The following is a 60,948-nucleotide window of genomic DNA, read 5'->3' as shown; positions in this document are numbered from 1 at the left end:
AAGGGCTTGCTTGCTTGTTTTTTTCTCACAGCCACAATGCTAGAGCTGTGAATGGCTGCTAGGGAACTCAAATCTTCTTTGAGTACAGCAATTTCCTTGCTCAAATCTCAACACCATGATGCTAGAGATGTGAACGGTTGCTCTGGAATTCTGGGTAGTTGCTAGGGTGTTCTGTGTGGTTGCTTATTTGAACACTGAAGTCTCTGTGATATTCAAGTGTGTCTATGGCTGGGTCCCTCCTTCAGTGTAAGCTAATGCCATGCCTTGATATATGAGTACAATAGTTTGTGTTTAATTGCAGACATTATTAGAGCACTTATCTGACGTAAACAGATTTATTATTGCTCCATGCATCATGCTGGTTGTGTGTGGCACATTTACTACTTACAGCTCAAGTCAGTAGTCCTATGGGGCAGCCCAAAGCCCTTGTGCTTGTGATACGATGATCTCTTTCAATTAGATGACAGCATACGTCAACAACAACTCAGGGTTTTATGGTTCTCTTGTCACTCGTCTCTGGAAAACTGCACAGACGGTTATGCTTGATGAGAACCAATAGGTTTGCATGAGCGTTGCATAATGCTTTTCAGATTGCATTTGCAATATTACTTTCCTGTTTTACCTATTGTAATTTGTCCATCATATGCAAACAAAGGTCAAGACTAGAAACAGCCGTGTATTAGGTTTGACCGCAAAGAAAAGTAGTCTAATAGCACAACCTCACTTCAATACAAATGGTGCTGGACTAGCCATTAATCCAGAGAATGAGCAATAGAGTGCAACAGTGCCTGCCCCCCTATTTAATTTTTTCCATTCATTTTTTCCATAGGGAATCTTCATTAAAGAGTTATAAACCATGAACTAAGCCAATCAGCTAAGAGGTGAATCACAACAAACTTTGATTTGCAATGATTGTAGGAAAAGAACTACAATCCCATGAAGCATTGCGAATAGCATAATCGAATTAAAAAGGATGGAGGAATATAAAACTACTCATTTATGAATGTTAATTATATGTAAAACAATTTATTTTAAGTTTATTGCAAAATATGCATATATACACAAACATTTCAGTATTTTAAGAGTGCGGGGAGATCAAATCGATTACATCATTCGCAGTGCTGTTTTGGAGCATGTTGCTTTTTTCGACTCTCTGATTGGTGTAATTGTGTACAGCATAATGCGTAATGTAGTTTTTCACCAGGAATTCCACTGTTAATTGGGATTATTTTAAAATAATAGTATTTAAAATACCATGGATTAACAATCTTTTACCTCACAGTATCATTCAAAATCAGTTTCCTTTTGGAGAAAATAAATTGAGTTTTTTTTAACCAAACTGTTGCACTCTCTAGTCTATAGTGGTGCTTGACTTAGAAAATATCATTAATAATAGTAAATCTAAAAAGTACTGCATTTCTTTGGGTAGACATTTATTTAGGTGTCTGCAACATCTTAATGGAATGAAACCAATCAAAGAGATTGCCTTATTAAGACATCCTTTCAGAAAAGCACAAGAACAGCATTTACTTCAAACATCACTGCGCTAGACAGTCTTAAAATGCTTGAACATCCAAAGAGAACATTGTAGATATTCTTGGCAAGGTGGCACGCCATTTAATTTCATTATGACACAGCTGTCTTGAATACTTGATTTTGATTGGTCGATCGTAACATTCTAAATCAGGGTTTCCTTGAGTTGATGAAAATAAAAGCATAACATTTTAAAATTAAAATATAAACAAACAAAAAAACACAAAAAAATAAGAATTATTTAGTTTACCTCCATGTCACGTGACCATTAACCGACATTAGAGACCAATCCAATGCAAATGTGCTGTGTAATTATTGAAATTATTAATGAGATCTCTTTAATGTCTCAGTTGTATCGTCTAGACAACTATATTAAATGCAGAGAAAATGGAAACTAAATTAAGTCACATGTTATCTCACATGTGTCTCCTCTGTTTCAGAAGAAATCTCAATAATATTACAAACTTGTGCTCAGATTTGATCTCAATATGAACTCAAACATTTCTGAACAAATTCTCCCACAAAGAAATCTGAGCTATGCTGCTATCCACGTTCATTTATAGTTATTATATTTTTATTCTCCAAAGAGCATTTTGTAGACACATCACAGACAAGAGCTAATAAGTGAGAATTCCTCTGAGCTCTGAAAGTGCAATAAGATCTTCGTCTGTGTTATGACTCAAAAAGGAAATCTTAATTCTGCATGAGAGGACTAAAATAGATATGATAACCACATAATGCTGAAGGGCCCAGGGAACAAGATGAAATGATCATGGTAGGCCAAGTGCTTCCCTCAATACTGAGACAAACCCATTAGCACAATACAGTGAACATTACTGAAAAATTAATTTGATGAAGATGATGTCCGATTTCCTGGGTAGAAACATTTGAATATCAAATTATGTTTTTCTCCATGCAGTGAGAGAGACACAAAGGGATAGAGGCAGGAAACAGAGGATTCTGGGATGCATGCTTGTGCCTAATTCAGAATTAAATAAAATTTTGGCTCCCTTTCAGTTCAAGAGTGTGCATTTTAATTGAATTAGCCACGAGCCACAGGATGTTGAATATGAATTTTAACTGGGATTGTCAGAAAGGGAGTCGTAGATCCAATTGCAAGAAGGCAGTTTATTGACAGACAGGACAGCGGAAAAAACTCAGAAAGAGCAGTCAATAGACTGGTGGACTCAATACAGCAATCCAAAGGAGAGAGAGATGAAGAGACAGGAATCAATCACAGCGTGGTAACTCAGACCGGACAGCTGGTTGAAGAAAACTCAAGGATGATCGCCGAGCTGCTTGGAAGCACAGACGAAATGCAGGAATGACTCAGCTTGGAACTCAGATACAGGAACTAGGAGAACAAAACAAGAGTGACGTACCGACACCAAGCATATCTCACTCCATCTAGATATAGGCAGCTGGCTAGCTGCAGCTGAATGACTGATTGAGTGATCAGCTGGTTACTAGGCAACAAACAAGCTACCACACACACACACACACACACAGACCCAGCACCTACAAACATCAGACAGATACGCAAAATGAACACACGGATCTCTGAACCGTGACAGGAATGACAGGAAAAGGCATTTAAGGAACAGAAATGAGATGATATTCAACAAAATGGGCAAAAACAGATGACTTTCTACATGTAGGTGTTTGTTAAAGTTTTAACGTTCCAAAGTTTTTTTTGTCGTTTTGTTGTTTTTTAAAGAATTGAATACTTTTATTCAGGAGGATGCATTAAAGTGACATTTATAATGTTACAACGATTTTTATTTCTGTAGCAAATTAGCTCTAAAGAAATATTAATAACCAATAATAACTTGTTATAATTGATTATGGATATTTGGATCAGATAATAGAATTAACTTAATGTTGTAAATTAATATTACAATCAATTAACCTGTTTTCACTCAGTGTTAATTGTTTATTAATTCTAAGAAACTCTATTAAATCTAAATCTAAGTTCATTTCCGGGGTATGGGAAATGTCCTTCTTACTTTACACTACAGTACTACTAAGAGCAAGTAGTCAAAATCTATGATTAGGGACTCCAGTATATGAGCTTGAGACACGGACAACTTTACGAGTGACATGAACAAGATTTTATTAACTAGACTAAACACTTAAACTACTCTAACATACACATACATGCATACAGTTTACCAAGGGAAAGAGAGCCGAAGCAGAATACAGGAAAGCAAGACGTTATAGCATTGTTTGAAATTCAGCAGATCGACAGCCTTGAGCAAACCATCAGTTTAGTTCTAACACGCCCTTTTTTAAAAGGGGTAAGGACACTTAATGTATCAAATAATGAGATTAAGTTTGATACTTTCAAGTCTCACCCATATAAATTAAACTGTCCGGATGCAATTTGTTGAGGCTCCAGTTGATCTTTGCTGATGTGGTCTTGATGAGAGAGAACCAGTAGGAATCTGAGGATCTTTGGTGAATGGAAAGACAAGGCCGCATGGCACAAGCTTGGGGGTCCTTAGAAAACGTCTAGTTCAGCATCATCTTCAGGGTTTCGAGACTGAAGCCCAATTTATACTTCTGCGTCGAACTCACGCCGTAGCTACGTCGTAGGCTGTGTGTAGCGCGCGTAACCTTCGGCATAGCCTGAAATATACAATTTTACGAGTGTAAAGTTGTATATTTGTAACAATGTGTCAATGTGTCAATTCTACGTGGACCGCAAGCGATGTGATTGGTCTGCTAGAAACCCTCCCTCGGGTTTCACATGCTCCCTCTGCATGTGTAATGGCGCATCAACGCGGACAACGACGCAGAAGTATAAATGAAAACCAACGCGTTGCCTACAGCATAGATGCTCTGGCGTCAGCCTCAAATCAGCCTTAAGAGAGTATGAGGCTAAGAGGCATGATCTTGAGATCAATGATTTTTAAAGCGTGAAGATGTCACACCCTCTGGATGGTTGTGAGCCAATAAGAAGCTGTTCCCTTTGGAGGGAATTTCTTTATGACCCTTTGTTCAAGCAGGCCTTTGAACATGTAATTTGATCGGATGTTTAACAAAAGAATATTCAAGATTCTTATAATACTAATGCGTCACAAAGTTAGCAAAATGTAATGTAAATTAACAAATGGGGGACAAAGATTGGAGTTTATAGAGACTAGACAATGCCACACATATGATTTTGGTTAACTATAGTATGCAAGTCTGAAACATTCACCCAAAAGAGTTTAAAAGAGTACATAGGCCAAACCACATAAAAGGAAAATCATGAGATGGGGAAAACATGTTTATACATTTCTCAAGTGGTTATATATGGAATATATTGGATTAAAAGGGTTTATTTCTCCTTCTCAGCAAGAATTAAGTGAGACTCACAAATCTGCAATCTTTTGGGGTCGTAAAAAGTCTTATCAGTCTTAATGTGTCCTGTAACAGGACACCGGGTTCAGCCAGTGAGTTAGCTTCATTTGTGATGTTGGTTTTGGGGGAAGTTTCATAGACCTTTGTTGGGAGAGTAAATTTGCTGATTATTCATTAAATATAATGAATCATTTGTGTGTGTCTGATTGGTCCAGATGCTACATTTCAAATAAATGCTGTTCTTTTGAACTTTCTATTGATCAAAGAATCCTGAAAAAAACGATTTCACAGATTCCAAAGAAAATATTAAGCAGCACAACTGTTTTCAACATTGATAATAATCAGAAATGTTTCTTGAGCAGCAAATCATCATATTAGAATGATTTCTGAAGGATCATGTGACACTGAAGACTGGAGTAATGATGCTGAAAATTCAGCTTTGATCACAGGAATAAATTACATTTTAGAATGTATTTCAGTGGAAAACAGCTTTTTTTAAATTGTAATAATATTTCACAATATTCCTGTTTTTACTGTATTTTTGAATGCATCAAATGTATGGATGTAGCCTGGGTGAGCATAAGAGACTTCTCTCAACAACATAAAAATGAATTCAAAATGTTACCGACCTGAAATATTGAACAGTACTGTATATAAAATATCAGTTTCAGGAAATAAATAGATAATTAATAATCAAAATTAATATCCGTTTATTTCCAGAAACTAAAACTAAAATACTAATTTTTGGAAATAACCCATTTGTTGTGTGTATGAACATGTGCATGGTTCATTCTTTCTTACAATGAAATGTATTGTAAAAAATAAATAAAAATAAATAAATCACACTTACAGCAAATATTTGTTCCATTTAAATTCTACTTCCTTCATTTAAATTAAAATCACAATTCCATACTCTGATTGCAACTTCAAAAGGCATTCTAAATTAAACTATAAATGGCACAACTGGTGTTTCAGGTTTGGAAAGTGTAGGAAAAGAGAGATAGTGAGAGAGAAATGGTGAGCGAGGCGAGCAGTGGGGAAGGTAATAATGCTGCAGAGAATGAACCACCCCTCCCTTTCCCAGCCGGCAGAGCCTCCGCAACGGAAGGAGAAGCAGGAGTTTGTGAAGATGCAGAGAACAAGGCACACGGCAGCTCAAAGTAACTATAGATAACATGGATCGGCTTATGAAGAAACTCATAATGAGTGCTTTTCATGGCATCTATTGACAAGTCAGGCCAGTTCAGCTACTACCAGTAAGAAAGACTTCATTACGAGACAGCTGTAAAGACTGAAAAGACTGAGAAATATAATCAAATGAGAGCGCATACCAGCATTTGAGGACATCATGAGACTCTTGTAGAAGACCCAATGGAACAGGAACAACAGCTACAGATGGCGAAGATGTCAACGGTCTCAGTAACTGAGAGTTGGGAGAGAGCGGACCTGATGTACATCTCCATTGAGACCACTATCGCCCTGGCATCGGTGCTTGGGAACGTGCTGGTGGTCTTGGTGGTGTGCATGAACCAGGGTCTTAGAGACCCGACCTTCTGCTTTATTGTCTCTTTGGCGCTGGCCGATATTGCGGTCGGCATTCTTGTCATTCCGCTGGCGGTGGTCATCAGCCTGGGTCTCTTCACACAGTTTTACACTTGCCTCTTCATTTCGTGCCTTCTCGTCATCATCACCCAAAGCTCCATCCTGTCTCTGCTGGCCATCGCCATCGACCGATTCCTGCGCGTCAAAATCCCCACCAGGTGAGTCTGGAACACTTACTGAATAAAGATTCAATAGTTTACATTTAATAATAATTAATTACAGCATAAAAAGTGTCCAATTAAAAAAATATATGAAAAAAAATATTTTATGTTTACCTGTATATGTCATGTGACCATTAACCAAAATCAGACCATTGAACATGTAAATGTGTTGTTAAATTATACAAATATTAACTTAATATATCATGCTGTCCATTTGTGAATCCCTCTTCTAAATAAACCGTATCAGGGTGATGCACAAACATATTTACTATGTTTTACAACGATGTCTATTCATTAGTGCAGAATAATAAAGAGAAATCACAAATGACAAATTTTATGCTAGTTAACTGGCTTTAGATTTCTAGGACGTTACAATTGGTGTGCAAGTCCACCAAAGAATGGTGCATAAAAAAGCATTTCGCAAACTGTGTCACAATAAAATTACTGTGTTAAAATGACTTTTGCATGACACAAAGCAATAATTTAACATAGAATGATTGTCATGCACAGCCTTGAGTAGCTTATTGCTATCATGCAATGGCTTTATGATAAAAAAAACTCCAAGGTTCAATAAATAGTTTAGTTTAATAATAATTGTTCTCCAAGCGACGAAGCTTTGAGAGTTTCTCATAGAATTAGGTGTCACAGTCAGAACTATTTCTAACATTTGCATTTTGACACATAGAGATTAAACTTTACCTTTAATGCATCAGTTGTGTTTTATCATGCTCCTTGGCCAGACAGCAGGACCGCAATATATCTGTTGCTTTCTTTAATGCAAATCAATGGGCTGGTGTAATGCAAGGCTTTTAACTAAATTAAACCCCTGCTGTCTGTCAAGGGAATGATGTTCACTGGTCTGATAGTATTTTGGCAGCGTACCTAACCACTCATTTGCCTGATGTTTGATCGCATGTGACTTATGCTTATGTAACACATTTGTGAGGAACGGTGAATTTAATATATTCAAATATAGAGAAGAAGCAAGAAGACGATAAGACACGCCAACATGGCTGGGAGTGTCAGACCAACTGCAGCAAGAAGCAATTAAAGACATTTTAAGATGATTTTGGGCAAAATAGCTGAATAATAATATATACAGTAACAAAAAATATGATTTAATGGATTATCACTTTCGACCAATAGGTGGCGCAGTTATGAAACTGATGTGATGTGGTCAGAGTGAAGTGACAATGACGCATACAAAGTTTGGTATCAATATGTCAAGGTATTGCAGAGATAAAGCCTGAATAGTCCTTTTGGCATCATGCCTCAACTTTGCTGCTGTGGTATACGAAAACAGTTTTGTCTATCAACACGAAATCCATAACTTTTAGTCGGCACTGTCTGATGATACGATTCGACTGTGGTGAAAATCGGACCAACGGTCTAGGAGGAGTTTGAAAAAGTAGGTATTGAATGAAAATCAAGATGGCGGACAGGAAGTTCGGCCAAATACGGCAGACTTGGTATCTATGTTCTCGGCGTGACCCAAGGAATCTATTAAGACCAGTGGCATTAAAATAGACAGATTTATTCAAAAGTTATTAGCATTTTTAGAAATTGGAATTTGGAAACTTTTGACCAAAAGGTGGGCACTGTCTCGAAATCTTTTGAGTCCCTTCAGGGCATGGTGCTGATGGCACATACTGAGTTTCATAATGTTACACCAATACAAGGTTAAGTATAGCATTTTATATCACAATACTGTATTAAGTCAATGGCACTTTCATGTTTTGTTCTATTATAGCTCCAACAAGAGGCACAATTTTTTTCTCATAGTGAGCCCATACATATGTGTGTCAAATTTGGTGAAAATATCTCATTTCGTTTTGGAGTTATAGACATTTATATGTAGAAACATGTAGAAAATGACCCACACCAGACTTTGTTTAATATTTTGACATTTGGGCATTAGCGTATAGCCAACAACCTATGTTTCCGAACTTCCTATGGTGGTTTTGTCTCGATCGGTCTTACGGTTTCGAAGATTGAGTTAGAGACTCCAAATTTGCTATGGTGACTGTTCAGACTGTCCTCTATCAGTGTGCCAAATTTCATAACTTTCCCGCAAGCAGGTCTATGGGCTGCCATGGACTTCCATATGGAAGAAGAAGAAGAAGAAGAACGCCAACGATTTCAAGAGGTGCCTACGCACTTTCAGTGCTTGGCCCCTAATAACAAACACCAATAATAATAATAATTTGAAATCATTTAGACTTACCTTTATCGTCTAGTCTGGATGATACGTCTGAGAAAAAATTCACAGACTCCACACCCTAGCCATATCTAGAAAGAGAATAATATAGAGATCAATGAGCAACTAACCTCCCATTCAGAAAATGTAAAAATCTAGTTGTGTATTACTATAGTACTTTGTAAAAAAAAAAACTTGAATGTGATGCACTTAGATGTGAGCAATGCATTTAGAGAAAGACACTTGCTGTTATATTGTTTTCAAAAAGTAATTGTATTTGTATTGTTTTGGCAGGTACAGCATCATTGTTACACAGAGGCGGGCGTGGGTAGCTGTGGGTTTGTGCTGGCTCATCTCTTTTCTGACTGGCCTAGTGCCTATGGCCGGATGGCACCACAGTCCACCTGAAAATGTCAGTACGACGCCCTTCCAATGCCAGTTCACCAAAGTCATGCGCATGGATTATATGGTCTACTTCAACTTCTTCGTTTGGGTGGTGGTTCCCCTGATCATCATGACTGGCCTGTACGCAGAGATCTTCCGCGTGATCAAACGCCAACTCAACCGTCGAGCCGAGGCCACTTGCGACTCCAGCAAGTACTACCGTAAAGAGCTGAAACTTGCAAAGTCGTTAGCACTAGTTCTGTTTCTCTTTGCGCTCTGCTGGCTGCCACTTCATATCATGAACAGTATTACGTTTTTTTGCCCCACATGCGAAGTGCCCAAGAGTGCTTTTTATGTGGGCATCTTTATGTCACACATCAACTCCGCACTCAACCCGCTAGTGTATGCCTTCCGCATCCAGCGCTTCCGTAATACACTGATTCATATCATCCAGCGATTCATGCTCTGTAAAACCTCCTCAACCATCCCAAGCCAGCACGGTCCGGGACCAATCACGGAGAAAACACAAGTTCAATAGCAACTAAGACTGAGGGGGGAATTTACTAAGAAGGGTAGCGTACGTTGGAGTCGTTTTAGCATCTGATTGACTAAAGTAACTATGCAACTATGTAACAGCATAAACACACACAAAATTGTGCAATGCAATTTTTAATTTTGCATTCTTATTCTGACCGCTACATTGTGGGGAATGCTGCAAGCCACTCCAATCTGACATTACTGCAGTTCATGCTCCTGAATCAGCTCTTTACAGTGCAGAAACAGCACTAGTCTACACTGTGCGTCTGCAAAGTTATAATGCTCTTCTCCACCATTTGATGAATTACTGCTGCCGTGATCACAGGAAAATGGGACACAAACATCGCTTTTCAAATGTAATTGTGCAGTTTTGTAAATATGGTGCATTCCATTTTAACCTTATTTGCACAGCAATGAGGCATGTTGCACTGGAAAGAATAACAATGACTTCAGTCAAAGCGCAATGCTATATTGAATAAGGTCCAGTTGAAAAAAATATAGCCATTTATATGCTAAGAGACTGTAGTTCTGTCCCAAATGATGCACTATACACTCATACACTATGTTTGTATGCACTATGTACTCAACTGTGTAGTGTATGAATTTTACAAGGTTATTTTGTCATTCAACATTGGAGATTGATAGCCGCTCTCCCTCTGCAAATTAAAACAGTTGAGTGCATGAACTGTCCATCATTTCACACTTCTTTTTATCGGTTAATTAAGTGTATTATCTTTTTCTTTTCTGAATTTTCAGTGTGAACACACTACATGCCCTCTATATACTACAAATCGGATTAGAGTAGTGCATAAGTATGCGACACGCCTTGTATCTTAAAGGGATAGTTCACCCAAAAAATGAAAATTAACTCATCCTAAAGTTATTCCAAACCTGTATGCGTTTCTTTGATCTGCTGAACACAAAAGAAGATATTTTGAAGAATATGAGTAACCAAACAATTAATGGGCCCCATTGACTTTCATAGTATGAAAAACAAAATACTATGGAAGGCAATGGGGTCCAATAAACTGTTTGGTTTCTGACATTCTTCAAAATATATTCTTGTTCAGCAGAAAAGAGAAATTCATACAGGTTTGGAACAACTTGAAGTGAGTAAATGATGACAGAATTTTCATTTTTGGGTGAACGATCCCTTAAAGAACTAGTCTGAACAACTAGCAGTTAGTTTGGGGTAATCAGTCTTACTTTTTGGTATCAGATTAGAGACCAATCTATGTTATGTTATGTAACTGACTTAAAAAGTGCGTGACTGGTGAATAAGACTGTTTTTTTTTTTTTTGTGCTGAAATGCCGAATGTAAAAGTGACACAGCTGTACAGTGAATTCACCGCTGTGAGTTCAAAAATGGACAAGTACTTCAAAGACCTCTTTCTTTTGAATGTAATAAAAACATTTTGTGGCCTGATGTGGCTATAGGATGACAATTGGATGGTTTGTTAGACTTGTCATGTCATTGAAATGCACAGCAAACAACTAGCTAGTAAATAGATTAAAACGGGACAATTTAACAACCAGTTTTCCACCAATGAGCAAAACACACCAATTTTCATTTTACTTCAGTAATGACAATTGGGGAAAATGTGCTAAAACATTGAAATAATCCAATGTTTATTAGTCCTCCTAATTATAGGCTTCATTTTCTTTGTTCAAAACATAATTATTTTTCTTTAACTGTACACTTGTTGTTAGGTTAGACAGACAGACTTTGTGTAATACAATACAAATTCCTATACATTTAGCTAACAAACTATATCCAGCAAATTTACATAACACAGCTGGACCAAACTATAGAGTTAGATAATGTGCTTTTATGGACAGTAAAGATAAGAAGAATTTGCATTTAACACATTACTTAAATTTTCCATTTAACCAATAATCAACTTTCCTGGACTGCCAATAACATGTATGCAAACTGGTATATCATCAAGACTAATATGAAAATGGATTATAATACCTGACTCAAAATACATCATGATCACAAACTACCCATTTACTGAGATATACATATGTTGACTTATAAGATATAATGCATCCAGACTATAGGCTACTAGAAGGCTCAGGGAAGGGTCTAGTAGGCGTTTTTTTCTCAGGCTCAGGTCTTGTTTTTCATTCTAGCGACATAACATCTGATGGGTGAACCAAGAGATGAGCGAGACAAGAGGAAGCTCTGTGTTACAGAAGTGGTACAGACACTCTAGCCGCATAATATGACGAATAAGCCACAACTGTGACCTTTTAGAATGCCAGCAAGTGAAAACAAAATCTATACTGTAATGTCCTTGGCATAGTCAAAACAGGGCCTATATTATGAAGTCTTGAAGCCGTAATTATGTTGGCTTGACAAACATCTATCTATAAGCTGCCTAGCAACCAGCAAAAACACCAAACCCACAACCTAGCAACCACTCATAACACCGGTCCACGCAGCATATAAAACTGCTTTCAAACTACACATGGCTTAAGTAAATATTAACTTTAACTTCATTCATCCCCTGTTTCACAGACAAGGCTTCAGCTAGTCCCAGACTACAATGCATGTTTGAGCTGTTTTAACTGAGAGCAACTTGCACTGATATATTTTCAAATATATCAAAATACTACGACTTTATTCTCGTAATGTTTCTACTTTAATCTCGAAATATTTCGACTTTAATCCTTTAATTAATTTTAGAACTGTTTTTAAACGGATTTTTATTTTATTGGATTTTTTTTCCGGTTCAGGGCTTCCTTATAATTGAACTAATCCTGGCCGTCTGTGAAACCAGGACACACACTTTCAAACGGTCTTAAACTTCCAAATTGTCAAACCAAAATTCTAACTTTTTTGCAATAATAAGAAGCTGCGATTAAGTTCCACACACTATGAAATTATAAAACAAGTGAAGCTAGTCAAATAAGGAGAAATAGAAATGACATTAACTGAACCCCAGTGTAATAATTCCTCCCCATTATTTTCCATCGAAGAGCGGGATTATCTGTTTTGATGTGAAGTTTGATGATGTAACGAATCAGCGCCGCGGGACACACAGATGATGACGTCAAGCTCTGAACATCGACTCAAAGTTTCGCATCCGGTTGAAATTACTATTATTAGCCTTAACATACAGCGTTCCCTATCCTTAATTTTAAACTGTCAGTCGCCCAACTGAGCTCAGGATCGTATTACGGATGTGTCTTAATCAGGGTTTGTGTTTTCATTCCATTATAATACTCACAGACGGACGTAAACAAAGTCGCTAGTTAGCGCTGTTTTAGCTAGCGAATGCTAATAAACAGCCTGTTCGCCGCCGTATTTTACATATACATGCTTGTTTATTTATAGAAAACGGCATAAAGTTGACATTATAATAGTTATATTTATATACCTGTAAAATACTGAAGATAACACATTATTATTCTTGACTGTAGAATGTTTGAATGCTAACTAGTGCGTATGTTGCCTAATAAGGCTGACCAGCGGTAGGGATTTAGTCCCACTAAAATTGATTTCACTTTATCTGGGTTGTTTTTATAAGCTTATCTACGTTTTTGTGGTTACTAAGACAAAAATACCATGTTTTTGGAGATCTACCATGGTATTCTCAGAAGTGTGGAGGTCTGACAAACAAACTGAATTCTGCACTGTTATTGTTTTGGCATTGACAGGTTGAAACTCAAATCTTGGGGCTCCAGTTAACCCTCCCCTCCAGCCGGTGTGGGGACCTGTGTTGTCCCCCTCTTCTCCTGCGAGATGGGCAGTCATTTCCGCAGCTACATCTGGGATCCGATCCTCATCATCTCTCAGATTGTTCTCATGCAGTGCATCTACTACAGCTTCTTGGGTCTCTGGTTAGCTGGTGTTGATGGTTTGGTCCACACCAGTAGATCACTCGACCAGATATTCAGTTATGAGGTAAGAACCTGTCCAAATAGAGCTGGATGAAATAGTTACAACAATCATGGCTTTCCTGAAGTAAATGTAATGTTATGTGGCACATATTGTTTACAAGCTGTTGAGACATGATAGCTTTTAGTAAGCTGAACTGTTCCTTTCATCATACCATATGATGTTCATTCATGTTCATTCATGCAGTAAAAAGGAAGAGATGTTTGGTTCGTGATTAGCACTACAGCGATCTCTCTCACGCCACATAAAAGAGCATCAAAATGGTATTGTTTGTATTTCAGGATAAAATTGACAGGATCTGAAATCTAAGACTGTGGTTCTTATCAAAAATCACAAAGCTTCTCGTGATTTTTAGATGAGAACAGACTAATAGATTGATCTTGGCATTTAAAAATCAATATTGGTTCATCAAAATGAAGATATTGATATTGTCAACCCAGCCCTACAAATAACTAGTTTACTTTCTTTCAAGGTTCTTGGGTTTTCAACAACACTGGGCCGCTTATCTATGATGGCATTTATTCTGAATTCTCTCACATGGTAAGTTAATATTAATGTCTCTTATTTCACACAGTTATCTCACTTTTTATCTGCCGTCTTATGTCATTCTCGGCTCTGTTTCTCTTTCTCAGTGCTCTTGGCCTGTGGTTCTTCATCCGACGGGGAAAGCAGTGTCTGGACTTCACCGTAACAGTGCATTTCTTCCACATGATCGGCTGCTGGATCTATAACGCCCACCTCCCAGCCGCCCTGTCATGGTGGTTGGTCAACGTGGCCTGCATGGCCCTCATGGCAGTCATTGGCGAGTACATGTGCATGCGGACAGAGCTCAGAGCCATCCCTGTCAACACGGCACCCAAATCGAACCTATGAGGACTGTTTAGAGACAGATGTGGCACAGCTGGTCGGCGTATCGGCAGGGCTGGCGTGTTGACTAATGCCGCTGCGGTTTTCCACGAGGACGAGCAGAAAGGACTTGGCTTTTTGGTGATGTATTGGTCACGTCACTGTATTTAATCCGGATGACACTGAGATGCCGGTTTTCAAGATGCATCATATGAGGATGATGACTTCCTGGGACTTCCCGCAGCATTCGCATCATTTCAAAGGGACTATTGTAATTATATTTAGTAATTATTTAGGATTAACGGTTTTCATCATTCACGGATGGCTACGGAAAATATGAAAGAGATGATGTGCTCTCACCGCACAGAAAAGCATCATGGCTTATATGCAAGTCTTTACCTAAATAAAATGCAATATTATTCTGAATTCTTGGATAATGGATCCTAATCCTTTGGAAAGAAATGTGGTTTTCGTGTTTTATCAAGTCACCATTTTACAGTTACCAGTGGCAGAGTTTCATTGACCCCCAAATGCAAGTTTAAGTCAACATGAAATCAAAATGGACCCATTTACTTTCTTGATAGATGTTCCTGTTGTTCCAAAGGACAAAATTAAAAGTGGATGCCTGCTTTTTTTATCATTTAATATCCTAGTTCAATTGGATATGTCACATTAAGTTAGTAAAATGGGTCTCAGATGCTGTTTAATGTTGACATGTTTACTTCAATGTATTTTGCATAACATCTTGACCCACGTGTCTGTCAGCTGCAATCAGAATCCCTTTCAAAATTTGTTTGCAATGAGTAATCGCGTGATAAATGCTTTCGTTAAAAAGGCAAATCAGATCGACCACTTTTTTTTTTACATATACTCTTGCAATAAATCAGGAACTTCAATATATGTGTAAATGTATGATCCGGTTTGTCAAAAATGTGGGTCTTGGCTTTCATAATTTTTTTTTCTTTTTCTTTTTTTTCTGTTAACTTTGCAACATCCTGTTTCTCAAACACTTTCAAGCCACATAATACTGACTACTACAAAATACTATAGGAAAGTCTGTGAACTGTCATGCTTCAGGCTCAAAATATATAAGAATTGGTAAAGTTGTTGCAACCTGTTAGACATTGTATTGTGTTGCAGGCATTTGACCAATGCTTTTCCTTTTGGTGGAACTTTGTAGCTTTGAAAAACTGAACAACATAAAACATTAAAGTTGAACTGCTAAAAGCTGCATGGATTCTCAAACATGTGGCAAAATACTCGTTGTTTTAAGATGTTAAAGTTTTTCGCAAATGTTTTGTCAGAATAAAACTATATTCTGCAGTGTCCCTGATCTGTTGAGCTTAAGAGTATTGATTGGGTGAATCTCATGAAGCCTGGAAAGAACATGTCTGGGTGGGTCATATTTCACCCTAAAGAAATGTTTTGCCTTTTAGGGCCAAAGTCATGACTATAAACAATTAATACAGTACCCAAATACTACCATGATGTATAAATACTTTACAGCTTTAATAATATATATATATATATATATTGCATATGCTAATGAGAATTCAGAGCATTTTTTTCTCATTGTATATGTAGTTTTTCATACTCTATGGGCCGGTTTCCCGGATAGAGATTAAGCCTAGTCCTAAACTAAAATGGCCATTTAAACCAGATTAACAGAAATCAACTTTCTCTGTCATGGCTTTAAATAGTCCTAGATTTAGTTTAGTCCAGAGTTTAATAAGCTGATTTCCTGGAGGAAGACTAGAGTTCCTCCAGGACTAAATTGAGGCTTAAATTAGGGACCAGGAGGCAGGTTTAACTTCAGATTAACTTTGTGTTTCAAAGAAGACACATGCATTACTTGGACACACACACACGCACATATTCATTTAAACATTTAATTTGGTTTTGAAACCATTGTATCGGGTTTTCTAGTTCAAATGTGATTGGTTCATGTTAAACTAACTCGAAATGGACACTCTTTGACTTCACTCACGTTTTCATTTTGAAATATGTTTCAATCTAGTATTCCAGCCCAATTTTAGTAAACATTTTTTGATTGTAGTTTTTTTCTGATGCCATTGTTTTCCTTGGATTTGCTTCAAAGTTCCATGCGATTTTAATCTTTTCCTGGTTCGTTCCATGTTTTATGGGCAACCTCTGTCATGCTTATTCAGATTAACACAGTTGGTTTTAATTTAATCTGGTTTATTTTAGTTCAGGACTCCATAGTCCAGGTATAACTAATCTGTGTTACAGAAAGCCATTTTTTAAGACACGATTAACTATTCTAGATTAAGGCCTACTACTGTCTTAATTTAAACCCTGTCCGGGAAACCGCCCCTATAGGTTTTAAATTTAAATATATTTGGAGGGAAATGAGCCTAACTGTCATGATAAATGTAAATCCAAACACAAATGTATTTATTTTGGGGTGAAGTTGGAGCTTTTGCAATGTGGGGGATCCTCTCCCAAACTCGGGATGGCGCCAGTGTGCGCGCGCACGCGTTCGTTCAAACCCAAACAAAGACGTAAAAGGATTCGCTCAGATTCTGCTTCCGGTGGTTCTCGCCCCGCGCTGCTCCGCCGTGAAAATGCCGAAGTGAGTCTGTCTTTTATGTTTATTTCATACAAAAATGCACGATATATTATAAAAACAAACAACACGTCTTAGTCGCGAAAGGTTAACCAATGTATCTGGTGTGCATTTGGGCATTTTAGAAAACTACATTACAAACACAGCTGCGCTTCTCAGACAAGAGCTAGCTCTCTAAGCTAAGTCGGCTTTTAAACGGGGTCAGAATATCTGAACTAGTGTGCTTGTTCTTATGTTTGTTCACAGTTTAAATGCTTCAAATAGCTTTTTTCTGGAGGATCTAGTTTTTAATAAAAATGAAAATAGAATTAACAAAATGTACCATGTAAAAACCATTCATTGCACGTGAATTTCAGTGTCATTATATTATATTATATTATATTATTTATATGGTGCTCCAAATTACTTTCAAGACTATGGTATAATAACTACGTCCAACAAAATCATGGTACTTGTTACTTTTGTATGTGGCAGTACTTTACTATGGTATTTATTAATGAGCTGAAATTATCATTAGTGTCATCCCTGTACTCTAGTACCACTACTTTGTTTTTGTGTAATGTGAGTTTGTTTTGTGACACCAGTTTTGTCTCTCTCTTTCAGGTTTTATTGTGATTATTGTGACACGTACCTGACACACGATTCGGTAAGATTAGCACTGTTAATCTGACCAGTTTAAAATGACATTCATTGTTATATATGTGCAAAAGTTCATTGTTTGTATATTTAATCTCTGCAGCCATCCGTCAGAAAGACACACTGCAGTGGACGTAAACATAAAGAAAATGTGAAGGATTATTATCAGAAATGGATGGAGGAGCAGGCTCAGAGTCTCATCGACAAAACAAGTGAGTAAATCATATCCTTATGCATGTTTATCAAGACGTTACCACTGATCTATACATAATATGCATACTTGATATTATTATATTGATTCAGTTGATTGGGCACTAATTTCTTAAGCTCCAGTGTAAAGTCATTTTTGTGTGTTACAGCGGCTGCCTTCCAGCAGGGTAAAATCCCACCCACGCCGTTCCCAGGAGCCCCTCCGCCTGGCGGATCTCTGCTTCCTCATCCAAATATTAGTAAGTTTCAGAGCTCTGAAATGTTGGCTGCCTTTCGTGGCAGTCGCACCGCTTACCAACAGCCTTGTCCGTAGTTCTCGATGCTTGTTTGTCAGACTTTACAGGCAAAACCACTGGGTCTCATTCACTAATAACTGATTTGTGGATTATTTCATATTTGCACAGGAGATCTTCTCTCAAAATCTCCTAATTAGGGCTGTGCAATTAATTGAATTTCGATTTTGATTTCGGTTCCCAACGATCACCAAAATAGTACAATCGAGTAAAAAACGATTATTTTGCCATGTTCTGTTTTGCAAGAACACTCTTATTTTGTCTTGTGTTCTGAATGACACGCGCACATCCGCCCCTCCCGAAGCCGTAAACTCAATCAGCTTGAATGTTTAAACTGGTAAGACTTAAAGAAGTGAAAATGATCCATTTTATGCCTGGTTCAGATTACAAGATTTTTGTGTCTGTTACGATAGTCACGGTGTCAGATTACACGATTTTGACTCCTAAAATCTTGTCCTGTCGTGGACAAGAAACATGTCAGACTACACGTTGCTTTCCGACCAGTCATCGGGTGCGGTCACGCACACAATTCACTCGCAAACATTCACTTGCACACATACACACACACACTCACTGTCGCTCGCTCGCTCACTCACTCGCGTGCACGCGCACACACACACTCACTGTAGCTCGCTCACTCACTCACTCAATCGCGCACACACAATCGCTCACTCGCACACACACAATCGCTCTCGCATGCACACACACACACTCACTGTCGCTCGCACACACACGCTGTTGCTCGCACTCTCACTCACTCGCGCACTCTCACTCACATACTCACTCACTCACTCTTGACGGAACCCGTCGTGGAGTACCGTTAAATTAAACATGCTAGTCTTTCTGTCGTGAAGCATCGCAGACGTGCCGTAGGTTGTCGCCCACTGACACACTATACGTGATGAAACGATTTTTACGTTTACGAATCCCTACGTCAAACGGATCGTGCCAAAATCGGGCTAAAATCGTGTAATCTGAACCAGGCATTAGTTACGATGCAATATTGGCCCGATTGTGCAAGTGACAATTCCGTCATGTCCCGACTCCTAAACGCGAGAGTGTAGTTTCGACGCTTGCCTTGTCCAACCCAGTTTGAGAGACCGAGAGAGAGAAGACGCGGCGCTGCTGAACACTCACGCGGTTTGTGAAATTGCGTCTTTGCGAAAGTTTTAAAATGATAGATTTGATTTTATAATCTGTGTGGATTAATTTAGGCTACTCATACAATCTACTTGCTAAAGTGAATCAATGTTTGTGGGGGAATTTCCCGCATTATAAGTGGTAGACCTGCGGGAAAATTAAAATACTTTAAGTATTATCTGTTATATTATTTATTTTAATAGTTAAAAAAATACAATAAATGTTCAAATTGCAATTTTTAAGAATTGTTTAAAGGTGTCTTTTTAATAAATGCCACACGTTCCCAAAGTCATGTGAAATAATCGTGTTACATAATCGTGATTTCAATACTGACCAAAATAATCGTGATTATGATTTTTTTTTTTCATAATCGAGCAGCCCTACTCCTAATTCACAACATATGTATGGTTTGTTCTCAACCGCATTCAAACATTAATGAATGTGGAGGACTCTAAATGAGCGGCTACGTGCATGCCTTGAGGATAGTAATTTGCATAAAACACGGCCAAACGATCTCATTTAAGGGCTTTCCGCACATTTCCTTTCATCACTCTCGTCAAACATATGTCGCTCTCACCAGATCATCGAGGCACATTTTCAAATCCAGCTCAAACACCATTTACACAGACCTCTCATTAGCCAGCTGTACACACATGCGTTGTAAGGGGATTTATGGTTGAGACCCAATTGACCATTAATGATGAATGAAGACCAGGAGACCGAAAATTAAGAAATAGTTTGCAGTTTCATCAGCTGATTTCAGCTTCAACACTCAAGGAGTTTGTGGGCCGCTCTGCTCTCACATCCAATACAGCGTGATTATACTCCAACAGAGATCAATAATATGTCATTACTTCAAGTTTCATGATTCTGATCACACCGGTCTCTTAATATGGTCATTCCACCTCTCTTGAGAGCCTACAGGTGCAACTAGAAAAATTAGAATATCGTGCAAAAGTTATAATTTTGATGATTATGGCTTACAGCTTATGAAAACATCAAATTCAAAATCTCAGAAAATTAGAATATTACATGAAATCAATTAAAAAAAGGATTTTAAATACAGAAATGTCGGCCCTCTGAAAAGTATAATCATGCATATGTATATATAGTTATATATACTACATATTAGTTTCACCTTTTAATTTGAATTACTGAATTACACGAACTTTTGCACGATATTCAGATTTCGAGTTTCACCTGTATTCCGTAACAAAGACACTGAGAGACACACACACAGATTCCTCTAGGTTAAAGTCTTCAGAGCTCTAGCTTGAGCAGCAAATATTTCCATAACGTAGTGATAAGATGTATTTTCTCACAGTCAGAGGCTTGTACAACGTTCGTTCTTTATTCTGTGGTGAAGCAGGTGAAAAGTAAATGCTTTAACTGTAACCTTGACTGCCACAGTCAGCAGGGAGAGTTACAAATATATGAACATAAGAACATGGGAAAAACAGCACTTACCAGGCAGAAGACACACGAGGCTAAAAATGACTTCAATCTCATAAACCTCAAAAATGAATCCAAATCATTTAAAATATTGAAGGATAGATATTGATTTAATAATTTGATCAAAACACTGAGATGGAGCTCAGGAATCCACCCCATCAGTGTGTGTCTGCGTTATTAAACAATTAAACCTCACCGCTGAAGCTATAATGCACTTTTTCTTCTTTCAGACTGTGTATATGATGAAATATATTTAAGATGAAATTAAATTGTATTTATTTTTATATATAAATTATATTATACAAGTTATTTAATTTAACATGAATCATGATTTGTTCGTGAAAACGTTTTTCACACATACGTTTGTGCATACGTATGCGTTGTGAATGAGACCCATTGTTTTTTAATGCACTGGTAAATTTTGAGATTTTGGCCTATTCTACTTCCATAACATCATCTTTCAGAATAGTGGAAAAGAAACATCCAAAATAAACATTTGAAGTGTTTATTTCATTACACTAGCTATTTGCGTCTGTAAATTTCAGTAACAATAGAGATTTTTAAAGGCATTTTCTCAAAATGATGCACTATTATCTCTATTCTGAAGATTTACAAAGGGGGCTGTTAATGTATATCACTCGCCTGAAATACATGTTTAATTTTATTCCTAAAAACTGATAAAAAGAGATCCAAAATCCCTTCTGTGACACTAATTTGCCAACAAAATGAACCCAGAATTATGTACCTGGCTTAATCCATTATTTGTATATCTGGAAATGTATGCAGTTTTGTGTAATTTAATTAGATAATGCCTCGTTAGCACATTTAAACATTTCAGAATGCAAAATAATTGGCAATTGTTAATTATCAATGTAAATATACCCTATTCACCCGTGGTGTCTTGCCTTAACACTTAAATTCTGAACATGTTTATTCCACACTAAATTGAATACAAGTAGAATGCTCTTTTATGAAGTTATTTCACTTAAGGACTTATTTAGAAAGATTATGCCTGGAAAGGTTTTGGATTTTTTTTGTTTATTTAAAACCAAGCAAACTTTTTTTCTTTCTTTTTTTTTTGTATTTCTATGATATTTGTATTTTTGTAATTTAATTTTTGCCATGAAAATAGCCTTAGATGCTGACATGGCATTACATAAAACAATCTATCGATCCACACTGAATTGTATTCTATAAATATTGGCATCATATCTGTCACCATGCTCTCTAGCTATTTGTCATATTGGTCAAACAATAAATTAAGAATTTACTTTATTGAATTGATTATATTCCAAGTTTTTGACATAACTGTACACTGTAAAAAAATATTGTTGGTTTAACTTAAAGTTAGTTACCTGGTTGCCTTAATGTTGATTTGATTGAAATTAAACATTTTAGTTAATGCAATGAAAGAGATTGGTTTAATCAATAGAAACTCAAAATATTATGTAATCTGAACCACATTAATGATCTAAATTGATTTGACAAAACATAAAAAGTTGATAACAAATAATGAAAATATACATTTTTTTATAGTGTATAAAAACACACGCGTTTCTCCTTTTGAAGATTATGTACCAAGAGTAAGATGTTTTTCTGTTTTAACTTGCAGGTGGACCTCCGAGGCCTGGCATGTTACCAGCTCCACCAATGGGTGGTCCTCCTATGATGCCCATGATGGGTCCACCTCCTCATGGCATGATGCCTGGAGGACCCGGTAAGATTGTTCAAATGCAGATGTGGCCAAGTTCATGTCAATGATGTCTCATCAACAACAATCTGAATTCCTCTGGCTTTCTTTCAGGTCCAGGTATGCGTCCACCAATGGGCGGGCCTATGCAAATGATGCCCGGGCCACACATGATGCGACCTCCTGCTCGGCCAATGATGTTGTCCGTTAGACCTGGTATGGTGCGCCCTGATCGATAAAACCACGGTGCCACGATTTCCCAAGACTCGGCCAAATATCTACACTGGTTTTACAGTCGATTGAAGATTTTTATTGCTCATTTGCGTTTTATGATGACTAATGCCTGCAGTTCAGGAAACATTAGTTCGCTCGAGTGACTCGGATTATGACAAATTCCTGTAAAATTTAATGAACCTTCCATTGGCTTTCATTTCATATTTATGACAGACCAGAGGGTTACAAAGTGGGTTTGTGTAGGATGTGCATTTATTACATTGATGGTTTTGTTTTTATTTACTTTTTTTTGCATTTTGTTTTTCATGTATTTTGACAAAATAAAATGAAAAAACAACCTTTTTTGCTTGTTTTGATTTGGTCTACTTATACAGCATTTAAACAGGAAAAAAAAACAGAGTCAGATGCATCTTGATTACTCACAATAATGTAATCAATAACAAACCAGCTGGTGTTGTATTTCATAAAATATGCTGAAATAAAAATGCAAGAAAAAAACGTAGAGCAAAAAGTCTTGAATTTATTAGTTCAATGGCATTGAGATAGTATAATGATTGTTCTTTAAGTAAATGGAATGAACATACAGAATAGTATGAACATTCAAGACAAAAAGTACATGTAATCGACATCTTTTAATCGTAGTTACTTTACCTTCTACATAGGCCAACAGTGGTATTTTTTTTTTTTTCTTGTGTTGTCAAGTGCAAGCATTCAGCCCTGATCCTGGTATGTTTCTGACATCCTCGTACTCTTCCCAAACAGGGAAAACAGAGGACACTAATTGGTGTTAAATAGTTTGTCAATATTTGCTCAAATTATGTGAAGTTCAAAAGAAATTCAAGTGAATTCAAAGAGGAAGCGAGGGAGAAGTGTTGCCTGAGGGATTTGCATTTTTTTTTTCCTCTTTTTTTTTTCTTTTCTGTAAATCATTCCTGCTATTTCACTGCAGCACATGTGCCCACAAAAACAACCTGCTAACTATACAAAATAAAACGCTTGTAATGCTTAGACGGCTAAGATATGTGACAGATGGCCATAAAGTGACATTTAATTCAGCTCTTTGTTTTCATACGGCAAATCAATAGCCTAAATATGCTACATCTTTGCTATTTCACAGTAAGATCATTGCATCAACCATTGATTTGATATTAATTTAGCTGGATTCCTCACATACAGTTAAAAATATTTTTGCTGATTTACATTATTTCTTCTCAACTGTAACGTTTCCATCTCAGGTCTTTGTTTTGAATACCAGAAATCTTCAACAAGCAATTCTACAATGTACACAAGAGTTCAAAAAGATCAAGAAACTCATTTTTCATTTTTTTTTTTTTAGGTATATGCTGCTCACGTCACTCACAAAGTCCTCCATATGAAAATAAACCACAGTTTAAGAGGAAACATTGAACACTAAAATGTCACAATGTTCACACAGTGCTCAGGAAAGAGAATTCCAGTTTTCCAGAAATTCCACAAAGTTCTGGTAGCTATTTGAGTGAATCTCAAGGAAAAACTTGAGAAATGCCTGGATCATCCCAAAATCAAATCAAAGAAGCAAAAGAAACCTATTTTTAGGACCATATTTTTTTTTCAATGTCATAACAATTTAGCAAATTCCTCCCCAACAACTTTTTATCAAATTAAGATATATTATTATTGATATTACAATATAATATTATTAAAATAAGACTACATTTGTAGAGTACAAATGTAAGTATACATTTTGGTTGCATTTAATTTATGCTGACTTTAATACAAAAATTATAACGCATTACAGTCATGATGATTTGCAGTGAATAGTCCTAAAAATAGGCTTAATTTGCTATATGCGAAATCTCTCCTTTGATTTTGGGGTGAAATATGACATTGCTTTATGAGATTCAATCAAACTGAATATCATGCTGATTCATATTTAAATATTTTATATGTCATCATGTCCATTTCCACATCAACAGCAAATTTATCAGTTGAGTAATGTCCATATTCAAGTTCATTTTTGCAGTTGGAGCAACTTTGGACAGTCCGTTTGGTACGGCAGTTAAGTGCTAATTTTGTATTTCTATTTCTCTCTCGCATACTCACTCAATTTCTTCCTCATTTGGACTCACATAAAGTTTCACCTGATTCCCCTTCAATTCACACCTTGGTGTCCGGAAACTTGAAAGGTGGAGTAAGCTACACAAGGAAAAATATATTGGAATACAGAAATGGGAATGCTCTAAGAGCTCAGACAGGACTGCTGATTAAATTAGAAATATTGGTAACACTTTATTTTAAGGTGATGAAGTTACATGTTACTACATGTACTTACTATAGTAATAACAGTAAATTATGCATAATTATAACACTATAGCAAGTACATGTTTACTATTTAGTACATACAAGTACATAATTAATACTACTCAGTAGACTACTTACTTAGTAAGTAGCCTACAATGTAACTGTCACCTTAAAATAAAGTGTAACCCAAATATTAAATGTGAGACAATATTTCAGAAATATGAACACAGTAACAAAAAAATACACGAAGCTCACGTTACAGGATGTGATGGCATGAGTGAAATTAATCTTGAGTTATAGCCTCTTTGGCAATTATCAGTTAGGAAATGGGACAAAACAATGCCAAACGATGGTTATTAGTGCGAGAGGATGACAGCGATGTCTGGATGCTGAGGATGTGCAACACAGTCACAAAGAAATTACCACAACTTGAACAGATAACTCCATTAAACAGGAGATGAGAGACAAACACTGCAGTTCAAAGGTGAGTAACAGCCAGAATCAAACCGTCCTTTTCCACACATGAAGAATAAAAACAGCCACGTACACACTGCAACGATTTGAGAGTGACAACAACATTTAAATTAGAAATAAATCCACTTATCATTGTATGATATAACTTACAGGAGTCACTCCGGAATGGGCAAAAGCGACCGTTGCGAATCTGTCACCATAGCAACAGCGTCTAGCTGGCTATTTTTGTACATTTATTTATGTCCTGTATTTTTAGGTTTGGTGGGAGAAACAATGGTGAAGATTAACTATTGAAATATATGAACAAATCAAGACACACCTCAGTTTCTGTGGTTTTTCTGGCACCTCGGAGAGAAGAGCCTACAAGTTCGGTTCGGTCGCATATGCTACGCATATTTAATAAAATGCTGTTGTCACTATTTAAATGTTCCGCGAGTGAATCTGGTTTCAAAATGCAGTTGTTACTGCTGTAATAACAGAACTGGGGGTAAAAAAATCGTATTTGGCCGCAGTGTGAACATGGCATATGAAACAAGACATAAAGAACATAAACCTTGGGCCATTTAGCCAAAGTAAAACAGCAGATTTCTAGCATCTAATACACTGAAATTACTTTTTTTTCCTTTTTTGCGTGAATAAACAGTGGTGCAAACTTACAGTGATTTTCCAAACGTTCAGTACATCACAATATGCATAAGGTTGTTTGAACCTTTTTCTCTCTCTAGCCTTAGTGCTTTTTTTCTTTTCTTGGCTTTCATTATCTTCTCTCTAAAGATAACTGTCACCATGGGAAATCTTTTACAATTGAAAAAAGTAACATTTACTGTTATTACGTCTACGGAAATACTTTGTCTTATCTTTCTGCAAATGACTTCTCTCTGGTAACTAAATTTACGGAACAAATCATCAATCACAAAATGAACATAGAGGTTATACACACACTTATCATGTGATGTTAACAATGTAAAGTTTCAAATATAGAACTCTACGGAATAAAATGGATTCCCTTGTGAGATAAAAGGTCATTAATCTAATTACGTCCCTAAAACAACGAGAAAACAGAATGGGAATGTTGTCTTGGTGATTCCATTTTCTTGGGGCTGTATTTTACTCTTCCTAGTAAAGCTGTATTGCATTTCAAATCCCAACCTCTAAACACTCTAAACAAGGCATAGTCTTTCTTCAGAGGGCCTCAGAGCTGCAGATGCCTGGTAAGAAAAAAGGAAGCACTGGATGTGAATCGAAATTACAGACCAACTCTTGTGAAAAACTGAAGAACTGCTGGGGGGGGGGGGGGAACGTGGGTCCAACTACAGGGGGAAAAAAGTGATCTAGTGCTACAGGGTTTGAGGAGCGTTGATGGGAAACGGCGTTATGTTGCATTCATGATCGTGAAAGTACGTAAACTTGAAAAACAGTACTAGTATTGCTGTTGCAGTCAGAGTTTGTTGATCTACTAATTTCTAATAAAGTTCCGCCAACGTGTCCATCCAGATGAGGAGATGTAGAAATGCTACAAGTATCCGAGCTACTCGATTGGACTCGGCGCCTACACATTGGCTCAAGTTCGGAGCTTTTGTGATAGAGAACCCTCTGGTACGAGGGCCAAACCGTAAACATTCAGCGTAATGTATAAAATATCGAAGCTTTCGAGGCGACTTCGGACCATGACGGAAGAGTTTGAGGAGGCTAGTTATACGGCATATCCAAGAATTCCAGAAAGCGCTCATTGGTCAAGACGACAAAAAAGGATGGTGGATGCGTTCGGCTCTCCGAGAGGGCAATGCAGGCAAGGACCGGGGTCGGGATTGGCGTGGGAAGTAGTCTTGCCCTGAGGGAGGCTACAAATCACAGTGAGAAGGCACGGGGCACTCAAGTTTATGGGGCGTGGGGTTGAAATAGGGCATCAGGCGGGATTGGACAAGGGCCGTGCCCTGCTTCAAAAAATGGTGGTCTCATACTTGGTGCTACTCGAAGGTCTGGAGGAGTCCCGTGGTTCGAAGAGCCAACTGGTGCTGCCCAGGGACTGCAGGTCCGTTTCCGGCTCCAGAGGGTCGATCTGCCGGAGAAGTAGGAGCGAGGAGTGAGACTGCAGGAGAGAATGGCAGCCAACGGAAACCCACATTTCACACAAGTGAGGAAGTGGCCGTTGTGGATGAACACCATGTAGGAGAAATCACCGTAGACATAGACAACAACACTTATGCTGGTTTTTGAGTGTATAATCACAAATGCCTGGAAATAGTTGCTCATTTTTTAAGAATTTAAGGATCCATTTACAAGAAATTTTGAGGTAAATGTGTCCTTTCAAATTGCACACAATCTTCGCTTTAAGAAGGTCGCCTGATAATGTCATTTTGAGTTTTTTCCAAAAAAGTGACGATATTGAGTTAACAAAAAGTGTAAATGTAAGATATTTGTGTCCAATGTTGCTACCGCAACATTTTAAGTATTCCTTAAAACGCAATACTTTGTTTTTGAAAAGACCTCTCAATGACACTGTTTGGCGACGCCAACGAAAAGTTCCACTGTATGAAACTCCCACTATGTGGAATATTGTTTTCTAATAATTTCAAAGACATTGCTCCAGGCTTGGCAAACCCAATTGAAGAAATATTCATATAGTAGTGATTTGTGAAGTACAACTATAACAGCACAAATCTCCCAAAAACATGTCTGGGTCACATTTCACCCCAAAATCCTCATCGATTAAATTTTGCTTAAATTAAAATAAACCATTACAATTTTGCATTATGACATTAAGACAATTGTGCACAAAAGTTTCATTACCGTAATGCCAATGAACGTTTTACTTTGTACTGTATTACTGTTAGAATTAAGCAATATTAAATTCACTACCACTAACAATTATCTATCTATCTATCTATCTATCTATCTATCTATCTATCTATCTATCTATCTATCTATCTATCTATCTATCTATCTATCTATCTATCTATCTATCTATCTATCTATCTATATGTGTATGCATATATATATATAAAATGTGTGTGTATATATATATATATAGAGAGAGAGAGAGAGACTTTTTTGATGCTTAATTATCATCAAAATAATGTCAAAACCAATTTTGTAGTCATAATTTTCCTTATGCTAAATATAATATCTTCTTTTTCTTATTATTCTGGAGTGAAATATCATCTGGACATGTTCTGGACAAGTTTTGTGAGAGTCAACTAAACAAACTTTATTTATATCAAGCACATTTTCAGGCCAAAACAAGAATTTGCCAATGACACAACATATCCTCATCCTCGGATTATACATGATTGCAACCTTTATATCGTCTTGAATCAAAAAGATTGTCCTTATACCACATTTTAAATTTGTGACCTGTTGCTAGTGTCAACCAAAAATGTACATGGGGGAAAAAAATAGGTGGATAACAGTGACAATTGGAAAACATAACAGGAAAATTAGTAAAGTGAATAAGTGGCAGGGAAGAGAAAGCCAGAGAAGTAGCAGGAGGAAGAGTGCTGGAGAATGTGAGGAAGAGGAAGAGAGAGAGAGAGAGAGCAGAACCTGAACTCCAGGGCTGATAGAGGGCAGCGGGAGGTAGGAGGGGCGGTGGGCGGAGCACGTGTGACAGTAACAGCAGCGGTATTCAAGCACAGGTGCACCCTGGGAAGGAGGACCGGGCAGAAGCACAGAGACATAGATTACAGGCTTACGGCAGCAAAGTAAAGACATTTAAGACATGAAAAGTATACTGGGACTGGAGGTGACGCCTCTCGACACAATTAAACCCGTTCCATGAAGTGGGTCATTCCTACTATGCAGTATTTTTTTTTACCACTCCATCATATATGTCTTAATATATTGGATAAACAAAGATAGAAATCATATTAGTTTTCTTTTATCACAGCATCACAATTAAGTGAACATGAAGGTGAATTTTAAATGGGTTCACTATTTTTTATATGGTAAAAACATATAAAAAAAATTCTAGTTTTTTTTTTGTGTGCAAATCTGCATTTATTCTTTCCTTTTTCTGTTTTTGGTTTGATTATATATTTTTGAGTGTCTTACTCTAAAACGTTCCATACAGTTTGATGAATCTACAGAAATTAGTATGATATCAACATTTCAAAATATGTTTGAAACAATACAAAAAATTAATTTATAATTGAACAAAATTGGCCTGTTCCTCTTGTTGACGCCTATCTATCAAGCTAACTATCCCTTGCTGATCGATGGCTAACTTTAGCTCTTTATTTTTTACAAAATGTTTATTGTCTTCTTGCAATTCTGTAAATAATCTAATCATATTTAATAAAGACCAAAACAGAAATGACCCAAGAATTCATCTTAAGCTCTCAGTTGTGAAATAAACCAACACTATAATTCAGCAAAAAATAACAGCTATTCAAAATCATTTCCATATTGAATTAGACACAAATAAGAATGAAGCATGTGCTGCGAATGTATTGTGTTAAAACTGGCTCAAAATTATCCTAATGTAATTGAAGCTTAGTTAGGGAAGATGCCATATTTAAACTGACACAAATGCAAATTAAGCCATTAAATATGACATATATGATATATTCTGACTAAAGTCTACTGATTCTGGGATAATTAAGTCAATTTAGGTTTCAAGATTTATGGACAGCATCTGTGACAAGCTGTTGATTAACACAGACAATTATTTAGACTCCTCCACAGTTTGTATAAGCTAGCAAAAATTATGTTTACAGTAATGCACTCATAATAAAGGACAATACACTGCAATAGAATAACCTTTAAAATACAGAAAATAAACATTTCCGAGTAAAAAGACATTAAAAGTATGCACACAAAAAAACACAGCAAATTTTTTTTTTATTTTCTTCCTCAGTATTTTTGTCTTGTTCTGTTTTACAAATATTAAGCAGGTTTTTTTTTTTTTTTTTTTTTTTTTTAAGCATAAACTCTCTTAATTTTGATCAATTTATTACAGAAAACTAGACTCAATAACTTAAGTAATTTGAATTTTGCTTCTCAAGTAAATGTATTTTGATTTAAAAAAAGTTTAGATATTTGAACTGGAAAACCAGACACAAATACTGAGGAAGAAATTTTTTTTTTTGCAGTGCATTCACGAAACTTTATCCATGAGTAGTCCGACCACTATATGTACGATTAAATCAGCTTTACAGCTCAAATAAAACACATTTTGTACAGAATCAGAAGAAGTGTTTTAACAAACTATATAAGCTGCACATTTCTGCTTTTAAACCCTCCTGAATGTATTGCCCTATAGTCGCCCATTGTAAGTGCAATACTGTAAACTCTACTTTTTACTAGCTGAGGGAACAGAATTTTCTGTGGTAATCAAAAACATGCGAACACAATACATTCATGATGCATAATTCATCCTTAATCACACCATGAACGTATGCATGTGTGCCGAACTCATACTCACGGTGGAGCGGCGCACACTGTTGCGGGACTGAGAGGTGGGCCTGCTGGGCTTGGCTTCTATGATTTCGGAGGATGGACCAGCATATGAACTGTGACGACGGGACTTCTGTGCCTGGAGAGCCATATGATATGCTACCTCAAAAGCTTGTCCCAGCGTCAGGATGATCTCATAGGTCTGTGTCTGAACAGAAAACAGCCATTAGTTGAGTCAATAAATAATTACACAATATAAGTTTTCACTCTCAGTAAGGCTATAAAAAGCAAAAAGTGGCAGAGGAAACTATATTTGACCTGACAGCCAAACCTCAACCTGTAAGTGTTACTCATGTGAAGAGGCTAGCCAATCACAACAGAGCTCATTTACATAAAGCAGTCAGACAGATAATCAGCACGGTTTAATTATAAGGGTCAAAGAGATGGGGGGGGGGATAAATATTAAATATTACATTAAAAAATAAATAAATATTATCTTGTCTAGTTTCAATTCAGTGTCAGAAATATAAAATCTAATAAAAATAAAAATAATAAAATGCATGTAAAATAATAAATACATTCCATATGATAATTAATAAAAAATAAATTAAAAACACCATGACACCTTAATATAATAAACTTTAAAAAAAAAATTAAGTTACTAATAATAATAATCATAATAAAAATGCTGCTAAAATGCGGGTAAATGTTAAATATTAAATAAAAAAATATTATCTTGTCTTGTTTCAATTCAGTGTCAGAAATATAAAATCTAATAAAAATAAAAATAATAAAATGCATGTAAAATAATAAATACATTCCATATGATAATTAAGAAAAACTAAATTACAAACACCATGACACCTTAAAATAATAAACTTAAAAAATAATAATTAAGTTACTAATAATAATAATCATAATAAAAATGCTGCTAAACTGCAGAATATGGCAACTTTAAATATTCCATAAACTTTTTGTTTTGACTTAAATATTGCTTTACTCTCTATTATCAGCTCTATAGCTCACTTAGGCTAAATGGGGTCCATTTTGATTTCATATTGACTTTAACGAACCCGTTTCCTAACCCTGATTGGTTCCCCAATAAAAGGGCAGATAAAACAACACCCACCACTTCTACTGTAGTGAAGACATGGCAGAAGTGAAACCCAGACTTCAGGTCTTTCGTGATGTATGCAAATGTGCAAAGGTCATCCGGATCCTGGGCCGCGCACGAGATGTTCTGGATCTCATGCTCTGCAACCAGCGCCTGCAAAAGTACAAAAATATTGAATGAATCACTCACAATTTTCAAACATCCGCTAAAAACATGAGCACTTAATTAATTCATAACCATACAGGCCTATGTAACCATATATAACCATAATCTATCATTCATGTCCGTGCCACAAATAGTGCGGGACGGGTTACTGTAGAGCAAATCTTCACTGATAGAGATGCTTGTCTAAAAGAAACGTTACGGTAAACCAGTGTTAACTTGTGTTACAGTAAGTATCGGAGGTTGCTTTTACCTTGGTGGCTGCGTCGACGAACTTGACTCCTTTGTAGGTGATATTCAGTATTATGACAGGACCTTTCCGGTGATCCTTTGATTTCTGGTGAAAATTAGAAGGCAGGAAAAATCGAACTGTTTAACGGGCCAAATGTGTAAACACACACTGAGTTACTTAACACCAATTTAAGACATGAAACAAATATTGACATATTGGCATATTGACTAATATATGCATATATACCCTTATTCTAGCACAGGCCTCCTGTGTAGATTCAATTCCTCGTAGATCTCGGATGATCACAGACCCTAAATACTGGAAAAGGAGAAAGATTGGAGAAATATATTTTCCAAGAGTGGTATATGAGGGAAATTTACATCTATCTATCTATCTATCTATGAAACATTTCTGATAATCAATGTTGAAAACAGTTGTGCTGCTTCATATTTTTGTTAAAACCATGATAAAAAAATTTCAGGGTTCTTTGATGAATAGAAAGTAAAAAAAAAAAAAAAACAGCATTTATTTGAAATATAAATCTTTTGTAACATTATAAATGTATAAATCTATCGCTATTGTGCTAAACAGTACTTACTCACTCAGTTTCATCTCAGGATTCACATTTTAAAAATAACTGATGGTGCAAAAGAGCACTTTAATTTTTAATGTGGTGCTCATTAATGGATCTTTTATTTATTTAAATGTAGACTGTGTTTTGATCTTGAACAATGCTTTGGACAATGCTTTTGGGGTTTGAGCCGCTCTGACACATATTGAAGTCAGGTTGAGTCATTTCCTAATCCCATTCCCCATCATTTCCTGTTCTCTCTCTAATATCCCTTGGCAAACTTGATTTTCTGCCAAAAAACAACCTATGCTTAAAGCTGTTAAAAATACAACTTCTTGTTGTAACCCGTTTTTAAATAAGATGCATGTCAACTTGTTTGATTAAAACACACAAACATGAAAATAATATTTTCCTCGGATGGCCTCATGATGTCTTTGGGTGTATAAGAGCAACAGAGGGAAGTTACTGTCATGCCAACCCTTTGTTAAAAGTAACGAAGTAAACCGACCCTTTGCTCTCAGTAAAAGTTGCAAATGTCCAGTGAGGTGAGGTGTGTAAACTGACAAATCCTCATAGAAAAGACTTACTCTGGCCTCATAAACGCAGGACTCTGTGATAAGTTTCTCAGGGTGATGATGCCAGGTGGAGACAGTGGTATATGTGGCAGAGTGGCTGGTAGGGCGAATATTTAGACGTGATTGGCGATCTGCATGACGGTCCTAAAGGAAAACAAGTGAAATCTGTGTCAAGGTCACACCGACAAAAAAATGAATAAAAAATTAGCACATTTATATTCAAAGTGGAGTTACATTTAATGTTATTTTGCCGCATTTTCCTATTGTTTCTCCATAAATTTCAAAGCATAATGAGTTTAAATTATTAAACAAATTTGCCTTATTTAAAAACGGTATAAATGATTAATGTTCTGTGGTGTTCAGAAGTGTTACTGTGCCCTGTGGTAACAGACATCAAGAATGAATTCTTCTCAAAGACCTCGTAACTATTTCATCTAATTTGTTAGAGAGCATGTGGAAACATAAATAGTAAATATAACTAAATATGTTTCATTAAAAATGAATATTTAGCATTTAAAATAGCACTACAGACACCACAAAATGTGCCCTGACATTTTCAGAATATAATAATTATATTAAAGAATAAGCAAACAATACTTTGTGTTTTCAGTTATTTTAGTCCCCCCAAAAAAAAAACATATTTAAATGGATTTGGTTAAAATGTCAGTGCATTTGAAAAGTATGACTGCAATAATTTCAAAGAATTACTGATTTCTGAGAAACACTGTTGATATCTGAAATCAACCCAATCAAACACGCCCCTCCCTTCATTGCTCCACCCACAATGTGCATGAACACACAATGCAAGAGTGGATGTCTATTTATCATAGCTGAAGCAAAGCAAAAGGGCTGTGCAACGATTAATCGCGATTAATCGCATCCAAAATAAAAGTTTGTGTTTACATAATATATGTGTGTGTTCTATGTATAATTATTTTGTATATATAAATACACACATATGCATGTATATATTTAAGAAAAATGTGCATGCATATACTGTATATACCTGTATATTTAACAGCTATTTATCATAGCTGAAGCAAAGCAAAAGGACTGTGCAACGATTAATCGCGATTAATCGCATCCAAAATAAAAGTTTGTGTTTACATAATATATGTGTGTGTTCTATGTATAATTATTTTGTATATATAAATACACACATATGCATGTATATATTTAAGAAAAATGTGCATGCATATACTGTATATACCTGTATATTTAACAGCTATTTATCATAGCTGAAGCAAAGCAAAAGGGCTGTGCAACGATTAATCGCGATTAATCGCATCCAAAATAAAAGTTTGTGTTTACATAATATATGTGTGTGTTCTATGTATAATTATTTTGTATATATAAATACACACATATGCATGTATATATTTAAGAAAAATGTGCATGCATATACTGTATATACCTGTATATTTAACAGCTATTTATCATAGCTGAAGCAAAGCAAAAGGACTGTGCAACGATTAATCGCGATTAATCGCATCCAAAATAAAAGTTTGTTTTCATAATATATGTGTACTGTGTATAATTATTTAGTATATTTAAATACACACATATGCATGTATATATTTAAGAAAAATGTGCATTCATATACTGTATATACCTGTATATTTAAATAAATACATATTTTATATATAAAAACAAAAAAATCTTAAATATATACATGCATATGTGTGTATTTATATATACAAAATAATCATACACAGTACACACACACACACATATATTATGTAAACACAAACTTTTATTTTGGATGCGATTAATTGTTGCACAGCCCTAAAAATAATGCTTGCGAAAAATTAAGCAAAGATGACAAATGAACGACAAGGAAGACCAAAAAATAAACATACAGTACTGAAGAGTACACCGATAAGCCAAAACTTTATGACCTCGTGCCTGCTGAGGCATGGACTCTACGAGACCCCTGAAGGTGTCCTGTGGGATCTGGCACCAAGACGTTAGCAGCAGATCCTTCATGTCCTGTAGGTTGTGAGGTGGAGCCGCCGTGGATCAAACTTGTTGGTCCGGCACATCCCACAGATGCTCAATTGCATTGAGATCTGGGGAATTTGGAGGCCAGGGCCTTGAACTATTCATCATGTTCCTCAAACCATTCCTTATCCTGCTGAAAGAGGCCACTTCCACCAGGGAACACCACTGAAGGGGTTTAGGTAGGTGGCACGTGCTAAATTTACGTCCACATGAATGTCCAGTCCAGCAGAACATTTCCCAGAGCATCACACTCACTCCACCGGATCGTTATGATGCCATCCCTTCCCCAGTTAAACAGCACACAAGTACACGGCCGTCCATGTGATGTAAAAGAAAACAGGACTCATCGGACCAGGCGACCCTCTTTCACTGCTCCGAGATCCAGTTCCGATACTCGCGTGCCCATAGTAGGTCCGTTCGACGGTGGACAGGGGTCTTCATAAGCACTCTGATTGGTCTTCGCCCCCATACGCAGCAGAGTGTGGTGCAGTGTGTGCTATGACACATTACTCCCATAACCATCATTCAAATTTTGTGTGACTTGACTTGTCCTGTTAGCTCAGACCAGACGGGATAGCCTTTGTTGCCCTCGTGCACTGAGGCGTCAAACACCCTGTCAGAGACACTCTGACCCAGTCGCCTTGCCATAACAATTCGGCCCTCATCCAAGTCGCTCAGATCTTTATTCCTGCCCACTTCTCCTGCATCAAACATGTTGATTACGAGCACTGATTGTTTCCTTACCATCTACTCTACTCAGACCTTAATAATGTGGCCTTGTTAAAGAGATGATCAGCGATATTCACTTCACCTGTGACTGGTCATAACGTTTTGGCTCATAAACAAGCAAGAGTTTGTTGTTAGTCGTATTTAGTTCGCCAGAGCAAATAGCAGTGTCACTCACGTATGGAGCAGACACAACACAACCTTGGTGTCTATTTTCAGGCCTTCCCGCTTAGGTCTCTCCGGTGCTGGAAAGCTTTTCTAATATTAATGCAGGTCCTAAAGCTCTTGCCTGATCTTAACCCTTCTTTTTCATCCAGTGATATTACTCTGAGCTTTTCTCTTTTGTCACGTCTCTCAGCCATCTCTCTTTCTTCAAATGTCCCTCTTCCTCACTCTCTCGCGCCCCCTACTGCTACTGCTGATTGGCTAGAAGTGTGTTACGCTGCTTGGTCCGATCCACTTTCAACAGTGTTTCTCAGAAATCACTTACTGAACCTAGATATGGTTTGCAACATTTATCATAGAGTGACTCAAATGTGATTCAAGTTACTTGGTTATAAATCACAGTGATCTTGGTCGCAGAGGTACTTACATGTGAGCGTGACCTTTCACCGAAGGAGCGAAGGGAGATACTGCCGTCCTGATCCAATGCTCTGCTCTTTCTGCCTGATTCTCCCAACGGAAGCAACATGTCCATGGAGCGACTGGTGTACGGGTCCATATAACTGAGCGGTGACGTATTCTGAGACAACAGGTCCTGAATCTGTTAAGCACAAATATAATTTTTCATCAACATACTGTATAGTTATATTTGCATGTAACAATATGGATATCATGCTGTCTATTTTTTTGGATATGCCGAATTGTGTTTATCACCTTTAGCTGGGAAAAGCGGTTGGATTTTGAAGGTGCTTCCTCATATGGTCGCTCTGATATCGAGGCTATGATCCTTTTTCTGTGACCAAGAAGGCCAATTTTTAACACCTACACAGAGAAAACATGGTCAGTGTATCAGATCACAGGGCACAAAACTCGTTCCTGCAGACGAAAATATTTTGAACCAGCACGAAAGGCACATTTACATTGACAATTTCAAGCTCCCACAGGTTCTTCACGCAGTCCAGGGTGCGGTAGCCGCTAGACAAGAAGTTGTGCAGATATTCTCCGAGGCCCAAAGTTTCCAGCCATGAGGACAGAGAAGTGCTGCCGTCACAGCCCAGAGCTTTCACCTGAAGGAGGAATAAAACGCTCTCTCAAACTGCATAGCATAGCATATATGTAATGCACTTTGAGGAAAGTCACACTTAAAATGTCTGAATGTGATTGCATTACATGACAAAATAGTAATTCTAGTGCAAGCAAACACAGAACCAGCTTCTCTCAGAACTAACTTCACTTTTCTGAGACATATTTGCAATGACTTTTAACCAACTGCTCCCAAGGTAATTTTAAGTGTAAGTGGATGAAAGTAAATAGTGTCCAAATAATATTTTGGGACTGAAACACGCTACCTTCGGAAAGTTTTTTGCTGCATGAAGGATTTTCTTCCTGTGGCCTGGGTCGGTGATGCCAAGTTCATGAAGGTCCTCATCTTCCATCACGTTACTCCCCTAAACGTATGCACATTCACATGAATTTCTGCTCTACTTAAATCCCTGAGAACAGCCAAGTGTTGCATGAAAGTGACAGCAGAGGTATTTTACTAAAACAGTTTCAGGCACATACAGTCCCTGTGAATACTGACACTTTGTGCCTTGCAAATATATTTATACCATTAACCAATCACCTCTCTCTCTCTCTCTCTCTATATATATATATATATATATATATACACACACACACACACACACACACACACACACACACACACACACACATATGCATATCTGCCTAACGTAGTGATAGTATATAGTTGACAAAATAAGATGGAAATATAGACATACACTTTTAGGATATACACTTTTATAATACATATAATTATAATTCATCATAATTATATTTAAGGGGCTGTGGCTGAGATTATGTACTATAACAAGTTTCTTCTCTCATTAATTTCACCATTTTTAATAACCTTTTTAGCTGTTTTGCTTTGCACTTCTCTTAGATAGTCCTGCAATGTAATAACTTAATTTTTACAACAACAAATATTCCACATAGTCTCTCAATTAATATGAGGTCATAAAATGCTTTAATAATAAGTATTGCACATTTATAGAAAAATGTCATGTTGTGTACCCTTTTATTTGAAAGCACTGAAATTATACTTTTATCTTTTAAAATATACTTTTATAATGTAACTGTTTAAATTATAAACTGATTTTCTTTTATTATATCAAATAATATCACAGAATTCAGATACAATTTAAAAACACATAAAAAATCTACATCGAGGATAAAACAAAAGAGATTTTCCTTACGTGTATAAGTAAATATGTATGCATGAATGACAGTGTTCAGTGAACTGAAACATATTTTGGGCCTTTGTATTTTGGATATATAGAAACTCACCACATCCCTGACCAACCTGCTGTGTCAATCAATCCCCACACACAAAAGCCACTCACCATGTAGCGCAGGTCATCGAAGCCATTGAGCACCAGTTTGCTCTCGTACTGAGGAAAGCCCACGTGTTCCAGCCACTCCCCCACCGTCTGCTCCAGCGCACGGCTCCCGGCTGCATCTGCCGACAGAGGATGGCGTTTGAGCAGTGAAAAACCATTTAGCCTGTAGCAGCGGCACTCGGAGGCCGAGATGTGGCACTGCCACATCATCTTTGGCCAGCAGAGCTGAGGGCAGCAGCAGCAACAGCAAGGCAGTGTCCAGGCTTGAGCGACGGGCCTCCGCTAGACACAGGGCCCCAGATTTACAGACTAAACTAGTGATGGAGATTCCTCCACAAGCCCTCACTGCGTTGGAGATGAGGACCAAGGCTGAATGGATAGGTATGGAGGTAGACCTTGGCAGGTAGTCCTTTAAAGAAGAGCGTCAAGTCAGTCAATTGGAACAATTTGGCGTTGCTCTTCAAGAAGAGGGCAAGCAAATGAAACAACCTCTAGACACAGATTTTCCGTATCCGAATCAAACTTTCGCACCGAGGATCATCAGCACGTTGCTCCAACTGGAAGATCATAAAAGTTCGAAAAGAGCTTTTGGCTTGCAGCAAAATATCAAGATCTACAAGAAGCTACTAGGAAGTTGCAGGAAAGTGCGCCCTGCTTTACCAACATGCCCTACACATCAAACACAATGCAAGGCATGATAAAACAGACTTGTCCTTAAAATTAGAAGCAAAATCCTTTAGCAAAGACCTAAGAACCATTGGAGGGTGAGAATAACGCCAATGAGTTTGTCTACAACAGAATCATGGACTCTTAAGCCAAGCAGCCTAACTCATTGATCAACAGTCCACCACAATGCCAGTTTTTCAACTCCAGAAGCTTTGATTGACGCCAGGTCGTCCTTTGAAAGATCTTCATGGCACATCCCAGTCCTCCGTTCCCGTTGTTCAGTTGTTGAGGAGGAACCCCTCCCACCATCAGAAAGTAGCCGGTTTGACCACTTCCACAAGCAGTCCCGGATCAGGTAGTGTTCCGTCACGGTTATCCAAGTACTCCTGGTCCTTCCGAGCTTAGACGCACCTCGCCGGTCTAACATACCAGAACGAAACACACCATCAAACCGAGGCAAAGCCAAACCTTTATCCAGTGGAAACAATGGATTAAAAAAAAAAAAAAAAAAAAGCTCGGTCCCTCTTCTTGCAGCACAGCCCCCTTGATCTGATCGCTTCGTTCCTTTAGAAAGACGTTTCTTCTGACCTGATCAGGCAACGTTCTGGTCACGGTAATCCAAGTCCCTCCGAGCTCAGACGCACCTCACCGGACTAACATACCAGAATGAAGCACACCATCAAAGCGAGGTACAGCCAAGCCTTGATCCAACGGAAATAAGGTGAGCTCCCACAATGGACGGATAACCCCATAAGAAAGCCCCGCTGACGGCACGGTCCCTCTTGTTGCAGCCCAGCCCCCTGATCCGGTTGCTCCGTTCCTCTAGCAGACGTTCCTAAGGGTCTTGCGCTCGGGGGCAAGGATTGCTGCATCCCTGATCCAGGAACGCTCAGTCACAGAAGCAGCTGCATTCGGCACTCACAAAGCATAACATCAAAATGACATAGTGCTCCTCCAGAAAGCCATCGCCTGCACAACTGCAGCTGGTAATCACCTTAAAGACATCTTATGCATTCAGTTTAGCTGTGTATCACCTTCACTCGCTTTCTTTCTTCTTTGACTTGATTTTTACTCTTCATTAAAAGAGTCCTTTCCGAGAGCTCTGCATGGCTGCCATACACCGTCTGATGCTGAGACCCGCTGCATGGCATATACGCTCTGTTCGTTCCTTAACCCCCCTCCTTCCCGTCTCTATGCCTCTCTTTCTCTATCTGTCTCACATACACACACTCTCTCTCTCTCTCTCTGTGGCGATCAATCCCCCCCACCCCCTTTTCTCCGTCTCACTCTCTCTCTCTGCCCCTCTATCTATTCCCCCCTCCCCGTACTGATTAAAATTGCACGCAGGCTCTCTGATCTTGCTAGTGCAGAAAGGACACCATCAGAAAAAGGAACAAGAGACAAACCCATACCACACACTACTGTGCCAGGATCAGAGAGAAAGGGAAGAATGAGGAAAAAAACCAGTACAGGTTCCTCTAACCCCCGCACCCCACAACCCCATCCCCATCCCCTCCGCACTTAAGTGCTTCCAGTGCCTCTGCACTCTCTCTATGAAAAATTAAATCGCAGCCAAGCCACATACCACGGTAAATCATCAGAGGAATTAAATTCATGAATGTGTCACTGTGCCGGAGCGGAGTGGGGGGCTGCACGTTAAACGTTAAGTCAGCGAAATGCACCGTGCACACGCTGCACTTAACGCAATCCCACCTGTGCCCACATTCATACTGGACACACATCCGAGTCCAATCGTCAGAATCCAGGTTTGCCAGACGTGATTAAACCATAGGCGTTCGTGATGTGGTCTAATTCGGTGTCACACATGAGTGCTGCTTCATGCATGCATGTAGGGCATTATCTGCATGCAGCTGAGAGCAGAAGAATCATACGAACTGTCAGCCTGCCAGGGACTTATTCACACACATACAGGCCCTGAAACAGGCTTAAGATGTAGAGTACATCCAAACATCTGCATGCTCAAAAGGACGCTCATTTCGAAAGGAGGTGCATTCATTCATTTATTCAAAACGACAAGCAAAATGAGGAAAAACACTAACAATTTGGCGAAAAGGAGCCAAACAAAATTATAAATGGAGCTATAGTGAATTTTAACATGGTATTATCATGGTTTCTTAGATATGCTATATAAATGTTTTTTTGTTTTTTTGTTTTTACATGTACCATAGTAGTACTATTTACATTTACATGTATTCATTCAGCAGAGGCTTTCATCCAATGTGAGCAAAATAAGGAAAAACACTAGCAATTTAGCAAAAAGGAACAAATCATTTAAGCAAAGCCAGCATTTTTTGATTTGGACAATGGCACCATAGTAATACCATGGGTGTTTGGACATGTACCATGGTAATACTATTGTAGACATACTAATATAACTATATTTTTTGAAGTACATTGAAGTATCATGTAAATGCCACGGTACATGGTACTTTACCATTGTACAGTGATAGTATTAGAAGAAAAACTTTCACTTACAAAAAGTGATATATATCTATAAATGTATTAATATCTGTTTTATATTTCTTGCAAAAAGAAGAATTCATTTTCCTATCTCTGTTATCTGGCTCCAATATTACATTCCTCCTCTTAAAGGCACTTATCTTTTCCAATAAATGGCCTATTGTGACACTGTGAGAATTGTTTATTTCAGAAAACACCAGCATTTTCATTACTAACAACAGCAAAGAACTCACCAAGCGTCCCCCAAACTCCCGTCAGAATATTAAGGACAGTCTCACAGAACAATAGTGCTGTCTGTTGCTTTGAAGTGATTCTCTGCTGTACATTTCTAAATAATTGTATCTCTCCTAGAAAAGTCCATAAAAATATAGTGCTGTCGCTCCATATATAGCAACTACCTTGGGAGGCTCCCCTCAAAAAGAAAAGAATATCAAGTCCTAATTACTGAGTGTCGGTGCGATGGCCACAGTAAATGGATCGTCATCTCATCTCTTTAAAGTAGGCCCTCGGCGCCCATTGTGTACCGGAGGTCAAAAGACCAAGTACAAAAATATCAGAGCAAATTGGGGTAAAAAGTGAGACCATGTGGTTGAGAGAGAAAACCGTTGGTAGTTAAAGACGCTAATGAAATAGTTCTGACTTGAGGGTTGATTCAGCCAAAGCAATACCCTGGTAATCCAGAGTTCTCACGAGAGCACAAGTTGAATTTGCTCAGCGAGTTACTCTGGTGTCAAGTAATGATGCTCATTAAATATGCCCCTCGATCTGAGCTGCACCAATCACATCGGGTTATCTGATTTAGGCGGGCCAGAGGCGAGCTAAACAGACGACGACAGCGCTGCGACGTCGAAGTCATTAGTAAACATTGCAAGATGGCTATGGATGAACACCAGTTGTTTGATGAACGACAATGAACGAGTTAGACTTGGCTTTTTATCTAAAAGAGGAACTGAAGACGGCGCTCGAATCCTTCCTTTGCAAGAAGGACGTTTTTGCTGTTTTGCCGACCGGATACAGCAAGAGTCTAATCTACCAGTTAGCTCCGCTGGTAGCTAAGCGTATGGGGTTTATTGTTGTGATTGGTCGTAGTGTTATCCAATTGCGTGCAGTGAGATTTTCAAATGCACGCTTGGTGCCGCCCCTCGAGCGGGCCGATTTTCATTAGTCGACGCCAGACCATTAATCTTTTAGATTTAGGTCTGGATTTCCAGGCTACCAAAGCAAAGCTTTGTGGAAAAAACCTTTATAGGCTTTCACAGAGGATATACTACTGTGTTTAGACATACTGTATATAATGAACAAAATGAGTACGATTGTTTAAAATCAGGCTGTCAATATATTAAAGGTGTAATAGGTGATCTGGGAAATGCTAACTTTAGCCTGCTAGCACTGAAAGCATACAATCCCACGTCTTTTTGTCAGACAAAAAGACTTTTTTTTTTACTGAGATGATGTAAAGCACACTGGTCAACTTGTGTTGTTTTAATACAAATAAAAGTCACATTGACATTGACACCCTCACTGCAAAAGCCACGCCTCCTCCGAAACACATGAACGCGCAACGTTATTGGATTACATCATGTGTCATTCACCGGTGAAAAAACTTCTGTTGGACCATAAAACTAAAGGAAAGGAAAGAATGTACTGTATTTCAGCTTTATTCATCTGCGATTTCACGACATAGCGGTAACACAGTTGAATCTGACTGAATTATCTGCATAGGGCAAAGTCAGCAGTGCAGAGAACGGTACTGTCAAACCTGAAATGTAGATACTTGCCACTTGTTGTCGGTTCAGAAGGAAAGGTTGTTAGTTTGTTGTTGCTGTTTGCCTGCCATTCTTGCTCTGTCTGCACAGCGTACGTCAAACGCGCTGATAACGTAAGATGTCTGCGTGAACAGGCTTTGTAGTCGGATGCAAACATACGTTGACTGACAGGGAACACATGCTATGATTTCATTCAGACCAAATGCAATGATTGAACCAACATTTTATGGTCCGACGCCTTCCAGAGACAATATATATTTATAAAAAAAAATTAACATAGTGATTGCTATTCATATCAAAAAAGAATTCTGTAGAGAATCACCTATTGCACCTTTAAAATGACAATTAATCTCATAATGTTTTTGCCTTTAACATTTTGATTTGCCTCTTAATATTTATATTTTTTCCTTCAAAAAGCATTTGGTTCCTATCTTAAGGAAAGATAAATACGCAACTTTATGATAATTTATGCAACACACAAAAAATGCATTGCTTCTAATGGCTTTCTCAGCAACTTTAGTAGCACAGCTTTGCCAGTTATAGGTGATATTTCATACTTGTTGAGCTTTGATGTCATAATATTCTGCCATACAAAGCAATTTCCAAAGAAAACATTTGTAACAACAGTTGCAGTCCAACATTTCAGGACGAAGTTTCAGTCATCATTTACTGACCCTCATGTCGTTTAAAACCTGTGTGACCAGTGCTGTTATTGTTAAAAAAAAATGAAAGCTAAAACTATTTTGAAAAAAAGTTTTCTTTAACTGAAATAAAGCTGATAAATTAAATATAAATTTTAGATGAAAAAATTTAAAAACATTAAAATATATATAAATAAAATAAGTTAAAGTATTAAAATTAATGTAATACAACTTTATTACAAAAGAAATAGTTAAAAAAAGAAATAGTTAAAAAATGAATAAAAAAAATGACAAAAGCACATTACTAAATTACTAAACCTTAAACTAAAATGAAAAAGAAAACTGAGTATATAAAAATAAAAGCTGATTCACAAATCTTAATAAATACTATAATAGTATATAAATAATATTAAAATGATCTTCTGTGGAACAGATACAATGTTGCAGTCCACAACTATGGAAGCATATGGGTAGCAATATTCAATATGAAATGTAATATGCAAAATGACAATGCAATATGTAAACTGGCAGTGCATTTCACATTTTGCATTACATATGTGCAACGCCTGGTGCAAAATGAAAATGAAAATTCAATTATATAATTTACATTCGCCATTTCATACACTAGTTTTAATATCTAAATTGAATACAAATTTTAACGCTTTATAAGTTGCAAAATTTAAATTAAAATGTATTTCAGAAATGATTAGATATGTTTAACATGTTCAAGCAAAAACTGTAGCAAAATGATAATTTAAATGTTATTTTTCTTAATTGCATTTACACTCACAGTTAAGACACGATGCGATTGCATTTTCATTAAATGTCCCTCAATGAATGTAGCAAAATTCAGTGTGCAAACTGAGAATGCATTCCGAGCCGATCACGTGCCCGTCCCGTCCCGCCCTGTCAATCACTGCGTGAAGTTCTAACTCTTCTAAGATTGTAAAAAAAATATATATATAATTCCTTAAAGGGATAGTTCACCTAAAAATGAAAATTCTGTCATCATTCACTCTCACTGAGGGTGAGTAAATGATGACAGAATTTTCATTTTTGAGTGAACTATACACTCTCAGAAAAAAAGGTACAAAAGCTGTCACTGTGGCAGTACCTTTTCAAAAGGACCCATTTAAGTCATTTAAGGACCCAAATGCTTAACTTTAAAATCCATACATTTCACGTTTAAATCATTCAGTTGTCTTGAGAACTGTGTCATTGCTCATCACTCATGTGCTGCTCTCATCTTTACCTTCCCATGCAGGTTGATGCTCCTCGGAGATCTCGATGTCGGCAATTAGAGTCATGATCTTTTCAATCTACGATACAACATCAAGAAAAATAAGAGTTAATGCAGTTAAAATGCAGTTAAATATTTACATTTACTGTAATCTGCCATGACAGGTTACTCTCTACTCTCTTTATTGGACTTTGTCAGAAGTGATTTGAATTCATAATTCATAAGTGTTGTTGGCCAAAACAACTGCTCCAACACCTGGTGTTGGTCCCGAAGCAGCCAGAGCTGTACAGTAAAAGTTCACATTAAAAGAAATGGAAAGAAAATCAGCCAAAATCAAAAAAAAAAAAAGAATAACCCCAGTGCCCCTGAGCGATATACCAAAACCATACCGACTAGAAAGCACATTTTTAAGAACACTTTTCCTTCCATGTAAAATCTTGAAGATTACTCTCCTATCAATAGACTTTTAGGAGAAGCCTGAAATAGAAAAACGTTGGTTTTTGATGTAATATTTAAAGTCTGGCAAACTCATTTGCTGTGTGCTTGTGGCATCAACATGCTGGCAAGCCCCTTGATTCATTTAGCAGTCAGATGCCACGGTCCACGTGGTAGATCCCCTCTAGCCATACAGGCCTTTGCATTTTCCCACTCTCAAGTAACCTACATACTGCACTGACTATCCATTATATAATGCACAATGCATCCTCACAGCGGTCCATGGCGCACCTCCCAGAATCCCTCGGCTGCCTTCGCACATTCAGGCTTCGTCTCCTCATACGTGTTCGGAAGTACAGACATTTTACAGATCACATTAAGGGAATAGATACTCAGATTGGAAATGTCTGACATGTAAAACTATGTCAGCATGAAAAGAAAACGGATTTACTTCATTAATGCAAGTTCCTGGTCTTCTTCTGCACAATTCATGCTTTTCCAAAGTAAAACTAATCAATTTCCCGCAGATAAAATCAAGTCCTAAATTTGGAAATGCATAGCAAATCAATTTAACTTTCATAAAATCATGTTCTTCATGTTAATAATACGATGATTTTTTTTATGGATGATTAATATTGTTTGTTTCATGTCAAAAGGCCTTAATTGTGGAGGACAATTCATCATCTTCAATATGTAAAGATTTTTTTTAATAAAAAAAATGCATCAGAATTAACTCCTTTATACAGAATCTGAAATATTATGCAGCCATATTATAAACTCATGCATCCAAACTGAATGACAAACATACAGCATTGATTTTGTTACCAAAAAAAAAGTGTTTGCAAATAGTTGACATTTTTGTTTCAGTCATATCATATCTGACTTGTTGTGAACAGGCCTTAAAACAATACAACAACAACAACAAAAATAACCCAAAGCTAGTATGACATTTCTATATTCAGGCAGTCAGTGTTAAAAATGCCCATGAGAAGGCTTCCTTTACACGCGTACATTTTTAAATACGACCAATATTGTCAAGAAATTATTTTAGTATAGAGTTGTAAACCTCAATATGAATATATATAATTAACAACTGCAGAAGGAACTATAATATCCTGTTAGATTTTGTACGCATAAGGAAAAGACGGAGGATCTTCAGATTTAATTTTTGTTAAGCCTATCTGTACTCTTTTTATATCTCCAATAATTTTTTTTTTTTTGTTAAGTTGTAAACCTCTACAGCGACTGATTATAAAATAATAATACATTTTTTATTTTAACATTTTATCATGCAAACCTCTACAACGACTGATTTAAAAAAAAAGAAAAAATTATTTTTATAAATAAGTCTCTGTGGGACGAGTCCCTGTGGTAATCAACCACAGATTGATGCCACAGATTTTGGAAACACTTTACAGGTTTTATTACTTAACATTAGTTAACTACTTTAGATAACATGAACTAAGAATTAACAATACTTCTGCATCCTTTATTAATCTAGTTAATGTGAATTTCAACATTTACTAATACATTATTAAAATCAAAGGTTGTATTAGTTAACATTAGTTAATGCACGGTGAACCAACATGAACAAGCAATGAAAAGCTGGACTTTTATTGCCTAACATTAACAAAGATGACTAAATACTGTAACAAATGTATTGCTCATTGTTAGTTAATGCATTAACTAATGTTAACTATGAAACCTTATTGTAAAGTGTTACCCAGATTTTTAACCCAGAATATTCTTTTAACATCTTTTCTCAGGAGGGATAGTTTTTCTATTACAAACATGCAGTGTAATGGGGCTTTAGCCTTCGTATATTGTCTGATTTCTTCGAAATGCGTAGAAGTTTGTTTTTGAGGAATTCACTGAAGTGTAGTCTAGTGAAATTGGGGAGAGAGAGAGAGAGAGAGAGAGAGACATAGCCTCAAGCCATGGAGTTCCAAAAACAGTTCATGAAAGGCGAGCATTTTCATTTTGCCGAGACAGCAATGAGGAACATCACACAACGTCCAGCCTAATGAGTGAATATGTAGAAGCCAGCAGCTTGAGAAAATGTGAAGTATTGGGGTAATAAAGATTTCATACAGCTCGGCCTCGTCTCATGTGCCAGAGGAGTAACAAGATTACAGGCTTCAGAGACCGGAATGATGGCCAAGTCTCGCCGACACCACAGAGGAACTCTGAGTAAAGCAAAGCCATAAGACCAGGATATGATCACCACCACAGCCTCATTCTCAAAACCACATGCATTTTGCATTCATAAGACACCAATCAGTAAATGCAACTGTCTAAACTACGTGTGATAAAGTTTCACAGCGCAGTCTGTAATACTTCAAATCGGCTATAAGAGCAGAAATAAAACAATACATATCTTTTGTTATATTTTGAAAGCCCATGCATAGCTGAAATGAAATCAAAAAAAGTATATTCAAATTAAGCATTATTGTAGTCATGTTTTACATCCACAAAATGAGACTATGAGATTATACTGTCAGTCTTTTTTTTTAATTGAATTTATTACATGATATGTTTATTCATTCATTACTTAAATAAATCCCATATTTACATCAATATTTGCTGATAAGCCATCCTAAATTAAAATATAAGTTATAAGTAATTAATAAAATAATAAAATAAAGCATTTACATAAATTTGAAGGTTTTACCTGGTAAGAATGAAAGAGTTTCAATATAGGTCAGCAATGCAAAACACAAATGCTTGTTTTGTGCTGTTCTCATTTTGTGGATGTAAAATTGGGCTAAAACAGTTAATAAATCATAAGTATGGACAAGACATCAAAGTATAAATCACTGTTTAATGAAAAATAGAGGTTAATTATTTACTGGGTAGTATTTTTATATTTTGTTTATTAAGAAGCACGAGCTTTGGGGGTCAATGCACATGATTAAACGCACGCATTAATGCTTTTAAAGTCACCATGAAATCAAAACTGGCCATTCATATTTTTTTTATGGAATATTTCAGTATTTATTATAAATGATTTATCTGTGCACATCATTATTTTTTTAATTCATGTGTTCCTCGTATCATTAATCAAAATAACTTCCCCTCCCTCCTGCAGCTCATCTTCTCTTCTCTGATGACGTGTTTATTCTTGTTCCAGAAGCCGTTTCACGTCACCACAGGGAAGAAAAGACTATCGCAACTATTAACGAGTTATTTCGGTAATAATTACTGCATGTTTTACTGTTAACCTCTTTACATGCATTTGCTCCATGTACTTGTACTCCTACCTGCATTCTTGTACTCACGTCTCATGCAAATGCAAACAAAGCTTAATTTTGGACAAAATAAAAGACTGGCCAATGCCACTAATTTGCCTACAAAGCTCAGTGAACATGGCCAACATGGAACGAGCCATAACGTCCCAGAAGCTTTCTGACAGGTGAAAGCATTTGCCGCCCACTTCTTTTCCCCCCATGTGCATCTTTCACTTGCCATCTAAAGACACGTTTCCCCTGACATCTTCCTTTAGCATATGAATTATGAAGAGACTTATATAGCCATCTGTGGAAAGCATGTTTGACCGCTCACTCAAACACAAAATTATTTTTAAACAGGTTTTCTGCAGAAGTGCTGAAACATTAACACACTGAGCTATGGGCTGTTTTAGTCACACTGTCAGTGTTAAAAATGTGCATGCATGGAGGAAGGCTTACTCTACATGCATTTAAATACAATAAATTAAAAACTTTTAGGGCCCTATCTTACACCCGCCGCAATGCAGCGCCAAGCGCGACACAAGTGTTTTTTGCTAGTTTCAGCCCGACGCAGTTATCATTTTCAGGTCCTGCAAATGCATTTGTGCCCATTTGTGCACCCATGGGCTGCTGGTCTGAAAACGAGGTGTGTTCTGGCGCATTGTTGGCACGTTGCTATTTTGAGGCAACAGAAATAGACTGAGCCATTTACAGAAATAGACTGCGCCATTTACCAACTGAAACCTGGTCTAAAGTCAATGCAATATATTTTTTGTTATTTAAAAAGCATGTTTTAAACGCACGTACACTCTGCTTATTAAACACACAGGGACGCACAGCAGCACACAAACATGTCAAATATTTAAAATAAAAGGATTACAATGTAAAAGATAATTATTGTGCACATAAAGATATGGTGAATCCGGCCTGTCCCGTAGATGTTCTGCTTGCGCACTTTTACCTCGCGCACGAGCAGATCCGTTTGCGCTCTGGAGACGCGTACGGTCTTTCCACTATCGAATTCCGTCATGTAAATAGCGAATCCGCCATGGTGCGAGCGCAGCTGGCATTTAAAGGGAATGGGAGATGAGACTCTGATTGGTTTAACGCACGTAAATCCCAAAACACACCCATTACTCATTAAGAGAATAGGGACAACCCTTTTAGACCATGCGCTGGGACCGCCGACCATTTTTCCCATCTTTAAACTAGCAAACGTGGATTCAGACGCCCTAAGTGAACTTGCGCCCTGTGTTTTAGACCAGTGGTTCCCAATTCCAGTCCTCGTGACCCACTGCTCTGCACATTTTGTATGTCTCCCTTATTTAACACACCTGAACCAGATCATCAGCTCATTAGGAGAGACTCCATGAACTGAACTGAGTGTGTCAGATAAGAGAGACCTACAAAATGTGCAGAGCAGTGGGTCACGAGGACTGGAATTGGGAACCACTGTTTTAGACCATGCGCTTAGATCGTTAAAATAGGGCCCTAAGTATTAGTTCACACAAAATGTTTTATTCTGTAATCATTTACTCATCCTCATGTCATTTCAAACCCGTAAGACCTTCCTTCATCTTCGGAACACAAATGAAGATCTTTTTGATGAAATCTGAGCGATTTCTGTCCCTCCATTTGACAGCTACGCAACTACCACTTTGACTCTTCAAAAAGTTCATAAAGAGATCATAAAACGAATCCATATGAATTGAGTGGTTTAGTCCAAATTTTCTAAAGAGACTCGATCGCTTTATATGATGAACAGATTGAATTTAGGCTTTTATTCACATTTAAACATTGATCAACTCACACATCAAGCTCAAGCACGTTCGCTTGACATATGAGAAACAATGAGGTTCATTCTCGTGTTATGCATCACATTTGAGCTTCAGCAAGAACCAATGAGGTTTATTCTCACGTGTCAAGCAGGTTCGGTTGAGCTTGTTTATGTTCGCTGATCAATGTTATTTGTGAATAAAAGCCTAATTCATAAAAACTTGTACAACATTTCCATTTGTTCATTACAAAAAAATTGTTCTGTACCATGATACAGAGATGTAATTCTTTGGCACTTTGATAAATTATGGCATTAAAACATATTATATTTATTCATATACAATGCTATTTACATTGCAATTCAATGTCAAAGAAAATCATGTTAACACTGGATCCTGCCACGGTACTGGCGCAGGGGAACATTTTTCACATCAAAAAGATTACACACTTCAGAAGTTGTGTCCGAGGAAAGTTCATTACCGTGACTAACGCACAAATGCTGATACAGCCATTTTGCACGGGATACAGTGCGAGCAGGTGCCAGCATATTGGCAGTCATTTCTCCAAACCCACCCTCTTTCATTTTCAGCCTCCCTCACTCAAGCTTATAGATGTCATCTATATATAATGGGAAGCAGCATCAGTGGACGACTGTGAAACAGGATGTTCTTGAGAACAGGACACCCTGAGCGATAAATAGATGATCTGACAGCAGATCCATTAAACTGGTTAATCTACATTTTGAATAATGCTCCAAAATCTAATAATACAATCGCTCCCAGCACCACCTGAGTCTAATGTTCCATAAAACTTTGAGTATAAATGTGATTGCCCCTATTATTCTTCTTTGAAAAGAAAAGCTAAGCAGTGGTAAGCCATTTTTATTACAAAACGTATAGTTCTGTGTCTCAATTCTGATCAGATGAGCAACGATCAAGCAGATCAAGCATTTGTAAAATACTCAAAATATGCATTCACGTGACTGCACAACTGAATTTAATATTAATGTGCTTACCATCTTACGTGTCTTTTTAGCAGTGACCTAGAAACCTGAGCAAGCACCCAGAAAAACAAAGCAATATAAAAATACATGATGAAAATTAAAAATTAAACACTATAATAGTACATAAAACAATATTAAAAATAGCACTGCCTCAGAACAGGAACAGTCTAGGAATGACTCAGTTAGCCAACACCTAAAACATAATCTAATTTTTTTCAATTTCAATTTTGAAATGGTGATTATTTAACACGATTATTGGTGGGTGATATCCAAGTCTTATTTCAGATATATAGATATTAGTGAAATTTCACAATTATAGATATTTAAGCATAAACTATACTAGGTTAAATAATGTAAACAATTATAGAAGTCAAGTAAACAGTCAGCAATGCAATAAGAACAAAAAATAATAATTATAAACAAAACTGACAAATAAATATAACAGAACAAAAAAACAAAAACAAAAAAAAACAGTGCTTTACGGTGACAGTGGTATTCAGATAAGTAATAGCTAATGTTAATTGAATAAAATAAAATGTTAAAATAACACCAGTGCATAGTCTTCACAGTATAAATTAAATACAGATTATTCGTTAATAAATCCACTTAAGTGATTCATTCAAGAGCAGAGAGTGGTTTTCTCTTTGTCTTTTGTCGTTTGATTATCATTAAATGGATACTTCACCGATTAGCATTAAGCTTTGTATCAGTAGAAACCCGGTAGTATTTTGGAATGACCGTGCTTCCCTCCCTCATGTCCCCCTGAGACGAGAGATTTCTGGATTGTGTGTCTGGAAAAAAACCTCAGATGACACAAAAATCATCATTTAGCTCATCAGAGGCTCTTTTGTCCAGAGGCGAGAGACTCCAGCCAGTAGGAGGAGCTCGTTCCGCATGTCTTCAACCCGCCCATAGGGGGATCTCACGATAAAACGCCGTCTTTTCAGTCTCGAGTCGACTAGTCGCCTAGTTGTATAATTTCTTCCGATACTGCCCTCTGTAACCGGTAGGCGTGGCTTGGGAGTGGCCTCGTAGGGCAGCGAAGCAAGTGCATTCTGGGAGTTGTTGTCTTTCATCCACATGAGCCAAAAATACATTTTCTGGCTTTTCTCAGTCTAGAGGGCACCAACTTCTAAAATAATTTCACATTTCTACTACATAAATGACTCAATTTAATTACACATTCATCTTTCCAGCAGTGAAATATCCCTTTAATGACACAAACATTAAAGCAGCAGCAGGTTTATTAGGCCGCTGTCAATTTAAGAGCTACACGGATCCAGTACATTGACACACATCCTATTTTCTCCCAACTCATTACATTCACTTAAGACGTGAACGACTGTGTTTATGTGTTTACTCGCTAAAACAGCATTTTGTGTGTATTTGATCTTTTAGGCCCACACCTGAAGCTCAAAGTATACTTTGCTTATCCAAGACTTTTCTTTGCTCCGCCTGGCCAGTGTCTCTTTTGCAGCTTAATGCGATTTTAAAAACAGTGTTATTATAACACCATTTAATATCAAGCACGTCCCACAGTTTAGCAACAGTAGACTGCATTTTACAACACTCGCTTATTTGGACAATTTGAATGTCAGTTTTGGGGCTTTTAGGGAGGAACGAAAGCGCACCGCTGTGAAGGAAAGGTTAAACATAATCAATTACAATTAATTGCACAGTCCTGTTAGCAATAACCCATAAAACCTTAGCACATCCAAGGGGATTTTAGCAACTAACAACACCTCTTAAAGTCACTATGAAATCAAACTGGACAATTATTGTTTTTATGGAATATTGCAGATTTTATTATAAATTAATTTTAATGAATGTGCTTCATAATCTTTAATCATAATACCTTCCCCTCCCTCCCGCAGCTCATCTCTTCTCTGATGACGAGGGCGGGGCAATCTGTCACTCACATGAGATCCACCAATAGCAAACCACAACCAGTGAACCATCCAATCAATTCCTCATTAACAAAATAAAGCCCCGCCCTACATTTGTTCTTGTTCGCAAAGCCATTTTACTCAGATATACGTCACAATGAAGAAAAGATTATCTCAACATCCGATTTTGGACTGTAAAGTCCAGGCTTGAGTGGTTTGCTGCTTTATTTTATTTACTGAAAATACATTTGTCTAGTCAGATACCATTACAAGAGCATCAGCTGACAGCGTTAATAATCACGATCAATGATTGAATCATTGCATGTCTGTCACTGTCACTGACGTGAACCGCTGATCAGCAGCACGAGGTGTGAATGCAGAGGTTTACGCTCATTCGGGTTGTGACTAAAGCTCTGCCGCGAGGGGAGGGGTGTGTGCTGTTGTGTGTGCAGCGTGGGCCGGCCCCTGGGAAGCTTCCTGAGAAGATGCGGAGTGACAGTTAAGGCCCAATTAGCCCCGCGCGCTGTGGCCAGGATAGAGCAGCAGAAGGACTGATGGGCCCAGCCAAGCGTTCAGCATTCAGCCACTGGCGCTGATACTGTCAAGACTCGCTGCCTCCTTCTTCCTCCTCAAACTTACGCACTGCTAGAGTTTCTTTCCCACCCACAACTAGTGTTGGAGGATGTTACTTTTAAAAGTAACTCATTACATTGTTGCACTAGCCGTGATAAAAGTTCTAAAAATGAAAGAAAAATGTTACATTGTTGCTTTTTATGCAAAGTGACACAACAGTTACTGTTATTCGTCTCTCTCTCTCTCTCTCTCTCTCTCAATGTTTTTAGTTACATCCTCCTAGTAAATAGTGATTACTAGTTACAACTAATGTTGGAGGATGTTACTTTTAAAAGTAACACGTTACATTGTTGCACTAGCCGTGATAAAAGTTCTAAAAAAAATCTTCATCTCTCTCTCTCTCTCTCTCTCTCTCTCTGTTTAAAAAATCCTGTCATTTTTTACTCACATTTTGTTCAAAACCAGTGTTATTTTGGTATTATTTTAATACAACTACAGATTTTTATATTATTTTGAACTAGGTTTTATATTTTTCATTTGATTTTTAGTTAAATTTTTTTGTCATTTTCTTATATAGTTTTCTCATTTTTATTCGTTTTTTTTTTAATAGTAATTTCATCTATTTTTATAAACACAGTTTGAGTTTTAGTAATTTTAGTACTTTAGTATTTTAGTTGGTTGCCAAAGAAAATGTCTATTTCTATTTTTCATTTTGAAGTTTTTCATCTAATATTTATATTTAAATTGGTTTTAGTTGACAATAACAGCACAGCATGTAACGACTATATTTTGCAGAATAGACATATTATTTTTTTAATGCATTTGTCAGTAAATAACTTGCATAAAAAGAAAAGTAATGTGGGTACTATACTGGTATGCATTTTAAAAAAGTAACTTTTAAAAGATACATAATTGCATTTTTCCTAAAAAAAAGGAAACGTTCAATTATTACATGACTACGCTATGGTAAAGGGAGACGTCTGAAATGGTCATTTTCAGTAAATAAATAAAAAGTAGTGTCTTTTCCAGAATGCTTTCGCTATGCTTGGCTAGTTGTTGCTGTTTTTTTCCATTTTGGACAAGGCTGACATACTGTAGTTTGCATGCAACACCTACACCAATACAGTATCAATTATAATAGCAGTGATAGAGTTTTATTGCACCACACTGCTTGCTTCTGTATAGACACAGTGTCTTGTACACCTTATAGGCCTAAGGCACTACACTATGGGGAAGAAAGATCTTATATATTGCATTTGCCAGTAAATAAGGCTAAATAGAAAACTAACACACATACATACACTACCATTAAAAAGTTTAGGGTTGGTAAAATCATTTAATGTGTATTTGAAAGAAGCCTCAAAAAAATCTGATCAAAACTATTGTAAGCAGTAAATATTGTGAAATATTATCACAATTTAAAATAACTGTTTTCTATTTGAATATATTTTAAAATGTAATTTATTCCTGTGACCAAAGCTGAATTCTTCAGTGTCACATGATCCTTCAGAAATCATTCTAATATGCTGATTTGCTGCTCAAGAAACATTTCTGATTATTAACAATGTTGAAAACAGTTGTACTGCTTCATATCTCAGTGGAAACCTGTGATGCATCATTTTTCAGGGTTCTTTGAATGAATAAAAGGTTCAAAAGAAAAGAAAAAAAAATACTGACCCCAAACTTTTAAACAGTAGTGTATTTTATTAAAAAGTAGCTGGGGTATTATAGTGTAAATTCAAAACCTAACTGTGCATTACTTGTTACACTTCACACACAACCCTGCACACATCTTACAATCTCCCTCGTGTTTGTCTCTCGTGAGAGGAAGTCTCATGCTCTTTAACCTGTAGTTCATCAGCTCTTACCTCGTCCCATTCAGAGGCAAACGAGGGCATCTGCTCCGTTTCCTTCCTCTCATCAGCACAGTTGGACAGGGATTCGCTCCGGACACCCAGAGGCCCCTCGTCCTCACAATGAGGGGAAGCCAGCAGGTCGGAGTCTGATTTAGAAAGGCTGCATGCCAACTTCAGATGCCCAGGTGGTTTCCTCAAAGCTTGGGGTGACGGCGAGAACGACCCATTGCTCTCGGTCTGGTCCAGACGGGCCGCTTGGGCATTGGTATGATGAGCGTCTGGTGCGTGATTGGACATTCCTGGGTTGACGTTCCGTGTTTTTCTGTCTGGAACAGCAAAGCAGGGTTCTGTCAGGGGATCTGGACACAAATCCTCTTTACATGCAATAAGAAGACTATTAGTCCTTGTCCACCTGGTATTATTCAGCGTAAGCCTGTATTATCCATCGAATTAAACTTAAACTTAATAGCCTCCCTGATCTACAGCAGAACTAACCACTGTAAGCACTCGTGGTACTAGTGTTTTTGAACCGGGGAGGGTGTAGGTGCCTGATCTACATTGTCACAGGGTTCCACCCACAGTTTGTGTTCCTTTGCCCTCCCCTTGCCAAGAAACTCTATGGCTTTTTAGAAAGGCTCTTTCCTTCCCCTCCCTCCCTGCCTGTCTGTTTTAGTCACTACCAAAGTCACAATAGACGCCCCGGTTCTCTGCAGAAAGCCTTCAGCCAAAAACAGCCCTAAAACAATTGATCACAAATCATTCAACAGCATAAATTAAAATGTGCATTATAGAGCTTGAAATAACAGCAAAAGAGAAGAGGTTAGACTTAACCCCAAAAATGAAAATTCTGTCATTATTATTCACCCTCGTGTCGATCCAAACCCTTAAGACTTTCGTTCATCTTCAAATCACAAATTAAGATATTTTTAATGAAATCTGAGAGATTTCTGTCCCTCCATTGACAGCTACGCAACTACCACTTTAATGCTTCAAAAAATTCATAAAGAGATCGTAAAACTAATCCATATGAATTGAGCGGTTTAGTCCAAAATTTCTAAAGAGACTCCATCGCTCTATTTGATAAACAGATTGAATTTAGGCTTTTATTCACATAAAAACATTAATTAAGAGGTTTGTTCTCACGCGTCAAGCAGGTTCGGTTGAGCTTCTATGTTCGCTGATCAATGTTTAAATGTGAATAAAAGCCTTAATTCAATCTGTTCATCATATAAAGTGATCGAGTCTCTTCAGAAAAATTGGACTAAACCGCTCAATTCATATCAATTCAAGGTCTTTACTCTTTACTAAATAATTTAATTTAATAATAAAATAATAATAATTATAATAATGCAAAATTTACATTTACATTTAAACTTGAATTAAATGTTATTAGATTATTAAAGTTCAGTTTAGAACAATATGTTAAAACTTCTAAAATCTTAATAATACAATTAAAATAAAATAATAATGTAATCATGTAATTTAAATAATACAATATACATAGCAGGGAACTACACTAACCTTTTCCACTGGTGGCACTTGCGCTACTAACTTTTTCAGTTACTGGCGCAAAACATGATTTGGTCGCACAAATTGTTTATAGTAAGCCGCTCTGGATAATAATGAACAATAATGAAACTGTATTGCATACAGATGTGCTTTTTTACTTGCCATCTTTTAAACCACATGCCTTCTTGTTTTTGTTTTCTTTAACATTAGTTGGGATAGATTTACTGCAATAGAAAATACAGTACACAATAAAGTGCCAAATGGATTTCAACATGCTATGGTTGGCACAGATGGGCAGACTCCTGAACTCTTAAGTAGTGATGCACCGATGTGAAAATTGTGGCCGATATCGATAATAACCGATATTAATATTGCTGTTATGGCCGATATCGATATCTCTGTATAGAAAACAAATTTACTGATAATCAAATAAAGAGATATTTTCCAAAACATTTGGAAATTATTTTTTATTTTTTATAATAATATTTCAATTATTATTGAAACATTATTATTTTTTTTTTTATTTTTTTTACTTTAGAAATGACTTATGTTGGGGCACCTTTGCTTTACCTGTGTGCAAAATATGTCACACATAGGACACACATGCATTATATTGCATTGAATTGCATATAATGTGTGCTGGTCAACTTGTCTAAAATTAAGAAACCCCTAGAAAACAGTAAAAAAAAGGTGTACAATAAAGATAGGCTACTTAATTTATTATTCCAATAACCAAATATGATACTAAATAGCACAGGGAAAAGAGCTTCTATTTGTGACGTGCTGTCTTTGCATTTGAACATTGCGCATTTTAAACAGGACAGGCATTAGCTGCATAAATGTTAGCCAATACAAACATATTTATAGAAAACAGTTGACAATGAATAGACAGGAGTCCAATAATAGCGTAACGAATCACGTATTCTAAAAATAATATCAAGTAGGCTAAGTTTGACGAATCCGACATATAACGAGGGCTGTGTTGTAAAACGTCCGTCATTTAACGAATTTTAAAAACACGGATGGATATGCTTTCCGACATTTTGACAGAAAAAAAAACAAGCAAGAACACAATTTAAACTATAGCCCGTCAATTTTCATTTTACAATTATCTTCTCTCTCTGTGTGCGCGCGCGCGTCCGTATTTGTGTGAGAGAGAGAGCTCGCGAGTCGCGCAGATACAATGGTATGTTTTAATCTAAGTAACGGTCGCGGGGCTGAAGCCAGCCAACTGATGTGTTGAATGCTCAGAGCACGTTATAAAACGTATTCTTAAAATACACATTTCTGTTTTAATAAATGCTCATAGTAATTCATAGCATATTGCCTAAAACATAGGTACAAAAATAATCAGTGATACATTTGCGACCGATTAAAAATTTTGGTCGCAATGGCATTTCAAAAGGTCGCATATGCGACCATTTTGGTCGCAGTGTAGTTCCCTGCATAGTAATGATAATAAAATATTATTTAAATTCAAACTTACACCATAAAAGGTATTCCAACATTACATGCTTTTGTACAAAAGTATAATACAAACCCAGCGATGCAAGTGTCCTAGAATAATATCTGCTCAGCCCACATCACCATCTCCAGAGCGAAACCTTGTTAAATGTTATATTGAGCATGCAAGCACAAAATATTTGAAAACAGACACACCTTTTACTCACTTCTTTGTCTCCTGTTGGTTAGTTATCCTAGTCTTCCTTGTCATCTCACACTAGCTGACACAGCGATGGCCACCAGATCCAAGGCCTGACCTTATTAGTACTGACAGGCTGGCTAATCATGTTACTGAGACTCTCACACAGGCTGGTGGGCCTGGCTTTTCATTTTACATGATGCAAGTAGCAGGGTCATTCTCTAAGAAACTTTAATCTAAAATAACAGCACTGTGCTCCAATTATGCCGCTAGGAAATTCAATGCACATTAAACACTATACAGAATAACATTATTACCATGGTACTGCCATGGGTACCAGGGTTAGACTTTTAAAGGAGGATTCCGTAAATAACTAAATACAACAATGAATTAAATAAATAAATAATTTTAATAATGAAATACAATGATTAATTAAATAATTTATTTTGATATTTAATTAAAACCATATATAATATGTATAATAGAATGATAATAACTTTTAAAACCATTAAATAAATAAAAAATCAATGTGCATTGGATTTCTTAGCTGAATAATTGGAAAACAGTGTTGTTATTTTAGATCACAGTTTACATACATATGCACTCCATTACACAAAATAAAGTGTGCACAAATCAAACCATGTCCAAAAACATGTAATACCATAATACCATGTCCAAAAAACATGGCCATAGTACTTTTTTATTAATACTTATTGAGCACGTGCCATATTAATAACATGGCTTGTTGGACATATTTTTGAAGTTTTTTAATTTTTGAAGAATTAAATTTAAGATCGTTGCATTATATAGTATTACCTTACGCTAATGCCTTTTAATGGTAAGATTTTTGTTTTTGTAATCAGGCTCTCAAAAATTATCAAAAAAATTGGAATTAGATTTATCGGCCAATATTTCGGTTATCGGCTTTCAAATATAAAGAATTATCGGTATCGGCCAAAATTTTCATATCGGTTTCATACTCGTTGCATATATAGTATTACCTTATGCCACCATGGTACTACAACAGGCCTACTGGTTTGTGTGCTTCGGATTACGACACGCCGCAGTCGAATAGCAACAGCTGACGTTCCCCCGCACCATAGTTGCGTCGTGCGTGACGTCACGCCCCGCCCGCAGCCATGCGTACTCTGCTTGTTATCGGGTCGCTTGTTATGACTGGAGAAGGCCTCGGACTCAATTAAAACTTATCCCCGGGACAGCCGCATGCTCATGGAGGGCATGGACATAGACCTGGATCCGGAGCTCATGCAAAAATTCAGCTGCATGGGCACCACGGATAAAGATGTCCTCATCTCGGAGTTTCAGAGGCTGCTGGGTTTTCAGCTCAACCCGGCTGGCTGCGCCTTCTTCCTGGACATGACCAACTGGTGAGTCCGGGGACT

At 37.1% G+C, this 60,948-nt stretch overlaps 5 protein-coding genes and 1 long non-coding RNA gene across 10 annotated transcripts in view; 4 read left to right on the top strand and 2 right to left on the bottom strand.

Annotated features, from left to right (window-relative positions):
• Positions 1-1,423: 1,423 nt before the first annotated feature.
• Positions 1,424-12,782, bottom strand: LOC311301568. The gene is made up of 4 exons (XR_014629474.1): positions 12,701-12,782; positions 8,866-8,930; positions 6,210-6,656; positions 1,424-2,887 (listed from the first exon to the last, which is right to left on the bottom strand). It is a non-coding gene; the product is annotated as an uncharacterized lncRNA (long non-coding RNA).
• Positions 6,250-9,862, top strand: LOC311301566 (adenosine receptor A1; the record flags this gene model as incomplete). The annotated part of the gene is made up of 2 exons (XM_084426804.1): positions 6,250-6,638; positions 9,133-9,862. The coding sequence occupies 2 exons, from the start codon at positions 6,250-6,252 to the stop codon at positions 9,758-9,760; spliced, it is 1,017 nt and encodes a 338-aa protein (XP_084282930.1). The 3' UTR covers positions 9,761-9,862.
• sys1 (SYS1 golgi trafficking protein) lies at positions 12,679-15,845 on the top strand. The gene is made up of 4 exons (XM_084426805.1): positions 12,679-12,964; positions 13,426-13,672; positions 14,139-14,206; positions 14,299-15,845. Exons 2-4 carry the CDS (start codon positions 13,511-13,513, stop codon positions 14,537-14,539), a joined length of 471 nt encoding a protein of 156 aa, XP_084282931.1. The 5' UTR covers positions 12,679-12,964; positions 13,426-13,510; the 3' UTR covers positions 14,540-15,845.
• Positions 15,846-16,726: 881 nt separating this feature from the next.
• snrpc (small nuclear ribonucleoprotein polypeptide C) lies at positions 16,727-23,092 on the top strand. The gene is made up of 6 exons (XM_084426326.1): positions 16,727-17,105; positions 17,703-17,745; positions 17,839-17,947; positions 18,095-18,184; positions 22,443-22,547; positions 22,635-23,092. Exons 1-6 carry the CDS (start codon positions 17,098-17,100, stop codon positions 22,757-22,759), a joined length of 480 nt encoding a protein of 159 aa, XP_084282452.1. The 5' UTR covers positions 16,727-17,097; the 3' UTR covers positions 22,760-23,092.
• A 162-nt stretch (positions 23,093-23,254) lies between these two features.
• anks1ab (ankyrin repeat and sterile alpha motif domain containing 1Ab) lies at positions 23,255-56,925 on the bottom strand. Of its 5 annotated transcripts, XM_084426320.1 has the most exons (15): positions 56,407-56,900; positions 45,651-45,717; positions 38,848-38,963; positions 37,795-37,893; positions 37,366-37,512; positions 37,160-37,267; positions 36,876-37,046; positions 33,569-33,700; positions 32,657-32,728; positions 32,432-32,515; positions 32,032-32,169; positions 30,931-31,110; positions 29,052-29,150; positions 27,470-27,567; positions 23,255-26,716 (listed from the first exon to the last, which is right to left on the bottom strand). In XM_084426320.1, the coding sequence occupies exons 1-15, from the start codon at positions 56,689-56,691 to the stop codon at positions 26,701-26,703; spliced, it is 1,812 nt and encodes a 603-aa protein (XP_084282446.1). In that variant the 5' UTR covers positions 56,692-56,900; the 3' UTR covers positions 23,255-26,700. The 5 variants fall into 5 exon arrangements, with proteins under 5 accessions (XP_084282446.1, XP_084282449.1, XP_084282447.1 ...); XM_084426323.1 differs by lacking the exon at positions 29,052-29,150 and having other exon boundaries at positions 56,407-56,925; XM_084426321.1 differs by lacking the exon at positions 29,052-29,150 and having other exon boundaries at positions 23,255-27,597.
• Positions 56,926-60,598: 3,673 nt separating this feature from the next.
• ilrun (inflammation and lipid regulator with UBA-like and NBR1-like domains) overlaps positions 60,599-60,948 on the top strand; it is a 10,562-nt gene continuing 10,212 nt past the window's right edge. Inside the window, exon 1 of the mRNA XM_084425672.1 lies at positions 60,599-60,933. Within this exon, the coding sequence (XP_084281798.1) occupies positions 60,770-60,933 (164 nt within the window). The 5' untranslated portion in view covers positions 60,599-60,769. The remainder of the gene's footprint in view (positions 60,934-60,948) is intronic.

This window comes from Rutilus rutilus, assembly GCF_951802725.1.
Source record: "Rutilus rutilus genome assembly, chromosome: 12".
Taxonomy (NCBI): domain Eukaryota; kingdom Metazoa; phylum Chordata; class Actinopteri; order Cypriniformes; family Leuciscidae; genus Rutilus; species Rutilus rutilus.
Note: the sequence above shows the minus strand (reverse complement) of the source record. Positions and strands in the feature narration are given on the sequence as shown.

What these genes read in the sequence shown, in the direction of transcription:
- sys1 (XM_084426805.1), top strand. Translation starts at nt 13,511, where the DNA reads ATGGGCAGTCATTTCCGCAGCTACATCTGGGATCCGATCCTCATCATC. An exon ending in ACCAGATATTCAGTTATGAG is followed by an intron (nt 13,673 to 14,138) that starts GTAAGAACCTGT and finishes CTTTCTTTCAAG; the next exon opens with GTTCTTGGGTTTTCAACAAC. An exon ending in ATTCTGAATTCTCTCACATG is followed by an intron (nt 14,207 to 14,298) that starts GTAAGTTAATAT and finishes TCTCTTTCTCAG; the next exon opens with TGCTCTTGGCCTGTGGTTCT.
- snrpc (XM_084426326.1), top strand. An exon ending in GAGTCTCATCGACAAAACAA is followed by an intron (nt 17,948 to 18,094) that starts GTGAGTAAATCA and finishes TGTGTGTTACAG; the next exon opens with CGGCTGCCTTCCAGCAGGGT. An exon ending in CATGATGCCTGGAGGACCCG is followed by an intron (nt 22,548 to 22,634) that starts GTAAGATTGTTC and finishes GCTTTCTTTCAG; the next exon opens with GTCCAGGTATGCGTCCACCA.
- anks1ab (XM_084426320.1), bottom strand. Translation starts at nt 56,691, where the DNA reads ATGTCCAATCACGCACCAGACGCTCATCATACCAATGCCCAAGCGGCC. An exon ending in ACCGCTTTTCCCAGCTAAAG is followed by an intron (nt 37,047 to 37,159) that starts GTGATAAACACA and finishes TGTGCTTAACAG; the next exon opens with ATTCAGGACCTGTTGTCTCA. An exon ending in CCTGCGTTTATGAGGCCAGA is followed by an intron (nt 32,729 to 33,568) that starts GTAAGTCTTTTC and finishes CTCCTTTTCCAG; the next exon opens with TATTTAGGGTCTGTGATCAT.